The sequence below is a fragment of the Dama dama genome, chromosome 3, assembly GCF_033118175.1.
Source record: "Dama dama isolate Ldn47 chromosome 3, ASM3311817v1, whole genome shotgun sequence".
Taxonomy (NCBI): Eukaryota; Metazoa; Chordata; class Mammalia; order Artiodactyla; family Cervidae; genus Dama; species Dama dama.
This window is the reverse complement of record NC_083683.1, coordinates 2,900,794-2,972,882: the sequence shown is the minus strand read 5'-3', so window position 1 is coordinate 2,972,882 and position 72,089 is coordinate 2,900,794.

Here is a 72,089-nt window from a genome sequence, read left to right as displayed (position 1 = left end):
CACACCTTTTCAGGCTCATCATGTTTTTCAACACCGTTTCATGCTCTTCCTATTTTTAAGACCGTTTCATGCACCTCATAATTTTGAAACCTTTTGAAGCTCTTCATATTTTTCACACATTTTCAGGCTCTTCATGTTTTTCCACACCGTTACAGGCTGGTCATGTTTTTCAGACCGTTTCATGTGCCTCATACATTTGACAACTTTTGAAGCTCTTCATATTTTTCACACCTTTTTAAGCTCTTCATATTTTTCACACTTTTTCAGGCTCTTGATGTTTTTCAACACCGCTTCATGCTCCTCCTATTTTTCAGACCGTTTCATGCTCATCTCATATTTGACACCTTCTGAAGCTCTTCATATTTTTCACACCTTTTGAAGCTCTTCATATTTTTCACACTTTTTCAGGCTCTTCATGTTTTTGAACACCGCTTCATGCTCCTTCTATTTTTCAGAGAGTTTCATGCTCCTCATGTATTTCACACCTTTTGAAGCTCTTCATATTTTTCAATCCTTTTCAGGCTCTTCATGTTTTTGAACTCCGCTTCAAGCTGCTTCTATTTTTCAGACCTTTTCATGATCCTCATATTTTTGACACGTTTTGAAGCTCTTCATATTTTTCACACCTTTTCAGGCTCTTCATATTTTTGAACAGCGTTTCATGCTCCTCCTATTGTTCAGACCGTTTCATGCTCCTCATATTTTTGACACATTTTGAAGCTCTTGATATTCTTCACACCTTTTCAGGCTCTTCATGTTTTTGAACACCGCTTCATGCTCCGCCTGTTTTTCAGACCGTTTCCTGCTCCTCAAATTTTTGACACCTTTTGAAGCTATTCATATTTTTCACACTTTTATAGGCTCTTCATGTTTTTGAACACAGCTTCATGCTAGTCCTATTTTTCATACCGTTTCATGCTCCTCATATTTTTGACACATTTTGAAGCTCTACATATTTTTCACACCTTTTCAGGCTCTTCATGTTTTTCAACACCACTTCATGCTCCTCCTATTTTTCAGACCGTTTCATGCTCCTCATATTTTTGACACATTTTGAAGCTCTTGATATTTTTCACACCTTTTCAGGCTCTTCATGTTTTTGAACACTGCTTCATGCTCCGCCTGTTTTTCAGACCGTTTCCTGCTCCTCAAATATTTGACACCTTTTGAAGCTATTCATATTTTTCACACTTTTATAGGCTCTTCATGTTTTTGAACACAGCTTCATGCTCCTCCTATTTTTCATACCGTTTCATGCTCCTCATATTTTTGACACATTTTGAAGCTCTTCATATTTTTCACACCTTTTCAGGCTCTTCATGTTTTTGAACACCACTTCATGCTCCTCCTATTTTTCAGACCGTTTCATAATCCTCATAATTTTTACACCTTTTGAAGCTCTTCATATTTTTCACATATTTTGAGGGTCTTCATATTTTTGAACACCGCTTCATGCTCCTCGTATTTTTAAGACCGTTTCATGCTCCTCATATTTTTGACACCTTCTGAATCTTTTCATATTTTTCACACCTTTTGAAGCTCTTCATATTTTTCACACCTTTTCAGGCTCTTCATGTTTTTCAACACTGCTTCTTGCCACTCCTATTTTTCAGACCGTTTCTTGCTCCTCTTATTTTTGACAGCTTTTGAAGCTCTTCCTGTTTTTCACACCTTTTCAGGCTCTTCATTTTTCAACACCGCTTCATGCTCCTCTTATTTTTCAGACCGTATCATGCTCCTCATACTTTTGAAAACTTTTGAAGCTCTTCATATATTTCACACCTTTTCAGGCTATTCATGTTTTTGAACACCGTTTCATGCTCCTCCTATTTTTCCGACCGTTTCATGCTCCTCATATTTTTGACACCTTTTGATGCTCTTCATATATTTCACACCTTTTGAGGCTCCTCATGTATTTCAACACCAATTCATGCTCCTCCTATTTTTCAAACAGTTTCATGCTCCTCCTATTTTTGACACCTTTTGAAATTCTTCATTTATTTCACACCTTTTCAGGCTCATCATGATTTTCAACACCGCTTCATGCTCTTCCTATTTTTAAGACCGTTTCATGCACCTCATAATTTTGAAACCTTTTGAAGCTCTTCATATTTTTCACACATTTTCAGGCTCTTCATGTTTTTCCACACCGTTACAGGCTGGTCATATTTTTCAGACCGTTTCAAGTGCCTCATACATTTGACACCTTTTGAAGCTCTTCATATTTTTCACACCTTTTTAAACTCTTCATATTTTTTACACTTTTTCAGGCTCTTGATGTTTTTCAACACTGCTTCATGCTCCTCCTATTTTTCAGACCGTTTCATGCTCATCTCATATTTGACACCTCCTGAAGCTCTTCATATTTTTCACACCTTTTGAAGCTCTTCATATTTTTCACACTTTTTCAGGCTCTTCATGTTTTGAACACCGCTTCATGCTCCTTCTATTTTTCAGAGAGTTTCATGCTCCTCATGTATTTCACACCTTTTGAAGCTCTTCATATTTTTCAATCCTTTTCAGGCTCTTCATGTTTTTGAACTCCGCTTCAAGCTGCTTCTATTTTTCAGACCGTTTCATGATCCTCATATTTTTGACACGTTTTGAAGCTCTTGATATTTTTCACACCTTTTCAGGCTCTTCATGTTTTTCAACACCACTTCATGCTCCTCCTATTTTTCAGACCGTTTCATGCTCCTCATATTTTTGACACATTTTGAAGCTCTTGATATTTTTCACACCTTTTCAGGCTCTTCATGTTTTTGAACAGTGCTTCATGCTCCGCCTGTTTTTCAGACCGTTTCCTGCTCCTCAAATATTTGACACCTTTTGAAGCTATTCATATTTTTCACACTTTTATAGGCTCTTCATGTTTTTGAACACAGCTTCATGCTCCTCCTATTTTTCATACCGTTTCATGCTCCTCATATTTTTGACACATTTTGAAGCTCTTCATATTTTTCACACCTTTTCAGGCTCTTCATGTTTTTGAACACCACTTCATGCTCCTCCTATTTTTCAGACCGTTTCATAATCCTCATAATTTTTACACCTTTTGAAGCTCTTCATATTTTTCACATATTTTGAGGGTCTTCATATTTTTGAACACCGCTTCATGCTCCTCGTATTTTTAAGACCGTTTCATGCTCCTCATATTTTTGACACCTTCTGAATCTTTTCATATTTTTCACACCTTTTGAAGCTCTTCATATTTTTCACACCTTTTCAGGCTCTTCATGTTTTTCAACACTGCTTCTTGCCACTCCTATTTTTCAGACCGTTTCTTGCTCCTCTTATTTTTGACAGCTTTTGAAGCTCTTCCTGTTTTTCACACCTTTTCAGGCTCTTCATTTTTCAACACCGCTTCATGCTCCTCTTATTTTTCAGACCGTATCATGCTCCTCATACTTTTGAAAACTTTTGAAGCTCTTCATATATTTCACACCTTTTCAGGCTATTCATGTTTTTGAACACAGTTTCATGCTCCTCCTATTTTTCCGACCGTTTCATGCTCCTCATATTTTTGACACCTTTTGATGCTCTTCATATATTTCACACCTTTTGAGCCTCCTCATGTATTTCAACACCAATTCATGCTCCTCCTATTTTTCAAAGAGTTTCATGCTCCTCCTATTTTTGACACCTTTTGAAATTCTTCATTTATTTCACACCTTTTCAGGCTCATCATGTTTTTCAACACCGCTTCATGCTCTTCCTATTTTTAAGACCGTTTCATGCACCTCATAATTTTGAAACCTTTTGAAGCTCTTCATATTTTTCACACATTTTCAGGCTCTTCATGTTTTTCCACTCCGTTACAGGCTGGTCATATCTTTCAGACCGTTTCATGTGCCTCATACATTTGAAACCTTTTGAAGCTCTTCATATTTTTTACACTTTTTCAGGCTCTTGATGTTTTTCAACACCGCTTCATGCTCCTCCTATTTTTCAGACCGTTTCATGCTCATCTCATATTTGACACCTTCTGAAGCTCTTCATATTTTTCACACCTTTTGAAGCTCTTCATATTTTTCACACTTTTTCAGGCTCTTCATGTTTTGAACACCGCTTCATGCTCCTTCTATTTTTCAGAGAGTTTCATGCTCCTCATGTATTTCACACCTTTTGAAGCTCTTCATATTTTTCAATCCTTTTCAGGCTCTTCATATTTTTGAACTCCGCTTCAAGCTGCTTCTATTTTTCAGACCTTTTCATGATCCTCATATTTTTGACACGTTTTGAAGCTCTTCATATTTTTCACACCTTTTCAGGCTCTTCATGTTTTTGAACAGCATTTCATGCTCCTCCTATTGTTCAGACCGTTTCATGCTCCTCATATTTTTGACACATTTTGAAGCTCTTCATATTTGTCACACCTTTTCAGGCTCTTCATGTTTTTGAACACCGCTTCATGCTCCGCCTGTTTTTCAGACCGTTTCCTGCTCCTCAAATTTTTGACACCTTTTGAAGCTATTCATATTTTTCACACTTTTATAGGCTCTTCATGTTTTTGAACACAGCTTCATGCTCCTCCTATTTTTCATACCGTTTCATGCTCCTCATATTTTTGACACATTTTGAAGCTCTATATATTTTTCACACCTTTTCAGGCTCTTCATGTTTTTCAACACCACTTCATGCTCCTTCTATTTTTCAGACCGTTTCATGCTCCTCATATTTTTGACACATTTTGAAGCTCTTGATATTTTTCACACCTTTTCAGGCTCTTCATGTTTTTGAACACTGCTTCATGCCCCGCCTGTTTTTCAGACCGTTTCCTGCTCCTCAAATATTTGACACCTTTTGAAGCTCTTCATATTTTTCACACTTTTATAGGCTCTACATGTTTTTGAACACAGCTTCATGCTCCTCCTATTTTTCATACCGTTTCATGCTCCTCATATTTTTGACACATTTTGAAGCTCTTCATATTTTTCACACCTTTTCAGGCTCTTCATGTTTTTGAACACAACTTCATGCTCCTCCTATTTTTCAGACCGTTTTATACTCCTCATAATTTTTACACCTTTTGAAGCTCTTCATATTTTTGACATATTTTGAGGGTCTTCATATTTTTGAACACCGCTTCATGCTCCTCGTATTTTTAAGACCATTTCATGCTCCTCGTATTTTTGACACCTTCTGAATCTTTTCATATTTTTCACACCTTCTCAGGCTCTTCATGTTTTTGAACACCGCTTCATGCTAATCCTATTTTTCAAACCATATCATGCTCCTCATATTTTTCACACCTTTTAAGCTCTTCATATTTTTCACACTTTTTCAGGCTCTTCATGTTTTTCAACACCGCTTCATGCTCCTCCTATTTTTCAGACCGTTTCATGCTCATCAAATTTTTGACACCTTTTGAAGCTCTTCATAATTTTCACACCTTTTTAAGCTCTTCATATTTTTCACACTTTTTCAGGCTCTTCATGTTTTTCAATACCGTTTCATGCTCCTTCTATTTTTCAGACCGTTTCTTGCTCCTCATATTTTTCACACCTTTTGAAGCTCTTCATATTTCTCACACCTTTTCAGGCTCTTCATGTTTTTCTACACCACTTCATGCTTCTCCTATTTTTCAGCCCGTTTCATGCTCCTCATGTATTTCACACCTTTTGAAGCTCTTCATATTTTTCACACCTTTTCAGGCTCTTCATGTTTTTAAACAACATTTCATGCTGCTTCTATTTTTCAGACTGTGGCATGCTCCTCATATTTTTCACACCTTTTGAAGCTCTTCATATTTTTCACACCTTTTCAGGCTCTTCATGTTTTTCTACACCACTTCATGCTTCTCCTATTTTTCAGCCCGTTTCATGCTCCTCATGTATTTCACACCTTTTGACGCTCTTCATATTTTTCACACCTTTTCAGGCTCTTCATGTTTTTCTACACCACTTCATGCTCCTCCTATATTTCAGACCGTTTCATGCTCCTTATATTTTTGACACCTTTTGAAGCTTTTCATATTTTTCACAACTTTTCAGGCTCTTCATGTTTTTGAACACTACTTCATGCTCCTTCTATTTTTTAAGAGAGTTTCATGCTCCTCATGTATTACACACCTTTTGAAGCTCTTCATATTTTTCACACCTTTACAAGCTCTTCACGTTTTTCAACACCACTTCATGCTACTTCTATTTTTCAGCTCGTTTCATGCTCCTCATGAATTTCACACCTTTTGAAGCTCTTCATATTTTTCACACCTTTTCAGCCTCTTCATGTTTTTGATCACCGTTTCATGCTCCTCCTATTTTTCAGACCGTTTCATGCTCCACATATTTTTGACACCTTTTGAAGCTCTTCATATTTTTCACACCTTTTCAGGCTCTTCATGTTTTTCAACACCACTTCATGCTCCTCCTATTTTTCAGACCGTTTCATGCTCCTCATATTTTTACACCTTTTGAATTTCTTCATTTTTTTCACACCTTTTCAGGCTCCTCATATTTTTGAACACAACTTCATGCTCCTCCTATTTTTCAGACCGTTTCATACTCCTCATATTTTTCACACCTTTTGAAGCTCTTCATATTTTTCACGCATTTTCAGGCTCTTCATGTTTTTGAACAGACCTTCATGGTCCTCCTATTTTTCAGACCGTTTCATGCTCCTCATATTTTTGACAGCTTTGGAAGCTCTTCATATTTTTCACACCTTTTCAGACTCCTCATGTTTTTCAACACCGTTGCATGATCTTCCTATTTTTCAGACCGTTTCATGCTCCTCATATACTTGACACATTTTTAAGCTCTTCATATATTTCACATATTTTCAGGCTATTCATGTTTTTCAACACCGCTTCATGCTCCTTGTATTTTTAAGACCGTTTCATGCTCCTCATATTTTTGATACCTTTTTAAGCTCTTCATATTTCTCACACATTTTCTGGCTCTTCATGTTTTTCAACAACTCTTCATGCACCTCCAATTTTTCAGACCGTTTCATGCTCATCTCATTTTTGACACTTTTTGAAGCTCTTCATATTTTTCACACCTTTTCAGGCTCTTCATGTTTTTCAACACCGCTTCATGCTCCTCCTATTTTTCAGAACGTTTCATGCTCATCTCATTTTTGACACCTTTTGAAGCTCTTCATATTTTTCACACCTTTTGAAGCTCTTCATATTTTTCAGACTTTTTCAGTCTCTTCATGTTTTTCAACACCGTTTCATGCTCCTTCTATTTTTCAGACCGTTTCATGCTCGTCATATTTTTCACACCTTTTGAAGCTCTTCATATTTCTCACACCTTTTCAGGTTCTTCATGTTTTTCAACACCATTTCATGCTGCTTCTATTTTTCAGACCGTTTCATGCTCCACATATTTTTCACACCTTTTGAAGCTCTTCATATTTTTCACACCTTTTCAGGCTCTTCATGTTTTTCTACACCACTTCATGCTTCTCCTATTTTTCAGCCCGTTTCATGCTCCTCATGTATTTCACACCTTTTGAAGCTCTTCATATTTTTCACACCTTTTCAGGCTCTTCATGTTTTTCTACACCACTTCATGCTCCTCCTATTTTTCAGACCGTTTCATGCTCCTCATATTTTTGACATCTTTTGAATCTTTTCATATTTTTCACACCTTTTCAGGCTCTTCAAGTTTTTCAACACCACTTCATGCTCCTCCTTTTTTGCAGACCTTTTCTTGCTCCTCATATTTTTGATACCTTTTGATGATCTTCATATTTTTCACACCTTTTCAGGCTCTTCATTTTTTCAACACCACTTCATGCTCCTCCTATTTTTCAGACCGTTTCATGCTCATCTCATTTTTGAAACCTTTTGAAGCTTTTCATATTTTTCACAACGTTTCAGGCTCTTCTAGTTTTTGAACACCGCTTCATGCTCCTCCTATTTTTCAGACCGTTTCATGCTCATCTCATTTTTGACACCTTTTGAAGCTTTTCATATTTTTCACAACATTTCAGGCTCTTCTTGTTTTTGAAGACCGCTTCATGCTCCTCCTATTTTTCAGACCGTTTCATGCTCCTCATATTTCACACCTTTTGAAGCTCTTCATATTTTTCACACCTTTTCAGGCTCTTCATGTTTTTGATCACCATTACATTCTCCTCCTATTATTCAGACCGTTTCATGCTCCTCATATTTTTGACACTTTTTGAAGCTCTTTATATATTTCACACCTTTTCAGGCTCTTCATGATTTTGATCACCGTTACATTCTCCTCCTACTATTCAGACCGTTTCATGCTCCTCATATATTTGACACTTTTTGAAGCTCTTTATATATTTCACACATTTTCAGGCTCTTCATGTTTTTGAACACAGCTTCATGCTCCTCCTATTTTTCAGACCATTTCATGCTCCTCATATTTTTGACAACTTTGGAAGCTCTTCATATTTTTCACACATTTTCAGGCTCTTCATGTTTTTCAACACTGTTGCATGATCCTCCTATTTTTCAGACCGTTTCATGCTCCTCATATACTTGACACATTTTTAAGCTCTTCATATATTTCACACATTTTCAGGCTATTCATGTTTTTCAACACCGCTTCATGCTCCTTGTATTTTTAAGACCGTTTCATGCTCCTCATATTTTTGACACCTTTTTAAGCTCTTCATATTTCTCACACCTTTTCAGGCTCTTCATGTTTTTCAACAACGCTTCATGCACCTCCTATTTGTCAGACCGTTTCATGCTCATCTCATTTATGACACCTTTTGAATCTTTTCATATTTTTCACACCTTCTCAGGCTCTTCATGTTTTTGAACACCGCTTCATGCTAATCCTATTTTTCAAACCATATCATGCTCCTCATATTTTTCACACCTTTTAAGCTCTTCATATTTTTCACACTTTTTCAGGTTCTTCATGTTTTTCAACACCGCTTCATGCTCCTCCTATTTTTCAGAACGTTTCATGCTCATCAAATTTTTGACACCTTTTGAAGCTCTTCATATTTTTCACACCTTTTGAAGCTCTTCATATTTTTCACACCATTTCAGGCTCTTCATGTTTTTCAACACCGTTTCATGTTGCTTCTATTTTTCAGACCGTTTCATGCTACTCATATTTTTCACCCCTTTTCAAGCTCTTCATATTTTTCACACCTTTTCAGGCTCTTCATGTTTTTCTACACCACTTCATGCTTCTCCTATTTTTCAGCCCGTTTCATGCTCCTCATGTATTTCACACCTTTTGAAGCTCTTCATATTTTTCACACCTTTTCAGGCTCTTCATGTTTTTGAACACCGCTTCATGCTCCTCCTATTTTTCAGACCGTTTCATGCTCCTCATATTTTTGACATCTTTTGAAGCTTTTCATATTTTTCACACCTTTTCAGGCTCTTCATGTTTTTCAACACCACTTCATGCTCCTCCTTTTTTGCAGACCGTTTCATGCTCCTCATATTTTTGATACCTTTTGATGATCTTCATATTTTTCACACCTTTTCAGGCTCTTCATTTTTTCAAAACCACTTCAAGCTCCTCCTATTTTTCAGACCGTTTCATGCTCATCTCATTTTTGAAACCTTTTGAAGCTCTTCATATTTTTCACACAGTTTCAGGCTCTTCATGTTTTTCAACACTGTTGCATGATCCTCCTATTTTTCAGACCGTTTCATGCTCCTCATATACTTGACACATTTTTAAGCTCTTCATATATTTCACACATTTTCAGGCTTTCATGTTTTTCAACACTGTTGCATGATCCTCCTATTTTTCAGACCGTTTCATGCTCCTCATATACTTGACACATTTTTAAGCTCTTCATATATTTCACACATTTTCAGGCTATTCATGTTTTTCAACACCGCTTCATGCTCCTTGTATTTTTAAGACCGTTTCATGCTCCTCATATTTTTGACACCTTTTTAAGCTCTTCATATTTCTCACACCTTTTCAGGCTCTTCATGTTTTTCAACAACGCTTCATGCACCTCCTATTTGTCAGACCGTTTCATGCTCATCTCATTTATGACACCTTTTGAAACTTTTCATATTTTTCACACCTTCTCAGGCTCTTCATGTTTTTGAACACCGCTTCATGCTAATCCTATTTTTCAAACCATATCATGCTCCTCATATTTTTCACACCTTTTAAGCTCTTCATATTTTTCACACTTTTTCAGGCTCTTCATGTTTTTCAACACCGCTTCATGCTCCTCCTATTTTTCAGAACGTTTCATGCTCATCAAATTTTTGACACCTTTTGAAGCTCTTCATATTTTTCACACCTTTTGAAGCTCTTCATATTTTTCACACCATTTCAGGCTCTTCATGTTTTTCCACACCGTTTCATGTTGCTTCTATTTTTCAGACCGTTTCATGCTCCTCATATTTTTCACACCATTTGAAGCTCTTCATATTTTTCACACCTTTTCAGGCTCTTCATGTTTTTGAACACCGCTTCATGCTCCTCCTATTTTTCAGACCATTTCATGCTCCTCATATTTTTGACATCTTTTGAAGCTTTTCATATTTTTCACACCTTTTCAGGCTCTTCAAGTTTTTCAACACCACTTCATGCTCCTCCTTTTTTGCAGACCGTTTCATGCTCCTCATATTTTTGATACCTTTTGATGATCTTCATATTTTTCACACCTTTTCAGGCTCTTCATTTTTTCAACACCACTTCAAGCTCCTCCTATTTTTCAGACCGTTTCATGCTCATCTCATTTCTGAAACCTTTTGAAGCTCTTCATATTTTTCACACATTTTCAGGCTCTTCATGTTTTTCAACACTGTTGCATGATCCTCCTATTTTTCAGACCATTTCATGCTCCTCATATACTTGACACATTTTTAAGCTCTTCATATATTTCACACATTTTCAGGCTATTCATGTTTTTCAACACCGCTTCATGCTCCTTGTATTTTTAAGACCATTTCATGCTCCTCATATTTTTGACAGCTTTTTAAGCTCTTCATATTTTTCACATCTTTTTAAGCTCTTCATATTTCTCACACCTTTTCAGGCTCTTCATGTTTTTCAACAACGCTTCTTGCACCTCCTATTTGTCAGACCGTTTCATGCTCATCTCATTTATGACACCTTTTGAATCTTTTCATATTTTTCACACCTTCTCAGGCTCTTCATTTTTTCAACACCACTTCATGCTCCTCCTATTTTTCAGACCGTTTCATGCTCATCTCATTTTTGAAACCTTTTGAAGCTTTTCATATTTTTCACAACGTTTCAGGCTCTTCTAGTTTTTGAACACCGCTTCATGCTCCTCCTATTTTTCAGACCGTTTCATGCTCATCTCATTTTTGACACCTTTTGAAGCTTTTCATATTTTTCACAACTTTTCAGGCTCTTCATGTTTTTGAACACCGCTTCAATCTCCTCCTATTTTTCAGACCGTTTCATGCTCCTCATATTTTACACCTTTTGAAGCTCTTCATATTTTTCACACCTTTTCAGGCTCTTCATGTTTTTCAACACCGTTACATTCTCCTCCTATTATTCAGACCGTTTCATGCTCCTCATATTTTTGACACTTTTTGAAGCTCTTTATATATTTCACACCTTTTCAGGCTCTTCATGTTTTTGATCACCGTTACATTCTCCTCCTATTATTCAGACCGTTTCATGTTCCTCATATTTTTGACACTTTTTGAAGCTCTTTATATATTTCACACATTTTCAGGCTCTTCATGTTTTTGAACACAGCTTCATGCTCCTCCTATTTTTCAGACCGTTTCATGCTCCTCATATTTTTGACAACTTTGGAAGCTCTTCATATTTTTCACACATTTTCAGGCTATTCATGTTTTTCAACACCGCTTCATGCTCCTTGTATTTTTAAGACCGTTTCATGCTCCTCATATTTTTGACACCTTTTTAAGCTCTTCATATTTTTCACACCTTTTTAAGCTCTTCATATTTCTCACACCTTTTCAGGCTCTTCATATTTTTCAACAACGCTTCATGCACCTCCTATTTGTCAGACCGTTTCATGCTCATCTCATTTATGACACCTTTTGAATCTTTTCATATTTTTCACACCTTCTCAGGCTCTTCATGTTTTTGAACACCGCTTCATGCTAATCCTATTTTTCAAACCATATCATGCTCCTCATATTTTTCACACCTTTTAAGCTCTTCATATTTTTCACACATTTTCAGGCTCTTCATGTTTTTCAACACCGCTTCATGCTCCTCCTATTTTTCAGACCGTTTCATGCTCATCAAATTTTTGACACCTTTTGAAGCTCTTCATATTTTTCACACCTTTTCAGGCTCTTCATGTTTTTGAAGACCGCTTCATGCTCCTCCTATTTTTCAGACCGTTTCATGCTCCTCATATTTTTGACACTTTTTGAAGCTCTTTATATATTTCACACCTTTTCAGGCTCTTCATGTTTTTGATCACCGTTACATTCTCCTCCTATTATTCAGACCGTTTCATGTTCCTCATATTTTTGACACTTTTTGAAGCTCTTTATATATTTCACACATTTTCAGGCTCTTCATGTTTTTGAACACAGCTTCATGCTACTCCTATTTTTCAGACCGTTTCATGCTCCTCATATTTTTGACAACTTTGGAAGCTCTTCATATTTTTCACACATTTTCAGGCTCTTCATATTTTTCAACACTGTTGCATGATCCTCCTATTTTTCAGACCGTTTCATGCTCCTCATATACTTGACACATTTTTAAGCTCTTCATATATTTCACACATTTTCAGGCTATTCATGTTTTTCAACACTGCTTTATGCTCCTTGTATTTTTAAGACCGTTTCATGCTCCTCATATTTTTGACACCTTTTTAAGCTCTTCATATTTCTCACACCTTTTCAGGCTCTTCATGTTTTTCAACAACGCTTCATGCACCTCCTATTTTTCAGACCGTTTCATGCTCATCTCATTTTTGACACCTTTTGAAGCTTTTCATATTTTTCACACCTTATCAGGCTCTTCATGTTTTTCCACACCGCATCATGCTTCTCCTATTTTTCAGCAAGTTTCATGCTCCTCATGTATTTGACACCTTTTGAAGCTCTTCATATTTTTCAAAACTTTCCAGGCTCTTCCTGTTTTTGAACAGCGCTTCAAGCTCCTCCTATATTTCAGACCGTTTCATGCTCCTCATATATTTCACACCTTTTGAAGCTCTTTATATTTTTCACATCTTTTCAGGATCTTCAGGTTTTTGAACACCGCTTCATGCTCCTCATATTTTTCAGACCGTTTCATGCTCCTCGTATTTTTGACATCTTTTGAAGCTTTTCATATTTTTCACACCTTCTCAGGCTCTTCAAGTTTTTCAACACCACTTCATGCTCCTCCGTTTTTGCAGACCGTTTGATGCTCCTCATATTTTTGATACCTTTTGATGCTCTTCATATTTTTCACACCTTTTCAGGCTCTTCATTTTTTCAACACCGCTTCATGCTCCTCCTATTTTTCAGACCGTTTCATGCTCATCTCATTTTTAACACCTCTTGAAGCTTTTCATATTTTTCACAACGTTTCAGGCTCTTCAAGTTTTTGAACACCGCTTCATGCTCCTCCTATTTTTCAGACAGTTTCATGCTCATCTCATTTTTGACACCTTTTGAAGCTTTTCATATTTTTCACACCTTTTCAGGCTCTTCATGTTTTTGAACACCGCTTCATGCTAATCCTATTTTTCAAACCATAACATGCTCCTCATATTTTTCACACCTTTTTAAGCTCTTCATATTTTTCACACCTTTTCAGGCTCTTCATGTTTTTGAACACTACTTCATGCTCTTTCTATTTTTCAGAGAGTTTCATGCTCCACATGTATTACACACCTTTTGAAGCTCTTCATATTTTTCACACCTTTACAGGCTCTTCATGTTTTTGCACACCACTTCATGCTTCTGCTATTTTTCAGCTCATTTCATGCTCCTCATGAATTTCACACCTTTTGAAGCTCTTCATATTTTTAACACCTTTTCAGGCTCTTCATGTATTTGATCACCGTTTCATGCTCCTCCTATTTTTCAGACCGTTTCATGCTCCTCATATTTTTGACACTTTTTGAAGCTCTTCATTTTTTTCACACCTTTTCAGGCTCTTCATGTTTTTGAACACCGCCTCATGCTCCTCCTATTTATCAGACCATTTCATGCTCCTCATATTTTTGACCCATTTTGAAGCTCTTCATATTTTTCACACCTTTCCAGGCTCTTCATGTTTTTGGACACCACTTCATGCTCCTCCTGTTTTTCAGACCGTTTCCTGCTCTTCAAATTTTTACACCTTTTGAAGCTCTTCATATTTTTCACAAATTTATAGGCTCTTCATGATTTTGAAAACAGCTTCATTCTCCTAATATTTTTCAGACCGTTTCATGCTCCTCATATTTTTGACACCTTTTTAAGCTCTTCATATTTTTCACACTTTTTCAGGCTCTTCTTGTTTTTCAACACCGTTTCATCATCCTCCTATTTTTCAGACCGTTTGATGCTCCTCATGTATTTGACACATTTTTAAGCTCTTCATATATTTCACACATTTTCAGGCTATTCATGTTTTTCAACACCGCTTCATGCTCCTCCTATTTTTCAGACCGTTTCATGCTAATCATATTTTTGACACCTGTTGAAGCTCTTCATATTTCTCACACCTTTTCAGGCTCTTCATGTTTTTCAACACCGCTTCATGCTCCTCCTATTTTTCAGACAGTTTCATGCTCCTCATATTTTTGACACCTTTTGAAGCTCTTCATATTTTTCACATCTTTTGAAGCTCTTTATATTTTCCACACATTTTCAGGCTCTTCATGTATTTCAACACCCCTTGTTGCTCCTCCTATATTTCAGACCATTTCATGCTCCTCATATTTTTGACACCTTTTGAAGCTCTTCATATTTTTCACACCTTTTCAGGCTCTTCATGTTTTTGAACACTACTTCATGCTTCTTCTATTTTTCAGAGAGTTTCATGCTCCTCATGTATTACACACCTTTTGAAGCTCTTCATATTTTTCACACCTTTACAGGCTCTTCATGTTTTTCAACACCACTTCATGCTCCTCCTATTTTTCAGACCGTTTCATGCTCCTCATATTTTTGACAACTTTGGAAGCTCTTCATATTTTTCACACCTTTTCAGGCTCTTCATGTTGTTCAACACCGTTGCATGCTCCTCCTATTTTTCAGACCGTTTCATGCTCCTCATATACTTGACACATTTTTAAGCTCTTCATATATTTCACACATTTTCAGGCTATTCATGTTTTTCAATACCGCTTCATGCTCCTTGTATTTGTAAGAGCGTTTCATGCTCCTCATACTTTTGACACCTTTTGAAGCTCTTCATATTTCTCACACATTTTCAGGCTCTTCATATTTTTCAATAACGCTTCATGCACCTCATATTTTTCAGACCGTTTCATACTCATCTCATTTTTGACACCTTTTGAAGCTTTTCATATTTTTCACACCTTTTCAGGCTCTTCATGTTTTTGAACACCGCTTCATGCTAATCCTATTTTTCAAACCATATCATGCTCCTCATATTTTTCACACCATTTTAAGCTCTTCATATTTTTCACACCTTTTCAGGCTCTTCATGTTTTTGAACACTACTTCATGCTCCTTCTATTTTTTAAGAGAGTTTCATGCTCCTCATGTATTACACACCTTTTGAAGCTCTTCATATTTTTCACACCTTTACAGGCTCTTCACGTTTCTCCACACCACTTCATGCTCCTCCTATTTTTCAGCTCGTTTCATGCTCCTCATATTTTTGACACCTTTTGAAGCTCTTCATATTTTTCACACCTTTTCAGCCTCTTCATGTTTTTGATCACCGTTTGATGCTCCTCGTATTTTTCAGACCGTTTCATGCTCCTCATATTTTTGACACTTTTTGAAGCTCTTCATATTTTTCACACCTTTTCAGCCTCTTCATGTTTTTGATCACCGTTTCATGCTCCTCCTATTTTTCAGACCGTTTCATGCTTCTCATATTTTTGACACCTTTTGAAGCTCTTCATATTTTTCACACCTTTTCAGGCTCTTCATGTTTTTCAACACCACTTCATGCTCCTCCTATTTTTCAGACCGTTTCATGCTCCTCATATTTTTACACCTTTTGAATTTCTTCATTTTTTTCACACCTTTTCAGGCTCTTCATGTTTTTGAACACAAGTTCATGCTCCTCCTATTTTTCAGACCGTTTCATACTCCTCATATTTTTCACACCTTTTGAAGCTCTTCATATTTTTCACACCTTTTCAGGCTCTTCATGTTTTTGAACACAAGTTCATGCTCCTCCTATTTTTCAGACCGTTTCATGCTCCTCATATTTTTGACAGCTTTGGAAGCTCTTCATATTTTTCACACCTTTTCAGACTCTTCATATTTTTCAACACCGTTGCATGATCCTCCTATTTTTCAGACCGTTTCATGCTCCTCATATACTTGACACATTTTTAAGCTCTTCATATATTTCACACATTTTCAGGCTATTCATGTTTTTCAAAACCGCTTCATGCTCCTTGTATTTTTAAGACCGTTTCATGCTCCTCATATTTTTGACACCTTTTTAAGCTCTTCATATTTCTCACACATTTTCTGGCTCTTCATGTTTTTCAACAACTCTTCATGCACCTCCAATTTTTCAGACCGTTTCATGCTCATCTCATTTTTGACACTTTTTGAAGCTCTTCATATTTTTCACATCTTTTCAGGCTCTTCATGTTTTTCAACACCGCTTCATGCTCCTCCTATTTTTCAGAACGTTTCATGCTCATCTCATTTTTGACACCTTTTGAATCTCTTCATATTTTTCACACCTTTTGAAGCTCTTCATATTTTTCAGACTTTTTCAGTCTCTTCATGTTTTTCAACATCGTTTCATGCTCCCTCTATTTTTCAGACTGTTTCATGCTCCTCATATTTTTCACACCTTTTGAAGCTCTTCATATTTCTCATACCTTTTCAGGCTCTTCATGTTTTTCTACAACAATTCATGCTTCTCCTATTTTTCAGCCCGTTTCATGCTCCTCATGTATTTCACACCTTTTGAAGCTCTTCATATTTTCACACCTTTTCAGGCTCTTCATGTTTTTCAACACCATTTCATGCTGCTTCTATTTTTCAGACCGTTTCATGCTCCTCATATTTTTCACACCTTCTGAAGCTCTTCATATTTTTCACACCTTTTCAGGCTCTTCATGTTTTTGTTCACCGTTACATTCTCCTCCTATTATTCAGACCGTTTCATACTCCTCATATTTTTGACACTTTTTGAAGCTCTTTATATATTTCACACCTTTTCAGGCTCTTCATGTTTTTGATCACCGTTACATTCTCCTCCTATTATTCAGACCGTTTCATGTTCCTCATATTTTTGACACTTTTTGAAGCTCTTTATATATTTCACACCTTTTCAGGCTCTTCATGTTTTTCAACACCACTTCATGCTCCTCCTATTTTTCAGACCGTTTCATGCTCCTCATATTTTTGACAACTTTGGAAGCTCTTCATATTTTTCACACATTTTCAGGCTCTTCATGTTTTTCAACACTGTTGCATGATCCTCCTATTTTTCAGACCGTTTCATGCTCCTCATATACTTGACACATTTTTAAGCTCTTCATATATTTCACACATTTTCAGGCTATTCATGTTTTTCAACACCGCTTCATGCTCCTTGTATTTTTAAGACCGTTTCATGCTCCTCATATTTTTGACACCTTTTTAAGCTCTTCATATTTTTCACACCTTTTTAAGCTCTTCATATTTCTCACACCTTTTCAGGCTCTTCATGTTTTTCAACAACGCTTCATGCACCTCCTATTTGTCAGACCGTTTCATGCTCATCTCATTTATGACACCTTTTGAATCTTTTCATATTTTTCACACCTTCTCAGGCTCTTCATGTTTTTGAACACCGCTTCATGCTAATCCTATTTTTCAAACCATATCATGCTCCTCATATTTTTCACACCTTTTAAGCTCTTCATATTTTTCACACTTTTTCAGGCTCTTCATGTTTTTCAACACCGCTTCATGCTCCTCCTATTTTTCAGACCGTTTCATGCTCATCAAATTTTTGACACCTTTTGAAGCTCTTCATATTTTTCACACCTTTTGATGCTCTTCATATTTTTCACACCATTTCAGGCTCTTCATGTTTTTCAACACCGTTTCATGCTGCTTCTATTTTTCAGACCGTTTCATGCTCCTCATATTTTTCACACCTTTTGAAGCTCTTCATATTTTTCACACCTTTTCAGGCTCTTCATGTTTTTCTACACCACTTCATGCTTCTCCTATTTTTCAGCCCGTTTCATGCTCCTCATTTATTTCACACCTTTTGAAGCTCTTCATATTTTTCACACCTTTTCAGGCTCTTCATGTTTTTCAACACCGTTTCATGCTGCTTCTATTTTTCAGACCGTTTCATGCTCCTCATATTTTTCACACCTTTTGAAGCTCTTCATATTTTTCACACCTTTTCAGGCTCTTCATGTTTTTCTACATCACTTCATGCTTCTCCTATTTTTCAGCCCGTTTCATGCTCCTCATGTATTTTACACCTTTGAAGCTCCTCATATTTTTCACACCTTTTCAGGCTCTTCATGTTTTTGAACACCGCTTCATGCTTCTCCTATTTTTCAGACCGTTTCATGCTCCTCATATATTTGACATCTTTTGAAGCTTTTCATATTTTTCACACCTTTTCATGCTCTTCAAGTTTTTCAACACCACTTCATGCTCCTCCTTTTTTGCAGACCGTTTCATGCTCCTCATATTTTTGATACCTTTTGATGATCTTCATATTTTTCACACCTTTTCAGGCTCTTCATTTTTTCAACACCACTTCAAGCTCCTCCTATTTTTCAGACCGTTTCATGCTCATCTCATTTTTGAAACCTTTTGAAGCTCTTCATATTTTTCACACATTTTCAGGCTCTTCATGTTTTTCAACACTGTTGCATGATCCTCCTATTTTTCAGACCGTTTCATGCTCCTCATATACTTGACACATTTTTAAGCTCTTCATATATTTCACACATTTTCAGGCTATGCAATTTTTTCAACACCGCTTCATGCTCCTTGTATTTTTAAGACCGTTTCATGCTCCTCATATTTTTGACACCTTTTGAAGCTCTTCATATTTTTCACACCTTTTCAGGCTCTTCATGTTTTTGAACACCGCTTCATGCTCCTCCTATTTTTCAGACCGTTTCATGCTCATCTCATTTTTGACACCTTTTAAAGCTTTTCATATTTTTCACACCTTTTCAGGCTCTTCATGGTTTTGAACACCGCTTCATGCTAATCCTATTTTTCCAACCATATCATGCTCCTCATATTTTTCATACCATTTTAAGCTCTTCATATTTTTCACACCTTTTCAGGCTCTTCATGTTTTTGAACACCGCTTCATGCTCCTCCTATTTTTCAGACCGTTTCATGCTCCTCATATTTCACACCTTTTGAAGCTCTTCATATTTTTCACACCATTTCAGGCTCTTCATGTTTTTGAACACCGCTTCATGCTAATCCCATTTTTCAAACCATATCATGCTCCTCATATTTTTCACACCTTTTTAAGCTCTTCATATTTTTCACACCTTTTCAGGCTCTTCATGTTTTTGAACACTACTTCATGCTCTTTCTATTTTTCAGAGAGTTTCATGCTCCTCATGTATTACACACCTTTTGAAGCTCTTCATATTTTTCACACCTTTACAGGCTCTTCATGTTTTTCAACACCACTTCATGCTCCTACTATTTTTCAGACCGTTTCATGCTCCTCATATTTGACAACTTTGGAAGCTCTTCATATTTTTCACACCTTTTCAGGCTCTTCATGTTGTTCAACACCGTTGCATGATCCTCCTATTTTTCAGACCGTTTCATGCTCCTCATATACTTGACACATTTTTAAGCTCTTCATATATTTCACACATTTTCAGGCTATTCATGTTTTTCAACACCGCTTCATGCTCCTTGTATTTTTAAGACCGTTTCAGGCTCCTCATATTTTTGACATCTTTTTAAGCTCTTCATATTTCTCACACATTTTCTGGCTCTTCATGTTTTTCAACAACTCTTCATGCACCTCCAATTTTTCAGACCGTTTCATGCTCATCTCATTTTTGACACTTTTTGAAGCTCTTCATATTTTTCACACCTTTTCAGGCTCTTCATGTTTTTGAACTTCGCTTCATGCTCCTCCTATTTTTCAGACCGTTTCATGCTCCTCATTTTTTTGACATATTTTGAAGGTCTTCATATTTCTCACACCTTTTCAGGCTCTTCATGGTTTTCAACAACGCTTCATGCACCTCCTATTTTTCAGAACGTTTCATGCTCATCTCATTTTTGACACCTTTTGAAGCTTTTCATATTTTTCACACCTTTTCAGACTCTTCATGTTTTTGAACACCGCTTCATGCTAATCCTATTTTTCAAACCATAACATGCTCCTCATATTTTTCACACCTTTTTAAGCTCTTCATATTTTTCACACCTTTTCAGGCTCTTCTTGTTTTTGAACACTACTTCATGCTCCTTCTATTTTTCAGAGAGTTTCATGCTCCACATGTATTACACACCTTTTGAAGCTCTTCATATTTTTCACACCTTTACAGGCTCTTCATGTTTTTCCACACCACTTCATGCTTCTGCTATTTTTCAGCTCATTTCATGCTCCTCATGAATTTCACACCTTTTGAAGCTCTTCATATTTTTAACACCTTTTCAGGCTCTTCATGTATTTGATCACCGTTTCATGCTCCTCCTATTTTTCAGACCGTTTCATGCTCCTCATATTTTTGACACTTTTTGAAGCTCTTCATTTTTTTCACACCTTTTCAGGCTCTTCATGTTTTTGAACACCGCCTCATGCTCCTCCTATTTTTCAGACCATTTCATGCTCCTCATATTTTTGACCCATTTTGAAGCTCTTCATATTTTTCACACCTTTTCAGGCTCTTCATGTTTTTGGACACCACTTCATGCTCCTCCTGTTTTTCAGACCGTTTCCTGCTCTTCAAATTTTTACACCTTTTGAAGCTCTTCATATTTTTCACAAATTTATAGGCTCTTCATGATTTTGAAAACAGCTTCATTCTCCTAATATTTTTCAGACCGTTTCATGCTCCTCATATTTTTGACACCTTTTTAAGCTCTTCATATTTTTCACACCTTTTCAGGCTCTTCTTGTTTTTCAACACCGTTTCATCATCCTCCTATTTTTCAGACCGTTTGATGCTCCTCATGTATTTGACACATTTTTAAGCTCTTCATATATTTCACACATTTTCAGGCTATTCATGTTTTTCAACACCGCTTCATGCTCCTCCTATTTTTCAGACCGTTTCATGCTAATCATATTTTTGACACCTGTTGAAGCTCTTCATATTTCTCACACCTTTTCAGGCTCTTCATGTTTTTCAACACCGCTTCATGCTCCTCCTATTTTTCAGACAGTTTCATGCTCCTCATATTTTTGACACCTTTTGAAGCTCTTCATATTTTAACACCTTTACAGGCTCTTCATGTTTTTGAACACCATTTCATGCTCCTCATATTTTGACAACTATTGAAACTCTTCATATTTTTCAGACAGTTTCATGCTCCTCATATTTTTGACACCTTTTGAAGCTCTTCATATATTTCACAGCTTTTAAGGCTCTTCAGGATTTTGAACATCGTTTCATGCTCCTCCAATTTTTCAGAACGTTCCATGCTCCTCATATTTTTCACACCTTTTGGAGCTCTTCATATTTTTCACACCTTTTCTGGCTCTTCATATTTTTCAACACCACTTCATGCTCCTCCTATGTTTAGAACGTTTAATGCTCCCCATAATTTTGACACCGTTGAAACTCTTCATATTTTTGAAACCTTTTCAGGCTCTTCATGTTTCTCAACACCATTTCATGCTCCTCCTATTTTACAGAGAATTTCATGCTCCTCATGTATTTCACACCTTTTAAGGCTCTTCATATTTTTCACACCTTTTCAGGCTCTTCTTGTTTTTGAACACCATTTCATGCTGCTTCTATTTTTCAGACCGTTTCATGCTCCTCATATTTTTCACACCTTTTCAAGCTCTTCATATTTTTCACACCTTTTCAGGCTCTTCATGTGTTTGAACTCCGCTTCATGCTCCTCTTCTTTTTCAGACCGTTTCATGCTCCTCATATTTTTGACACCTTTTCAAGCTCTTCATATTTTTCACACCTTTTCAGGCTCTTCATGTGTTTGAACACCGCTTCATGCTCCTCCTCTTTTTCAGACAGTTTCATGTTCCACATATTTTTCACACGTTTTGAAGCTCTTCATATTTTTCACACCTTTTCAGGCTCTTCATGTTTTTCAACACCACTTCTTGCTTCTCCTATTTTTCAGACCGATTAATGCTCCTAATATTTTTGACACCTTTTGAAGCTCTTCATATTTTTCACACGTTTTGAAGCTCTTCATATTTTTCACACCTTTTCAGGCTCTTCATGTTTTTCAACACCACTTCTTGCTTCTCCTATTTTTCAGACCGTTTCATGGTCATCTCGGTTTTGATATCTTTTGAAGCTCTTCATATTTTTCACACATTTTGAAGCTCTTCATATTTTTCACACGTTTTCAGGCTCTTCATGTTTTTCACCACCGCTTCATGCTCATCCTATTTTCCAGACCGTTTCATGCTCCTGATATTTTTGACACGTTTTGAAGCTCTTCATATTTTTCACTCATTTTGAAGCTCTTCATATATTTCACACCTTTTCAGGCTCTTCATGATTTTTAACAACACTTCATGCTCCTCCTATTTTTCAGACTATTTCATGCTCATCTCATATTTGACACCTTTAGAAGCTCTTCTTATTTTTCACACCTTTTCATGCTCTTCATGTTTTGCTACACCACTTCATGCTCCTCCATTTTTCAGACCATTTCATGCTCATCTCATTTTTGACACCTTTTGAAGCTCTTCATATTTTTCACACCTTTTCAGGCTCTTCATGTTTTGCAACACCTCTTCATGCTCCTCCTATTTTTCAAACCGTTTCATCCTCCTCATATTTTTGACATCTTTTGAAGCTCTTCCTATTTTTCACACCTTTTCAGGCTCTTCATGTTTTTGAACACCGCTTCATGCTCCTCCTATTTTTCAGACCTTATCCTGCTCCTCATATTTTTCACACCTATTGAAGCTCTTCATATTTTTCACAACTTTGCAGGCTCTTCATGTTTTTGAACAACACTTCATGCTCCTCCTATTTTACAGAGAGTTTTAGGCCCCTCATGTATTTCACACCGTTTGAAGCTCGTCATATTTTTCACACCTTTTCAGTCTCTTCATGTTTTTCAACACCGTTTCATGCTGCTTATATTTTTCAGACCGTTTCATGCTCCTCATATCTTTCACACCTTTTGAAGCTCTTCATATTTTTCACACCTTTTCAGGCTCTTCATGTTTTTGAACACTGCTTCATGCTCCTCCTATTTTTCAGGTCATTTCATGCTCCTCCTATTTTTGACACCTTTTGAAGCTCTTCATATTTTTCACTCCTTTTCAGGCTCCACATGTTTTTGAACAGCGCATCATGCTCCTCCTATTTTCAGACCGTTCCATGCTCCTCATATTTTTGACACCTTTTGAAGCTCTTCATAAATTTCACACCTTTTCAGGCTCTTCATGTTTTTCAACACCACTTCATCCTCCAAATATTTTTCAGACGGCTTCATGCTCATCTCATTTTTGATACCATTTGAAGCTCTTCATATTTTTGACACCTTTTAAGCTCTGCATATTTCTCACACTTTTTCAGGCTCTTCATGTGTTTCATCACCGCTTCATGCTCCTCCTATTTTTCAGACCGTTTCATGCTCCTCAAATTTTTGACACCTTTTAAAGCTCTTCATATATTTCACACCTTTTCAGGCTCGTCATTTTTTTGAACACCACTTCATGCTCCTCCTATTTTTCAGACCGTTTCATGCTCCTCAAATTTTTGACACCTTATGGAGCTCCTCATATTTTTCACACCTTTTCAGGCTCTTCATGTTTTTGAACACCGTTTTATGTTACTCCTATTTTTCCGACCGTTTCATGCTCCTCATATTTTTGACACCTTTTAAAGCTCTTCATATTTTTCATACCTTTTCAGGCTCTTCATGTGTTCAACAACGCTTCATGCTCCTCCTATTTTTCAGAAAGTTTCATGCTCCTCTTATGTTTGACACTTTTTGAAGCTCTTCATATTTTTTACACCTTTTGAAGCTCTTCATATTTTTCACATCTTTTCAGACTCTTCATGTATTTCAACACCAGGTCATGCTCCTCCTATTTTTCAGAACTTTTCCTGCTCCTCATATTTTTGACACCTTTTGAAGCTCCTCATATATTTCACACCTTGTCAGGCTCTTCATGTTTTTCAACTCCACTTCATGTTCCTCCTATTTTTCAGACCGTTTCATGCTCCTCATATTTTTGACACTTTTTGAAGCTCTTCATATTTTTCAAACCTTTTCAGGCTCTTCATGTATTTCAACACCGCTTCATGCTCCTCCTATTTTTCAGACCGTTTCAATCTGCTCATATTTTTGACACCTTTTGAAACTCTTCATATATTTCTCACCTTTTCAGGCTCTTCATGTTTCTCAACACAGCTTCATGGTCCTCCTATTTTTCAGACCGTTTCATGCTCCTCATATTTTTGACACCTTATGAAACTCTTCATATATTTCACACCTTTTCAGTCTCTTCATGTTTTTCAACTCTGCTTCATGCTCCCCCTATTTTTCAGACCGTTTCATGCTCCTCATATTTTTGACACCTTTTGAAACTCTTCATATTTTTCACACCTTTTCAGGCTCTTCATGTTTTGAACAAAACTTCATGCTCCTCCTATTTTTCAGACAGTTTCATTTTCCTCATATTTTTGACACCTTTTTAAGCTCTTCATATATTTCACACCTTTTCAGGCTCTTTATGTTTTTGAACACCGTTTCATGCTCCTCCTATTTGTCTGACCGTTTCATGCTCCTCATATTTTTGACACCTTTTGAAGCTCTTCATTTATTTCACAGCTTTTCAGTCTCTTAATGGTTTTGAACAGCGTTTCATGCTCCTCCTATTTTTCAGACCTTTTCATGCTCCTCATATTTTTCACTCCTTTTGAGGCTCTGCATATTGTTCACACCTTTTCAGAATCTACATGTTTGTCAACACCGTTTCATTCTCCTCCTATATTTGAGACCGTTTCAAGCTCCTCATATTTTTGACACCTTTTGAAGCTCTTCATATATTTCTCACATTTTCAGTCTCTTCATGTTTTTGAACACCGTTTCATGCTCCTCATTTTTTTCAAACCTTTTGAAGCTTTTCATATTTTTCACACATTTTCAGGCTCTTCATATTTTTGAACATGGTTTCATGCTTCTCCTATTTTTCAGACCGTTTCATGCACCTCATATTTTTGACACCTTTTGAAGCTCTTCATATTTTTCACACATTTTCAGTGTCTTCAATTTTTTGAACACCGTTTCATGCTCCTGATATTTTTCAGACCTTTTAAGCTCTTCATATTTTTCACAAATTTTCAGGTTCTTATGTTTTTGAACACCATTTCATGATCCTCCTATTTTTCAGACCATGTCATGCTCCTCATAATTTTGACACCTTTTCGGGCTCTTCATGTTTTTGAACACTGCTTCATACTCCCCCTATTTTTCAGACCGTTCCCTGCTCTTCATATTTCTGACACTTTTTGAAGCTCTTCATATTTTTCACACATTTTCAGGCTCTTCATGTTTTTGAACATGGTTTCATGCTTCTCCTATTTTTCAGACCGTTTCATGCTTCTCATATTTTTGACACCTTTTGAAGCTCTTCATAGTTTTCACACCTTTTGAAGCTCTTCATATTTTTGACACCTTTTCAGGCTCTTCATGTTTTTCAACACTGCTTCTTGCCACTCCTATTTTTCAGACCGTTTCTTGCGCCTCTTATTTCTGACAGCTTTTGAAGCTCTTCCTGTTTTTCACACCTTTTCAGGCTCTTCATTTTTCAACACCGCTTCATGCTCCTCTTATTTTTCAGACCGTATCATGCTCCTCATATTTTGAAAACTTTTGAAGCTCTTCATATATTTCACACCTTTTCAGGCTATTCATGTTTTTGAACACCGTTTCATGCTCCTCCTATTTTTCAGACCGTTTCATGCTCCTCATATTTTTGACACCTTTTGATGCTCTTCATATATTTCACACCTTTTGAGGCTCCTCATGTATTTCAACACCAATTCATGCTCCTCCTATTTTTCAAACAGTTTCATGCTCCTCCTATTTTTGACACCTTTTGAAATTCTTCATTTATTTCACACCTTTTCAGGCTCATCATGTTTTTCAACACCGTTTCATGCTCTTCCTATTTTTAAGACCGTTTCATGCACCTCATAATTTTGAAACCTTTTGAAGCTCTTCATATTTTTCACACATTTTCAGGCTCTTCATGTTTTTCCACACCGTTACAGGCTGGTCATGTTTTTCAGACCGTTTCATGTGCCTCATACATTTGACAACTTTTGAAGCTCTTCATATTTTTCACACCTTTTTAAGCTCTTCATATTTTTCACACTTTTTCAGGCTCTTGATGTTTTTCAACACCGCTTCATGCTCCTCCTATTTTTCAGACCGTTTCATGCTCATCTCATATTTGACACCTTCTGAAGCTCTTCATATTTTTCACACCTTTTGAAGCTCTTCATATTTTTCACACTTTTTCAGGCTCTTCATGTTTTTGAACACCGCTTCATGCTCCTTCTATTTTTCAGAGAGTTTCATGCTCCTCATGTATTTCACACCTTTTGAAGCTCTTCATATTTTTCAATCCTTTTCAGGCTCTTCATGTTTTTGAACTCCGCTTCAAGCTGCTTCTATTTTTCAGACCTTTTCATGATCCTCATATTTTTGACACGTTTTGAAGCTCTTCATATTTTTCACACCTTTTCAGGCTCTTCATATTTTTGAACAGCGTTTCATGCTCCTCCTATTGTTCAGACCGTTTCATGCTCCTCATATTTTTGACACATTTTGAAGCTCTTGATATTCTTCACACCTTTTCAGGCTCTTCATGTTTTTGAACACCGCTTCATGCTCCGCCTGTTTTTCAGACCGTATCCTGCTCCTCAAATTTTTGACACCTTTTGAAGCTATTCATATTTTTCACACTTTTATAGGCTCTTCATGTTTTTGAACACAGCTTCATGCTAGTCCTATTTTTCATACCGTTTCATGCTCCTCATATTTTTGACACATTTTGAAGCTCTACATATTTTTCACACCTTTTCAGGCTCTTCATGTTTTTCAACACCACTTCATGCTCCTCCTATTTTTCAGACCGTTTCATGCTCCTCATATTTTTGACACATTTTGAAGCTCTTGATATTTTTCACACCTTTTCAGGCTCTTCATGTTTTTGAACACTGCTTCATGCTCCGCCTGTTTTTCAGACCGTTTCCTGCTCCTCAAATATTTGACACCTTTTGAAGCTATTCATATTTTTCACACTTTTATAGGCTCTTCATGTTTTTGAACACAGCTTCATGCTCCTCCTATTTTTCATACCGTTTCATGCTCCTCATATTTTTGACACATTTTGAAGCTCTTCATATTTTTCACACCTTTTCAGGCTCTTCATGTTTTTGAACACCACTTCATGCTCCTCCTATTTTTCAGACCGTTTCATAATCCTCATAATTTTTACACCTTTTGAAGCTCTTCATATTTTTCACATATTTTGAGGGTCTTCATATTTTTGAACACCGCTTCATGCTCCTCGTATTTTTAAGACCGTTTCATGCTCCTCATATTTTTGACACCTTCTGAATCTTTTCATATTTTTCACACCTTTTGAAGCTCTTCATATTTTTCACACCTTTTCAGGCTCTTCATGTTTTTCAACACTGCTTCTTGCCACTCCTATTTTTCAGACCGTTTCTTGCTCCTCTTATTTTTGACAGCTTTTGAAGCTCTTCCTGTTTTTCACACCTTTTCAGGCTCTTCATTTTTCAACACCGCTTCATGCTCCTCTTATTTTTCAGACCGTATCATGCTCCTCATACTTTTGAAAACTTTTGAAGCTCTTCATATATTTCACACCTTTTCAGGCTATTCATGTTTTTGAACACCGTTTCATGCTCCTCCTATTTTTCCGACCGTTTCATGCTCCTCATATTTTTGACACCTTTTGATGCTCTTCATATATTTCACACCTTTTGAGGCTCCTCATGTATTTCAACACCAATTCATGCTCCTCCTATTTTTCAAACAGTTTCATGCTCCTCCTATTTTTGACACCTTTTGAAATTCTTCATTTATTTCACACCTTTTCAGGCTCATCATGATTTTCAACACCGCTTCATGCTCTTCCTATTTTTAAGACCGTTTCATGCACCTCATAATTTTGAAACCTTTTGAAGCTCTTCATATTTTTCACACATTTTCAGGCTCTTCATGTTTTTCCACACCGTTACAGGCTGGTCATATTTTTCAGACCGTTTCAAGTGCCTCATACATTTGACACCTTTTGAAGCTCTTCATATTTTTCACACCTTTTTAAACTCTTCATATTTTTTACACTTTTTCAGGCTCTTGATGTTTTTCAACACTGCTTCATGCTCCTCCTATTTTTCAGACCGTTTCATGCTCATCTCATATTTGACACCTCCTGAAGCTCTTCATATTTTTCACACCTTTTGAAGCTCTTCATATTTTTCACACTTTTTCAGGCTCTTCATGTTTTGAACACCGCTTCATGCTCCTTCTATTTTTCAGAGAGTTTCATGCTCCTCATGTATTTCACACCTTTTGAAGCTCTTCATATTTTTCAATCCTTTTCAGGCTCTTCATGTTTTTGAACTCCGCTTCAAGCTGCTTCTATTTTTCAGACCGTTTCATGATCCTCATATTTTTGACACGTTTTGAAGCTCTTGATATTTTTCACACCTTTTCAGGCTCTTCATGTTTTTCAACACCACTTCATGCTCCTCCTATTTTTCAGACCGTTTCATGCTCCTCATATTTTTGACACATTTTGAAGCTCTTGATATTTTTCACACCTTTTCAGGCTCTTCATGTTTTTGAACAGTGCTTCATGCTCCGCCTGTTTTTCAGACCGTTTCCTGCTCCTCAAATATTTGACACCTTTTGAAGCTATTCATATTTTTCACACTTTTATAGGCTCTTCATGTTTTTGAACACAGCTTCATGCTCCTCCTATTTTTCATACCGTTTCATGCTCCTCATATTTTTGACACATTTTGAAGCTCTTCATATTTTTCACACCTTTTCAGGCTCTTCATGTTTTTGAACACCACTTCATGCTCCTCCTATTTTTCAGACCATTTCATACTCCTCATAATTTTTACACCTTTTGAAGCTCTTCATATTTTTCACATATTTTGAGGGTCTTCATATTTTTGAACACCGCTTCATGCTCCTCGTATTTTTAAGACCGTTTCATGCTCCTCATATTTTTGACACCTTCTGAATCTTTTCATATTTTTCACACCTTTTGAAGCTCTTCATATTTTTCACACCTTTTCAGGCTCTTCATGTTTTTCAACACTGCTTCTTGCCACTCCTATTTTTCAGACCGTTTCTTGCTCCTCTTATTTTTGACAGCTTTTGAAGCTCTTCCTGTTTTTCACACCTTTTCAGGCTCTTCATTTTTCAACACCGCTTCATGCTCCTCTTATTTTTCAGACCGTATCATGCTCCTCATACTTTTGAAAACTTTTGAAGCTCTTCATATATTTCACACCTTTTCAGGCTATTCATGTTTTTGAACACCGTTTCATGCTCCTCCTATTTTTCCGACCGTTTCATGCTCCTCATATTTTTGACACCTTTTGATGCTCTTCATATATTTCACACCTTTTGAGGCTCCTCATGTATTTCAACACCAATTCATGCTCCTCCTATTTTTCAAAGAGTTTCATGCTCCTCCTATTTTTGACACCTTTTGAAATTCTTCATTTATTTCACACCTTTTCAGGCTCATCATGTTTTTCAACACCGCTTCATGCTCTTCCTATTTTTAAGACCGTTTCATGCACCTCATAATTTTGAAACCTTTTGAAGCTCTTCATATTTTTCACACATTTTCAGGCTCTTCATGTTTTTCCACTCCGTTACAGGCTGGTCATATTTTTCAGACCGTTTCATGTGCCTCATACATTTGAAACCTTTTGAAGCTCTTCATATTTTTCACACCTTTTTAAGCTCTTCATATTTTTTACACTTTTTCAGGCTCTTGATGTTTTTCAACACCGCTTCATGCTCCTCCTATTTTTCAGACCGTTTCATGCTCATCTCATATTTGACACCTTCTGAAGCTCTTCATATTTTTCACACCTTTTGAAGCTCTTCATATTTTTCACACTTTTTCAGGCTCTTCATGTTTTGAACACTGCTTCATGCTCCTTCTATTTTTCAGAGAGTTTCATGCTCCTCATGTATTTCACACCTTTTGAAGCTCTTCATATTTTTCAATCCTTTTCAGGCTCTTCATGTTTTTGAACTCCGCTTCAAGCTGCTTCTATTTTTCAGACCTTTTCATGATCCTCATATTTTTGACACGTTTTGAAGCTCTTCATATTTTTCACACCTTTTCAGGCTCTTCATGTTTTTGAACAGCATTTCATGCTCCTCCTATTGTTCAGACCGTTTCATGCTCCTCATATTTTTGACACATTTTGAAGCTCTTCATATTTGTCACACCTTTTCAGGCTCTTCATGTGTTTGAACACCGCTTCATGCTCCGCCTGTTTTTCAGACCGTTTCCTGCTCCTCAAATTTTTGACACCTTTTGAAGCTATTCATATTTTTCACACTTTTATAGGCTCTTCATGTTTTTGAACACAGCTTCATGCTCCTCCTATTTTTCATACCGTTTCATGCTCCTCATATTTTTGACACATTTTGAAGCTCTATATATTTTTCACACCTTTTCAGGCTCTTCATGTTTTTCAACACCACTTCATGCTCCTCCTATTTTTCAGACCGTTTCATGCTCCTCATATTTTTGACACATTTTGAAGCTCTTGATATTTTTCACACCTTTTCAGGCTCTTCATGTTTTTGAACACTGCTTCATGCTCCGCCTGTTTTTCAGACCCTTTCCTGCTCCTCAAATATTTGACACCTTTTGAAGCTCTTCATATTTTTCACACTTTTATAGGCTCTTCATGTTTTTGAACACAGCTTCATGCTCCTCCTATTTTTCATACCGTTTCATGCTCCTCATATTTTTGACACATTTTGAAGCTCTTCATATTTTTCACACCTTTTCAGGCTCTTCATGTTTTTGAACACAACTTCATGCTCCTCCTATTTTTCAGACCGTTTTATACTCCTCATAATTTTTACACCTTTTGAAGCTCTTCATATTTTTGACATATTTTGAGGGTCTTCATATTTTTGAACACCGCTTCATGCTCCTCGTATTTTTAAGACCATTTCATGCTCCTCGTATTTTTGACACCTTCTGAATCTTTTCATATTTTTCACACCTTCTCAGGCTCTTCATGTTTTTGAACACCGCTTCATGCTAATCCTATTTTTCAAACCATATCATGCTCCTCATATTTTTCACACCTTTTAAGCTCTTCATATTTTTCACACTTTTTCAGGCTCTTCATGTTTTTCAACACCGCTTCATGCTCCTCCTATTTTTCAGACCGTTTCATGCTCATCAAATTTTTGACACCTTTTGAAGCTCTTCATAATTTTCACACCTTTTTAAGCTCTTCATATTTTTCACACTTTTTCAGGCTCTTCATGTTTTTCAATACCGTTTCATGCTCCTTCTATTTTTCAGACCGTTTCTTGCTCCTCATATTTTTCACACCTTTTGAAGCTCTTCATATTTCTCACACCTTTTCAGGCTCTTCATGTTTTTCTACACCACTTCATGCTTCTCCTATTTTTCAGCCCGTTTCATGCTCCTCATGTATTTCACACCTTTTGAAGCTCTTCATATTTTTCACACCTTTTCAGGCTCTTCATGTTTTTAAACAACATTTCATGCTCCTCCTATTTTTCAGACCGTTTCATGCTCATCTCATATTTGACACCTTCTGAAGCTCTTCATATTTTTCACACCTTTTGAAGCTCTTCATATTTTTCACACTTTTTCAGGCTCTTCATGTTTTTGAACACCGCTTCATGCTCCTTCTATTTTTCAGAGAGTTTCATGCTCCTCATGTATTTCACACCTTTTGAAGCTCTTCATATTTTTCAATCCTTTTCAGGCTCTTCATGTTTTTGAACTCCGCTTCAAGCTGCTTCTATTTTTCAGACCTTTTCATGATCCTCATATTTTTGACACGTTTTGAAGCTCTTCATATTTTTCACACCTTTTCAGGCTCTTCATATTTTTGAACAGCGTTTCATGCTCCTCCTATTGTTCAGACCGTTTCATGCTCCTCATATTTTTGACACATTTTGAAGCTCTTGATATTCTTCACACCTTTTCAGGCTCTTCATGTTTTTGAACACCGCTTCATGCTCCGCCTGTTTTTCAGACCGTTTCCTGCTCCTCAAATTTTTGACACCTTTTGAAGCTATTCATATTTTTCACACTTTTATAGGCTCTTCATGTTTTTGAACACAGCTTCATGCTAGTCCTATTTTTCATACCGTTTCATGCTCCTCATATTTTTGACACATTTTGAAGCTCTACATATTTTTCACACCTTTTCAGGCTCTTCATGTTTTTCAACACCACTTCATGCTCCTCCTATTTTTCAGACCGTTTCATGCTCCTCATATTTTTGACACATTTTGAAGCTCTTGATATTTTTCACACCTTTTCAGGCTCTTCATGTTTTTGAACACTGCTTCATGCTCCGCCTGTTTTTCAGACCGTTTCCTGCTCCTCAAATATTTGACACCTTTTGAAGCTATTCATATTTTTCACACTTTTATAGGCTCTTCATGTTTTTGAACACAGCTTCATGCTCCTCCTATTTTTCATACCGTTTCATGCTCCTCATATTTTTGACACATTTTGAAGCTCTTCATATTTTTCACACCTTTTCAGGCTCTTCATGTTTTTGAACACCACTTCATGCTCCTCCTATTTTTCAGACCGTTTCATAATCCTCATAATTTTTACACCTTTTGAAGCTCTTCATATTTTTCACATATTTTGAGGGTCTTCATATTTTTGAACACCGCTTCATGCTCCTCGTATTTTTAAGACCGTTTCATGCTCCTCATATTTTTGACACCTTCTGAATCTTTTCATATTTTTCACACCTTTTGAAGCTCTTCATATTTTTCACACCTTTTCAGGCTCTTCATGTTTTTCAACACTGCTTCTTGCCACTCCTATTTTTCAGACCGTTTCTTGCTCCTCTTATTTTTGACAGCTTTTGAAGCTCTTCCTGTTTTTCACACCTTTTCAGGCTCTTCATTTTTCAACACCGCTTCATGCTCCTCTTATTTTTCAGACCGTATCATGCTCCTCATACTTTTGAAAACTTTTGAAGCTCTTCATATATTTCACACCTTTTCAGGCTATTCATGTTTTTGAACACCGTTTCATGCTCCTCCTATTTTTCCGACCGTTTCATGCTCCTCATATTTTTGACACCTTTTGATGCTCTTCATATATTTCACACCTTTTGAGGCTCCTCATGTATTTCAACACCAATTCATGCTCCTCCTATTTTTCAAACAGTTTCATGCTCCTCCTATTTTTGACACCTTTTGAAATTCTTCATTTATTTCACACCTTTTCAGGCTCATCATGATTTTCAACACCGCTTCATGCTCTTCCTATTTTTAAGACCGTTTCATGCACCTCATAATTTTGAAACCTTTTGAAGCTCTTCATATTTTTCACACATTTTCAGGCTCTTCATGTTTTTCCACACCGTTACAGGCTGGTCATATTTTTCAGACCGTTTCAAGTGCCTCATACATTTGACACCTTTTGAAGCTCTTCATATTTTTCACACCTTTTTAAACTCTTCATATTTTTTACACTTTTTCAGGCTCTTGATGTTTTTCAACACTGCTTCATGCTCCTCCTATTTTTCAGACCGTTTCATGCTCATCTCATATTTGACACCTCCTGAAGCTCTTCATATTTTTCACACCTTTTGAAGCTCTTCATATTTTTCACACTTTTTCAGGCTCTTCATGTTTTGAACACCGCTTCATGCTCCTTCTATTTTTCAGAGAGTTTCATGCTCCTCATGTATTTCACACCTTTTGAAGCTCTTCATATTTTTCAATCCTTTTCAGGCTCTTCATGTTTTTGAACTCCGCTTCAAGCTGCTTCTATTTTTCAGACCGTTTCATGATCCTCATATTTTTGACACGTTTTGAAGCTCTTGATATTTTTCACACCTTTTCAGGCTCTTCATGTTTTTCAACACCACTTCATGCTCCTCCTATTTTTCAGACCGTTTCATGCTCCTCATATTTTTGACACATTTTGAAGCTCTTGATATTTTTCACACCTTTTCAGGCTCTTCATGTTTTTGAACAGTGCTTCATGCTCCGCCTGTTTTTCAGACCGTTTCCTGCTCCTCAAATATTTGACACCTTTTGAAGCTATTCATATTTTTCACACTTTTATAGGCTCTTCATGTTTTTGAACACAGCTTCATGCTCCTCCTATTTTTCATACCGTTTCATGCTCCTCATATTTTTGACACATTTTGAAGCTCTTCATATTTTTCACACCTTTTCAGGCTCTTCATGTTTTTGAACACCACTTCATGCTCCTCCTATTTTTCAGACCATTTCATACTCCTCATAATTTTTACACCTTTTGAAGCTCTTCATATTTTTCACATATTTTGAGGGTCTTCATATTTTTGAACACCGCTTCATGCTCCTCGTATTTTTAAGACCGTTTCATGCTCCTCATATTTTTGACACCTTCTGAATCTTTTCATATTTTTCACACCTTTTGAAGCTCTTCATATTTTTCACACCTTTTCTGGCTCTTCATGTTTTTCAACACTGCTTCTTGCCACTCCTATTTTTCAGACCGTTTCTTGCTCCTCTTATTTTTGACAGCTTTTGAAGCTCTTCCTGTTTTTCACACCTTTTCAGGCTCTTCATTTTTCAACACCGCTTCATGCTCCTCTTATTTTTCAGACCGTATCATGCTCCTCATACTTTTGAAAACTTTTGAAGCTCTTCATATATTTCACACCTTTTCAGGCTATTCATGTTTTTGAACACCGTTTCATGCTCCTCCTATTTTTCCGACCGTTTCATGCTCCTCATATTTTTGACACCTTTTGATGCTCTTCATATATTTCACACCTTTTGAGGCTCCTCATGTATTTCAACACCAATTCATGCTCCTCCTATTTTTCAAAGAGTTTCATGCTCCTCCTATTTTTGACACCTTTTGAAATTCTTCATTTATTTCACACCTTTTCAGGCTCATCATGTTTTTCAACACCGCTTCATGCTCTTCCTATTTTTAAGACCGTTTCATGCACCTCATAATTTTGAAACCTTTTGAAGCTCTTCATATTTTTCACACATTTTCAGGCTCTTCATGTTTTTCCACTCCGTTACAGGCTGGTCATATTTTTCAGACCGTTTCATGTGCCTCATACATTTGAAACCTTTTGAAGCTCTTCATATTTTTCACACCTTTTTAAGCTCTTCATATTTTTTACACTTTTTCAGGCTCTTGATGTTTTTCAACACCGCTTCATGCTCCTCCTATTTTTCAGACCGTTTCATGCTCATCTCATATTTGACACCTTCTGAAGCTCTTCATATTTTTCACACCTTTTGAAGCTCTTCATATTTTTCACACTTTTTCAGGCTCTTCATGTTTTGAACACCGCTTCATGCTCCTTCTATTTTTCAGAGAGTTTCATGCTCCTCATGTATTTCACACCTTTTGAAGCTCTTCATATTTTTCAATCCTTTTCAGGCTCTTCATGTTTTTGAACTCCGCTTCAAGCTGCTTCTATTTTTCAGACCTTTTCATGATCCTCATATTTTTGACACGTTTTGAAGCTCTTCATATTTTTCACACCTTTTCAGGCTCTTCATGTTTTTGAACAGCATTTCATGCTCCTCCTATTGTTCAGACCGTTTCATGCTCCTCATATTTTTGACACATTTTGAAGCTCTTCATATTTGTCACACCTTTTCAGGCTCTTCATGTGTTTGAACACCGCTTCATGCTCCGCCTGTTTTTCAGACCGTTTCCTGCTCCTCAAATTTTTGACACCTTTTGAAGCTATTCATATTTTTCACACTTTTATAGGCTCTTCATGTTTTTGAACACAGCTTCATGCTCCTCCTATTTTTCATACCGTTTCATGCTCCTCATATTTTTGACACATTTTGAAGCTCTATATATTTTTCACACCTTTTCAGGCTCTTCATGTTTTTCAACACCACTTCATGCTCCTCCTATTTTTCAGACCGTTTCATGCTCCTCATATTTTTGACACATTTTGAAGCTCTTGATATTTTTCACACCTTTTCAGGCTCTTCATGTTTTTGAACACTGCTTCATGCTCCGCCTGTTTTTCAGACCGTTTCCGGCTCCTCAAATATTTGACACCTTTTGAAGCTCTTCATATTTTTCACACTTTTATAGGCTCTTCATGTTTTTGAACACAGCTTCATGCTCCTCCTATTTTTCATACCGTTTCATGCTCCTCATATTTTTGACACATTTTGAAGCTCTTCATATTTTTCACACCTTTTCAGGCTCTTCATGTTTTTGAACACAACTTCATGCTCCTCCTATTTTTCAGACCGTTTTATACTCCTCATAATTTTTACACCTTTTGAAGCTCTTCATATTTTTGACATATTTTGAGGGTCTTCATATTTTTGAACACCGCTTCATGCTCCTCGTATTTTTAAGACCATTTCATGCTCCTCGTATTTTTGACACCTTCTGAATCTTTTCATATTTTTCACACCTTCTCAGGCTCTTCATGTTTTTGAACACCGCTTCATGCTAATCCTATTTTTCAAACCATATCATGCTCCTCATATTTTTCACACCTTTTAAGCTCTTCATATTTTTCACACTTTTTCAGGCTCTTCATGTTTTTCAACACCGCTTCATGCTCCTCCTATTTTTCAGACCGTTTCATGCTCATCAAATTTTTGACACCTTTTGAAGCTCTTCACAATTTTCACACCTTTTTAAGCTCTTCATATTTTTCACACTTTTTCAGGCTCTTCATGTTTTTCAATACCGTTTCATGCTCCTTCTATTTTTCAGACCGTTTCTTGCTCCTCATATTTTTCACACCTTTTGAAGCTCTTCATATTTCTCACACCTTTTCAGGCTCTTCATGTTTTTCTACACCACTTCATGCTTCTCCTATTTTTCAGCCCGTTTCATGCTCCTCATGTATTTCACACCTTTTGACGCTCTTCATATTTTTCACACCTTTTCAGGCTCTTCATGTTTTTCTACACCACTTCATGCTCCTCCTATTTTTCAGACCGTTTCATGCTCCTTATATTTTTGACACCTTTTGAAGCTTTTCATATTTTTCACAACTTTTCAGGCTCTTCATGTTTTTGAACACTACTTCATGCTCCTTCTATTTTTTAAGAGAGTTTCATGCTCCTCATGTATTACACACCTTTTGAAGCTCTTCATATTTTTCACACCTTTACAAGCTCTTCACGTTTTTCCACACCACTTCATGCTACTTCTATTTTTCAGCTCGTTTCATGCTCCTCATGAATTTCACACCTTTTGAAGCTCTTCATATTTTTCACACCTTTTCAGCCTCTTCATGTTTTTGATCACCGTTTCATGCTCCTCCTATTTTTCAGACCGTTTCATGCTCCTCATATTTTTGACACCTTTTGAAGCTCTTCATATTTTTCACACCTTTTCAGGCTCTTCATGTTTTTCAACACCACTTCATGCTCCTCCTATTTTTCAGACCGTTTCATGCTCCTCATATTTTTACACCTTTTGAATTTCTTCATTTTTTTCACACCTTTTCAGGCTCCTCATATTTTTGAACACAACTTCATGCTCCTCCTATTTTTCAGACCGTTTCATACTCCTCATATTTTTCACACCTTTTGAAGCTCTTCATATTTTTCACGCATTTTCAGGCTCTTCATGTTTTTGAACAGACCTTCATGGTCCTCCTATTTTTCAGACCGTTTCATGCTCCTCATATTTTTGACAGCTTTGGAAGCTCTTCATATTTTTCACACCTTTTCAGACTCCTCATGTTTTTCAACACCGTTGCATGATCTTCCTATTTTTCAGACCGTTTCATGCTCCTCATATACTTGACACATTTTTAAGCTCTTCATATATTTCACACATTTTCAGGCTATTCATGTTTTTCAACACCGCTTCATGCTCCTTGTATTTTTAAGACCGTTTCATGCTCCTCATATTTTTGATACCTTTTTAAGCTCTTCATATTTCTCACACATTTTCTGGCTCTTCATGTTTTTCAACAACTCTTCATGCACCTCCAATTTTTCAGACCGTTTCATGCTCATCTCATTTTTGACACTTTTTGAAGCTCTTCATATTTTTCACACCTTTTCAGGCTCTTCATGTTTTTCAACACCGCTTCATGCTCCTCCTATTTTTCAGAACGTTTCATGCTCATCTCATTTTTGACACCTTTTGAAGCTCTTCATATTTTTCACACCTTTTGAAGCTCTTCATATTTTTCAGACTTTTTCAGTCTCTTCATGTTTTTCAACACCGTTTCATGCTCCTTCTATTTTTCAGACCGTTTCATGCTCGTCATATTTTTCACACCTTTTGAAGCTCTTCATATTTCTCACACCTTTTCAGGTTCTTCATGTTTTTCAACACCATTTCATGCTGCTTCTATTTTTCAGACCGTTTCATGCTCCACATATTTTTCACACCTTTTGAAGCTCTTCATATTTTTCACACCTTTTCAGGCTCTTCATGTTTTTCTACACCACTTCATGCTTCTCCTATTTTTCAGCCCGTTTCATGCTCCTCATGTATTTCACACCTTTTGAAGCTCTTCATATTTTTCACACCTTTTCAGGCTCTTCATGTTTTTCTACACCACTTCATGCTCCTCCTATTTTTCAGACCGTTTCATGCTCCTCATATTTTTGACATCTTTTGAATCTTTTCATATTTTTCACACCTTTTCAGGCTCTTCAAGTTTTTCAACACCACTTCATGCTCCTCCTTTTTTGCAGACCTTTTCTTGCTCCTCATATTTTTGATACCTTTTGATGATCTTCATATTTTTCACACCTTTTCAGGCTCTTCATTTTTTCAACACCACTTCATGCTCCTCCTATTTTTCAGACCGTTTCATGCTCATCTCATTTTTGAAACCTTTTGAAGCTTTTCATATTTTTCACAACGTTTCAGGCTCTTCTAGTTTTTGAACACCGCTTCATGCTCCTCCTATTTTTCAGACCGTTTCATGCTCATCTCATTTTTGACACCTTTTGAAGCTTTTCATATTTTTCACAACATTTCAGGCTCTTCTTGTTTTTGAAGACCGCTTCATGCTCCTCCTATTTTTCAGACCGTTTCATGCTCCTCATATTTCACACCTTTTGAAGCTCTTCATATTTTTCACACCTTTTCAGGCTCTTCATGTTTTTGATCACCATTACATTCTCCTCCTATTATTCAGACCGTTTCATGCTCCTCATATTTTTGACACTTTTTGAAGCTCTTTATATATTTCACACCTTTTCAGGCTCTTCATGATTTTGATCACCGTTACATTCTCCTCCTACTATTCAGACCGTTTCATGCTCCTCATATTTTTGACACTTTTTGAAGCTCTTTATATATTTCACACATTTTCAGGCTCTTCATGTTTTTGAACACAGCTTCATGCTCCTCCTATTTTTCAGACCATTTCATGCTCCTCATATTTTTGACAACTTTGGAAGCTCTTCATATTTTTCACACATTTTCAGGCTCTTCATGTTTTTCAACACTGTTGCATGATCCTCCTATTTTTCAGACCGTTTCATGCTCCTCATATACTTGACACATTTTTAAGCTCTTCATATATTTCACACATTTTCAGGCTATTCATGTTTTTCAACACCGCTTCATGCTCCTTGTATTTTTAAGACCGTTTCATGCTCCTCATATTTTTGACACCTTTTTAAGCTCTTCATATTTCTCACACCTTTTCAGGCTCTTCATGTTTTTCAACAACGCTTCATGCACCTCCTATTTGTCAGACCGTTTCATGCTCATCCCATTTATGACACCTTTTGAATCTTTTCATATTTTTCACACCTTCTCAGGCTCTTCATGTTTTTGAACACCGCTTCATGCTAATCCTATTTTTCAAACCATATCATGCTCCTCATATTTTTCACACCTTTTAAGCTCTTCATATTTTTCACACTTTTTCAGGTTCTTCATGTTTTTCAACACCGCTTCATGCTCCTCCTAATTTTCAGAACGTTTCATGCTCATCAAATTTTTGACACCTTTTGAAGCTCTTCATATTTTTCACACCTTTGAAGCTCTTCATATTTTTCACACCATTTCAGGCTCTTCATGTTTTTCAACACCGTTTCATGTTGCTTCTATTTTTCAGACCGTTTCATGCTACTCATATTTTTCACACCTTTTGAAGCTCTTCATATTTTTCACACCTTTTCCGGCTCTTCATGTTTTTCTACACCACTTCATGCTTCTCCTATTTTTCAGCCCGTTTCATGCTCCTCATGTATTTCACACCTTTTGAAGCTCTTCATATTTTTCACACCTTTTCAGGCTCTTCATGTTTTTGAACACCGCTTCATGCTCCTCCTATTTTTCAGACCGTTTCATGCTCCTCATATTTTTGACATCTTTTGAAGCTTTTCATATTTTTCACACCTTTTCAGGCTCTTCATGTTTTTCAACACCACTTCATGCTCCTCCTTTTTTGCAGACCGTTTCATGCTCCTCATATTTTTGATACCTTTTGATGATCTTCATATTTTTCACACCTTTTCAGGCTCTTCATTTTTTCAAAACCACTTCAAGCTCCTCCTATTTTTCAGACCGTTTCATGCTCATCTCATTTTTGAAACCTTTTGAAGCTCTTCATATTTTTCACACAGTTTCAGGCTCTTCATGTTTTTCAACACTGTTGCATGATCCTCCTATTTTTCAGACCGTTTCATGCTCCTCATATACTTGACACATTTTTAAGCTCTTCATATATTTCACACATTTTCAGGCTTTCATGTTTTTCAACACTGTTGCATGATCCTCCTATTTTTCAGACCGTTTCATGCTCCTCATATACTTGACACATTTTTAAGCTCTTCATATATTTCACACATTTTCAGGCTATTCATGTTTTTCAACACCGCTTCATGCTCCTTGTATTTTTAAGACCGTTTCATGCTCCTCATATTTTTGACACCTTTTTAAGCTCTTCATATTTCTCACACATTTTCAGGCTCTTCATGTTTTTCAACAACGCTTCATGCACCTCCTATTTGTCAGACCGTTTCATGCTCATCTCATTTATGACACCTTTTGAAACTTTTCATATTTTTCACACCTTCTCAGGCTCTTCATGTTTTTGAACACCGCTTCATGCTAATCCTATTTTTCAAACCATATCATGCTCCTCATATTTTTCACACCTTTTAAGCTCTTCATATTTTTCACACTTTTTCAGGCTCTTCATGTTTTTCAACACCGCTTCATGCTCCTCCTATTTTTCAGAACGTTTCATGCTCATCAAATTTTTGACACCTTTTGAAGCTCTTCATATTTTTCACACCTTTTGAAGCTCTTCATATTTTTCACACCATTTCAGGCTCTTCATGTTTTTCCACACCGTTTCATGTTGCTTCTATTTTTCAGACCGTTTCATGCTCCTCATATTTTTCACACCTTTTGAAGCTCTTCATATTTTTCACACCTTTTCAGGCTCTTCATGTTTTTCTACACCACTTCATGCTTCTCCTATTTTTCAGCCCGTTTCATGCTCCTCATTTATTTCACACCTTTTGAAGCTGTTCATATTTTTCATACCTTTTCAGGCTCTTCATGTTTTTCAACACCGTTTCATGCTGCTTCTATTTTTCAGACCGTTTCATGCTCCCCATATTTTTCACACCTTTTGAAGCTCTTCATATTTTTCACACCTTTTAAGGCTCTTCATGTTTTTCTACACCACTTCATGCTTCTCCTATTTTTCAGCCCGTTTCATGCTCCTCATGTATTTCACACCTTTTGAAGCTCTTCATATTTTTCACACCTTTTCAGGCTCTTCATGTTTTTGAACACCGCTTCATGCTCCTCCTATTTTTCAGACCATTTCATGCTCCTCATATTTTTGACATCTTTTGAAGCTTTTCATATTTTTCACACCTTTTCAGGCTCTTCAAGTTTTTCAACACCACTTCATGCTCCTCCTTTTTTGCAGACCGTTTCATGCTCCTCATATTTTTGATACCTTTTGATGATCTTCATATTTTTCACACCTTTTCAGGCTCTTCATTTTTTCAACACCACTTCAAGCTCCTCCTATTTTTCAGACCGTTTCATGCTCATCTCATTTTTGAAACCTTTTGAAGCTCTTCATATTTTTCACACATTTTCAGGCTCTTCATGTTTTTCAACACTGTTGCATGATCCTCCTATTTTTCAGACCATTTCATGCTCCTCATATACTTGACACATTTTTAAGCTCTTCATATATTTCACACATTTTCAGGCTATTCATGTTTTTCAACACCGCTTCATGCTCCTTGTATTTTTAAGACCGTTTCATGCTCCTCATATTTTTGACAGCTTTTTAAGCTCTTCATATTTTTCACATCTTTTTAAGCTCTTCATATTTCTCACACCTTTTCAGGCTCTTCATGTTTTTCAACAACGCTTCTTGCACCTCCTAATTGTCAGACCGTTTCATGCTCATCTCATTTATGACACCTTTTGAATCTTTTCATATTTTTCACACCTTCTCAGGCTCTTCATTTTTTCAACACCACTTCATGCTCCTCCTATTTTTCAGACCGTTTCATGCTCATCTCATTTTTGAAACCTTTTGAAGCTTTTCATATTTTTCAAACGTTTCAGGCTCTTCTAGTTTTTGAACACCGCTTCATGCTCCTCCTATTTTTCAGACCGTTTCATGCTCATCTCATTTTTGACACCTTTTGAAGCTTTTCATATTTTTCACAACTTTTCAGGCTCTTCATGTTTTTGAACACCGCTTCAATCTCCTCCTATTTTTCAGACCGTTTCATGCTCCTCATATTTTACACCTTTTGAAGCTCTTCATATTTTTCACACCTTTTCAGGCTCTTCATGTTTTTCAACACCGTTACATTCTCCTCCTATTATTCAGACCGTTTCATGCTCCTCATATTTTTGACACTTTTTGAAGCTCTTTATATATTTCACACCTTTTCAGGCTCTTCATGTTTTTGATCACCGTTACATTCTCCTCCTATTATTCAGACCGTTTCATGTTCCTCATATTTTTGACACTTTTTGAAGCTCTTTATATATTTCACACATTTTCAGGCTCTTCATGTTTTTGAACACAGCTTCATGCTCCTCCTATTTTTCAGACCGTTTCATGCTCCTCATATTTTTGACAACTTTGGAAGCTCTTCATATTTTTCACACATTTTCAGGCTATTCATGTTTTTCAACACCGCTTCATGCTCCTTGTATTTTTAAGACCGTTTCATGCTCCTCATATTTTTGACACCTTTTTAAGCTCTTCATATTTTTCACACCTTTTTAAGCTCTTCATATTTCTCACACCTTTTCAGGCTCTTCATATTTTTCAACAACGCTTCATGCACCTCCTATTTGTCAGACCGTTTCATGCTCATCTCATTTATGACACCTTTTGAATCTTTTCATATTTTTCACACCTTCTCAGGCTCTTCATGTTTTTGAACACCGCTTCATGCTAATCCTATTTTTCAAACCATATCATGCTCCTCATATTTTTCACACCTTTTAAGCTCTTCATATTTTTCACACATTTTCAGGCTCTTCATGTTTTTCAACACCGCTTCATGCTCCTCCTATTTTTCAGACCGTTTCATGCTCATCAAATTTTTGACACCTTTTGAAGCTCTTCATATTTTTCACACCTTTTCAGGCTCTTCATGTTTTTAAAGACCGCTTCATGCTCCTCCTATTTTTCAGACCGTTTCATGCTCCTCATATTTTTGACACTTTTTGAAGCTCTTTATATATTTCACACCTTTTCAGGCTCTTCATGTTTTTGATCACCGTTACATTCTCCTCCTATTATTCAGACCGTTTCATGTTCCTCATATTTTTGACACTTTTTGAAGCTCTTTATATATTTCACACATTTTCAGGCTCTTCATGTTTTTGAACACAGCTTCATGCTACTCCTATTTTTCAGACCGTTTCATGCTCCTCATATTTTTGACAACTTTGGAAGCTCTTCATATTTTTCACACATTTTCAGGCTCTTCATATTTTTCAACACTGTTGCATGATCCTCCTATTTTTCAGACCGTTTCATGCTCCTCATATACTTGACACATTTTTAAGCTCTTCATATATTTCACACATTTTCAGGCTATTCATGTTTTTCAACACTGCTTTATGCTCCTTGTATTTTTAAGACCGTTTCATGCTCCTCATATTTTTGACACCTTTTTAAGCTCTTCATATTTCTCACACCTTTTCAGGCTCTTCATGTTTTTCAACAACGCTTCATGCACCTCCTATTTTTCAGACCGTTTCATGCTCATCTCATTTTTGACACCTTTTGAAGCTTTTCATATTTTTCACACCTTATCAGGCTCTTCATGTTTTTCCACACCGCATCATGCTTCTCCTATTTTTCAGCAAGTTTCATGCTCCTCATGTATTTGACACCTTTTGAAGCTCTTCATCTTTTTCAAAACTTTTCAGGCTCTTCCTGTTTTTGAACAGCGCTTCAAGCTCCTCCTATATTTCAGACCGTTTCATGCTCCTCATATATTTCACACCTTTTGAAGCTCTTTATATTTTTCACATCTTTTCAGGATCTTCAGGTTTTTGAACACCGCTTCATGCTCCTCATATTTTTCAGACCGTTTCATGCTCCTCGTATTTTTGACATCTTTTGAAGCTTTTCATATTTTTCACACCTTCTCAGGCTCTTCAAGTTTTTCAACACCACTTCATGCTCCTCCGTTTTTGCAGACCGTTTGATGCTCCTCATATTTTTGATACCTTTTGATGCTCTTCATATTTTTCACACATTTTCAGGCTCTTCATTTTTTCAACACCGCTTCATGCTCCTCCTATTTTTCAGACCGTTTCATGCTCCTCATATTTTTGACACCTTTTGAAGCTTTTCATATTTTTCACACCTTTTCAGGCTCTTCATGGTTTTGAACACCGCTTCATGCTAATCCTATTTTTCCAACCATATCATGCTCTTCATATTTTTCATACCATTTTAAGCTCTTCATATTTTTCACACCTTTTCAGGCTCTTCATGTTTTTGAACACCGCTTCATGCTCCTCCTATTTTTCAGACAGTTTCATGCTCATCTCATTTTTGACACCTTTTGAAGCTTTTCATATTTTTCACACCTTTTCAGGCTCTTCATGTTTTTGAACACCGCTTCATGCTAATCCTATTTTTCAAACCATAACATGCTCCTCATATTTTTCACACCTTTTTAAGCTCTTCATATTTTTCACACCTTTTCAGGCTCTTCATGTTTTTGAACACTACTTCATGCTCCTTCTATTTTTCAGAGAGTTTCATGCTCCACATGTATTACACACCTTTTGAAGCTCTTCATATTTTTCACACCTTTACAGGCTCTTCATGTTTTTCCACACCACTTCATGCTTCTGCTATTTTTCAGCTCATTTCATGCTCCTCATGAATTTCACACCTTTTGAAGCTCTTCATATTTTTAACACCTTTTCAGGCTCTTCATGTATTTGATCACCGTTTCATGCTCCTCCTATTTTTCAGACCGTTTCATGCTCCTCATATTTTTGACACTTTTTGAAGCTCTTCATTTTTTTCACACCTTTTCAGGCTCTTCATGTTTTTGAACACCGCCTCATGCTCCTCCTATTTTTCAGACCATTTCATGCTCCTCATATTTTTGACCCATTTTGAAGCTCTTCATATTTTTCACACCTTTTCAGGCTCTTCATGTTTTTGGACACCACTTCATGCTCCTCCTGTTTTTCAGACCGTTTCCTGCTCTTCAAATTTTTACACCTTTTGAAGCTCTTCATATTTTTCACAAATTTATAGGCTCTTCATGATTTTGAAAACAGCTTCATTCTCCTAATATTTTTCAGACCGTTTCATGCTCCTCATATTTTTGACACCTTTTTAAGCTCTTCATATTTTTCACACCTTTTCAGGCTCTTCTTGTTTTTCAACACCGTTTCATCATCCTCCTATTTTTCAGACCGTTTGATGCTCCTCATGTATTTGACACATTTTTAAGCTCTTCATATATTTCACACATTTTCAGGCTATTCATGTTTTTCAACACCGCTTCATGCTCCTCCTATTTTTCAGACCGTTTCATGCTAATCATATTTTTGACACCTGTTGAAGCTCTTCATATTTCTCACACCTTTTCAGGCTCTTCATGTTTTTCAACACCGCTTCATGCTCCTCCTATTTTTCAGACAGTTTCATGCTCCTCATATTTTTGACACCTTTTGAAGCTCTTCATATTTTTCACATCTTTTGAAGCTCTTTATATTTTTCACACATTTTCAGGCTCTTCATGTATTTCAACACCCCTTGTTGCTCCTCCTATATTTCAGACCATTTCATGCTCCTCATATTTTTGACACCTTTTGAAGCTCTTCATATTTTTCACACCTTTTCAGGCTCTTCATGTTTTTGAACACTACTTCATGCTTCTTCTATTTTTCAGAGAGTTTCATGCTCCTCATGTATTACACACCTTTTGAAGCTCTTCATATTTTTCACACCTTTACAGGCTCTTCATGTTTTTCAACACCACTTCATGCTCCTCCTATTTTTCAGACCGTTTCATGCTCCTCATATTTTTGACAACTTTGGAAGCTCTTCATATTTTTCACACCTTTTCAGGCTCTTCATGTTGTTCAACACCGTTGCATGCTCCTCCTATTTTTCAGACCGTTTCATGCTCCTCATATACTTGACACATTTTTAAGCTCTTCATATATTTCACACATTTTCAGGCTATTCATGTTTTTCAATACCGCTTCATGCTCCTTGTATTTGTAAGAGCGTTTCATGCTCCTCATACTTTTGACACCTTTTGAAGCTCTTCATATTTCTCACACATTTTCAGGCTCTTCATGTTTTTCAATAACGCTTCATGCACCTCCTATTTTTCAGACCGTTTCATACTCATCTCATTTTTGACACCTTTTGAAGCTTTTCATATTTTTCACACCTTTTCAGGCTCTTCATGTTTTTGAACACCGCTTCATGCTAATCCTATTTTTCAAACCATATCATGCTCCTCATATTTTTCACACCATTTTAAGCTCTTCATATTTTTCACACCTTTTCAGGCTCTTCATGTTTTTGAACACTACTTCATGCTCCTTCTATTTTTTAAGAGAGTTTCATGCTCCTCATGTATTACACACCTTTTGAAGCTCTTCATATTTTTCACACCTTTACAGGCTCTTCACGTTTCTCCACACCACTTCATGCTCCTCCTATTTTTCAGCTCGTTTCATGCTCCTCATATTTTTGACACCTTTTGAAGCTCTTCATATTTTTCACACCTTTTCAGCCTCTTCATGTTTTTGATCACCGTTTGATGCTCCTCCTATTTTTCAGACCGTTTCATGCTCCTCATATTTTTGACACTTTTTGAAGCTCTTCATATTTTTCACACCTTTTCAGCCTCTTCATGTTTTTGATCACCGTTTCATGCTCCTCCTATTTTTCAGACCGTTTCATGCTTCTCATATTTTTGACACCTTTTGAAGCTCTTCATATTTTTCACACCTTTTCAGGCTCTTCATGTTTTTCAACACCACTTCATGCTCCTCCTATTTTTCAGACCGTTTCATGCTCCTCATAATTTTACACCTTTTGAATTTCTTCATTTTTTTCACACCTTTTCAGGCTCTTCATGTTTTTGAACACAAGTTCATGCTCCTCCTATTTTTCAGACCGTTTCATACTCCTCATATTTTTCACACCTTTTGAAGCTCTTCATATTTTTCACACCTTTTCAGGCTCTTCATGTTTTTGAACACAAGTTCATGCTCCTCCTATTTTTCAGACCGTTTCATGCTCCTCATATTTTTGACAGCTTTGGAAGCTCTTCATATTTTTCACACCTTTTCAGACTCTTCATATTTTTCAACACCGTTGCATGATCCTCCTATTTTTCAGACCGTTTCATGCTCCTCATATACTTGACACATTTTTAAGCTCTTCATATATTTCACACATTTTCAGGCTATTCATGATTTTCAACACCGCTTCATGCTCCTTGTATTTTTAAGACCGTTTCATGCTCCTCATATTTTTGACACCTTTTTAAGCTCTTCATATTTCTCACACATTTTCTGGCTCTTCATGTTTTTCAACAACTCTTCATGCACCTCCAATATTTCAGACCGTTTCATGCTCATCTCATTTTTGACACTTTTTGAAGCTCTTCATATTTTTCACATCTTTTCAGGCTCTTCATGTTTTTCAACACCGCTTCATGCTCCTCCTATTTTTCAGACCGTTTCATGCTCCTCATATTTTTGACACTTTTTGAAGCTCTTCATATTTTTCACACCTTTTCAGCCTCTTCATGTTTCTGATCACCGTTTCATGCTCCTCCTATTTTTCAGACCGTTTCATGCTCCTCATATTTTTGACACCTTTTGAAGCTCTTCATATTTTTCACACCTTTTCAGGCTCTTCATGTTTTTCAACACCACTTCATGCTCCTCCTATTTTTCAGACCGTTTCATGCTCCTCATATTTTTACACCTTTTGAATTTCTTCATTTTTTTCACACCTTTTCAGGCTCTTCATGTTTTTGAACACAAGTTCATGCTCCTCCTATTTTTCAGACCGTTTCATACTCCTCATATTTTTCACACCTTTTGAAGCTCTTCATATTTTTCACACCTTTTCAGGCTCTTCATGTTTTTGAACACAAGTTCATGCTCCTCCTATTTTTCAGACCGTTTCATGCTCCTCATATTTTTGACAGCTTTGGAAGCTCTTCATATTTTTCACACCTTTTCAGACTCTTCATATTTTTCAACACCGTTGCATGATCCTCCTATTTTTCAGACCGTTTCATGCTCCTCATATACTTGACACATTTTTAAGCTCTTCATATATTTCACACATTTTCAGGCTATTCATGATTTTCAACACCGCTTCATGCTCCTTGTATTTTTAAGACCGTTTCATGCTCCTCATATTTTTGACACCTTTTTAAGCTCTTCATATTTCTCACACATTTTCTGGCTCTTCATGTTTTTCAACAACTCTTCATGCACCTCCAATTTTTCAGACCGTTTCATGCTCATCTCATTTTTGACACTTTTTGAAGCTCTTCATATTTTTCACATCTTTTCAGGCTCTTCATGTTTTTCAACACCGCTTCATGCTCCTCCTATTTTTCAGAACGTTTCATGCTCATCTCATTTTTGACACCTTTTGAAGCTCTTCATATTTTTCACACCTTTTGAAGCTCTTCATATTTTTCAGACTTTTTCAGTCTCTTCATGTTTTTCAACATCGTTTCATGCTCCCTCTATTTTTCAGACTGTTTCATGCTCCTCATATTTTTCACACCTTTTGAAGCTCTTCATATTTCTCATACCTTTTCAGGCTCTTCATGTTTTTCTACAACAATTCATGCTTCTCCTATTTTTCAGCCCGTTTCATGCTCCTCATGTATTTCACACCTTTTGAAGCTCTTCATATTTTCACACCTTTTCAGGCTCTTCATGTTTTTCAACACCATTTCATGCTGCTTCTATTTTTCAGACCGTTTCATGCTCCTCATATTTTTCACACCTTCTGAAGCTCTTCATATTTTTCACACCTTTTCAGGCTCTTCATGTTTTTGTTCACCGTTACATTCTCCTCCTATTATTCAGACCGTTTCATACTCCTCATATTTTTGACACTTTTTGAAGCTCTTTATATATTTCACACCTTTTCAGGCTCTTCATGTTTTTGATCACCGTTACATTCTCCTCCTATTATTCAGACCGTTTCATGTTCCTCATATTTTTGACACTTTTTGAAGCTCTTTATATATTTCACACCTTTTCAGGCTCTTCATGTTTTTCAACACCACTTCATGCTCCTCCTATTTTTCAGACCGTTTCATGCTCCTCATATTTTTGACAACTTTGGAAGCTCTTCATATTTTTCACACATTTTCAGGCTCTTCATGTTTTTCAACACTGTTGCATGATCCTCCTATTTTTCAGACCGTTTCATGCTCCTCATATACTTGACACATTTTTAAGCTCTTCATATATTTCACACATTTTCAGGCTATTCATGTTTTTCAACACAGCTTCATGCTCCTTGTATTTTTAAGACCGTTTCATGCTCCTCATATTTTTGACACCTTTTTAAGCTCTTCATATTTTTCACACCTTTTTAAGCTCTTCATATTTCTCACACCTTTTCAGGCTCTTCATGTTTTTCAACAACGCTTCATGCACCTCCTATTTGTCAGACCGTTTCATGCTCATCTCATTTATGACACCTTTTGAATCTTTTCATATTTTTCACACCTTCTCAGGCTCTTCATGTTTTTGAACACCGCTTCATGCTAATCCTATTTTTCAAACCATATCATGCTCCTCATATTTTTCACACCTTTTAAGCTCTTCATATTTTTCACACTTTTTCAGGCTCTTCATGTTTTTCAACACCGCTTCATGCTCCTCCTATTTTTCAGACCGTTTCATGCTCATCAAATTTTTGACACCTTTTGAAGCTCTTCATATTTTTCACACCTTTTGATGCTCTTCATATTTTTCACACCATTTCAGGCTCTTCATGTTTTTCAACACCGTTTCATGCTGCTTCTATTTTTCAGACCGTTTCATGCTCCTCATATTTTTCACACCTTTTGAAGCTCTTCATATTTTTCACACCTTTTCAGGCTCTTCATGTTTTTCTACACCACTTCATGCTTCTCCTAATTTTCAGCCCGTTTCATGCTCCTCATTTATTTCACACCTTTTGAAGCTCTTCATATTTTTCACACCTTTTCAGGCTCTTCATGTTTTTCAACACCGTTTCATGCTGCTTCTATTTTTCAGACCGTTTCATGCTCCTCATATTTTTCACACCTTTTGAAGCTCTTCATATTTTTCACACCTTTTCAGGCTCTTCATGTTTTTCTACATCACTTCATGCTTCTCCTATTTTTCAGCCCGTTTCATGCTCCTCATGTATTTTACACCTTTGAAGCTCCTCATATTTTTCACACCTTTTCAGGCTCTTCATGTTTTTGAACACCGCTTCATGCTTCTCCTATTTTTCAGACCGTTTCATGCTCCTCATATATTTGACATCTTTTGAAGCTTTTCATATTTTTCACACCTTTTCATGCTCTTCAAGTTTTTCAACACCACTTCATGCTCCTCCTTTTTTGCAGACCGTTTCATGCTCCTCATATTTTTGATACCTTTTGATGATCTTCATATTTTTCACACCTTTTCAGGCTCTTCATTTTTTCAACACCACTTCAAGCTCCTCCTATTTTTCAGACCGTTTCATGCTCATCTCATTTTTGAAACCTTTTGAAGCTCTTCATATTTTTCACACATTTTCAGGCTCTTCATGTTTTTCAACACTGTTGCATGATCCTCCTATTTTTCAGACCGTTTCATGCTCCTCATATACTTGACACATTTTTAAGCTCTTCATATATTTCACACATTTTCAGGCTATGCAATTTTTTCAACACCGCTTCATGCTCCTTGTATTTTTAAGACCGTTTCATGCTCCTCATATTTTTGACACCTTTTGAAGCTCTTCATATTTTTCACACCTTTTCAGGCTCTTCATGTTTTTGAACACCGCTTCATGCTCCTCCTATTTTTCAGACCGTTTCATGCTCATCTCATTTTTGACACCTTTTAAAGCTTTTCATATTTTTCACACCTTTTCAGGCTCTTCATGGTTTTGAACACCGCTTCATGCTAATCCTATTTTTCCAACCATATCATGCTCCTCATATTTTTCATACCATTTTAAGCTCTTCATATTTTTCACACCTTTTCAGGCTCTTCATGTTTTTGAACACCGCTTCATGCTCCTCCTATTTTTCAGACCGTTTCATGCTCCTCATATTTCACACCTTTTGAAGCTCTTCATATTTTTCACACCATTTCAGGCTCTTCATGTTTTTGAACACCGCTTCATGCTAATCCCATTTTTCAAACCATATCATGCTCCTCATATTTTTCACACCTTTTTAAGCTCTTCGTATTTTTCACACCTTTTCAGGCTCTTCATGTTTTTGAACACTACTTCATGCTCCTTCTATTTTTCAGAGAGTTTCATGCTCCTCATGTATTACACACCTTTTGAAGCTCTTCATATTTTTCACACCTTTACAGGCTCTTCATGTTTTTCAACACCACTTCATGCTCCTACAATTTTTCAGACCGTTTCATGCTCCTCATATTTGACAACTTTGGAAGCTCTTCATATTTTTCACACCTTTTCAGGCTCTTCATGTTGTTCAACACCGTTGCATGATCCTCCTATTTTTCAGACCGTTTCATGCTCCTCATATACTTGACACCTTTTTAAGCTCTTCATATATTTCACACATTTTCAGGCTATTCATGTTTTTCAACACCGCTTCATGCTCCTTGTATTTTTAAGACCGTTTCAGGCTCCTCATATTTTTGACATCTTTTTAAGCTCTTCATATTTCTCACACATTTTCTGGCTCTTCATGTTTTTCAACAACTCTTCATGCACCTCCAATTTTTCAGACCGTTTCATGCTCATCTCATTTTTGACACTTTTTGAAGCTCTTCATATTTTTCACACCTTTTCAGGCTCTTCATGTTTTTGAACTTCGCTTCATGCTCCTCCTATTTTTCAGACCGTTTCATGCTCCTCATTTTTTTGACATATTTTGAAGGTCTTCATATTTCTCACACCTTTTCAGGCTCTTCATGGTTTTCAACAACGCTTCATGCACCTCCTATTTTTCAGAACGTTTCATGCTCATCTCATTTTTGACACCTTTTGAAGCTTTTCATATTTTTCACACCTTTTCAGACTCTTCATGTTTTTGAACACCGCTTCATGCTAATCCTATTTTTCAAACCATAACATGCTCCTCATATTTTTCACACCTTTTTAAGCTCTTCATATTTTTCACACCTTTTCAGGCTCTTCATGTTTTTGAACACTACTTCATGCTCCTTCTATTTTTCAGAGAGTTTCATGCTCCACATGTATTACACACCTTTTGAAGCTCTTCATATTTTTCACACCTTTACAGGCTCTTCATGTTTTTCCACACCACTTCATGCTTCTGCTATTTTTCAGCTCATTTCATGCTCCTCATGAATTTCACACCTTTTGAAGCTCTTCATATTTTTAACACCTTTTCAGGCTCTTCATGTATTTGATCACCGTTTCATGCTCCTCCTATTTTTCAGACCGTTTCATGCTCCTCATATTTTTGACACTTTTTGAAGCTCTTCATTTTTTTCACACCTTTTCAGGCTCTTCATGTTTTTGAACACCGCCTCATGCTCCTCCTATTTTTCAGACCATTTCATGCTCCTCATATTTTTGACCCATTTTGAAGCTCTTCATATTTTTCACACCTTTTCAGGCTCTTCATGTTTTTGGACACCACTTCATGCTCCTCCTGTTTTTCAGACCGTTTCCTGCTCTTCAAATTTTTACACCTTTTGAAGCTCTTCATATTTTTCACAAATTTATAGGCTCTTCATGATTTTGAAAACAGCTTCATTCTCCTAATATTTTTCAGACCGTTTCATGCTCCTCATATTTTTGACACCTTTTTAAGCTCTTCATATTTTTCACACCTTTTCAGGCTCTTCTTGTTTTTCAACACCGTTTCATCATCCTCCTATTTTTCAGACCGTTTGATGCTCCTCATGTATTTGACACATTTTTAAGCTCTTCATATATTTCACACATTTTCAGGCTATTCATGTTTTTCAACACCGCTTCATGCTCCTCCTATTTTTCAGACCGTTTCATGCTAATCATATTTTTGACACCTGTTGAAGCTCTTCATATTTCTCACACCTTTTCAGGCTCTTCATGTTTTTCAACACCGCTTCATGCTCCTCCTATTTTTCAGACAGTTTCATGCTCCTCATATTTTTGACACCTTTTGAAGCTCTTCATATTTTTCACATCTTTTGAAGCTCTTTATATTTTTCACACATTTTCAGGCTCTTCATGTATTTCAACACCCCTTGTTGTTCCTCCTATATTTCAGCCCATTTCATGCTCCTCATATTTTTGACACCTTTTGAAGCTCTTCATATTTTTCACACCTTTTCAGGCTCTTCATGTTTTTGAACACTACTTCATGCTTCTTCTATTTTTCAGAGAGTTTCATGCTCCTCATGTATTACACACCTTTTGAAGCTTTTCATATTTTTCACACCTTTACAGGCTCTTCATGTTTTTCAACACCACTTCATGCTCCTCCTATTTTTCAGACCTTATCATGCTCCTCATATTTTTGACAACTTTGGAAGCTCTTCATATTTTTCACACCTTTTCAGGCTCTTCATGTTGTTCAACACCGTTGCATGCTCCTCCTATTTTTCAGACCGTTTCATGCTCCTCATATACTTGACACATTCTTAAGCTCTTCATATATTTCACACATTTTCAGGCTATTCATGTTTTTCAATACCGCTTCATGCTCCTTGTATTTGTAAGAGCGTTTCATGCTCCTCATACTTTTGACACCTTTTGAAGCTCTTCATATTTCTCACACATTTTCAGGCTCTTCATGTTTTTCAATAACGCTTCATGCACCTCCTATTTTTCAGACCGTTTCATACTCATCTCATTTTTGACACCTTTTGAAGCTTTTCATATTTTTCACACCTTTTCAGGCTCTTCATGTTTTTGAACACCGCTTCATGCTAATCCTATTCTTCAAACCATATCATGCTCCTCATATTTTTCACACCATTTTAAGCTCTTCATATTTTTCACACCTTTTCAGGCTCTTCATGTTTTTGAACACTACTTCATGCTCCTTCTATTTTTTAAGAGAGTTTCATGCTCCTCATGTATTTCACACCTTTTGAAGCTCTTCATATTTTTCACACCTTTACAGGCTCTTCACGTTTCTCCACACCACTTCATGCTACTCCTATTTTTCAGCTCGTTTCATGCTCCTCATATTTTTGACACCTTTTGAAGCTCTTCATATTTTTCACACCTTTTCAGCCTCTTCATGTTTTTGATCACCGTTTCATGCTCCTCCTATTTTTCAGACCGTTTCATGCTCCTCATATTTTTGACACTTTTTGAAGCTCTTCATATTTTTCACACCTTTTCAGCCTCTTCATGTTTTTGATCACCGTTTCATGCCCCTCCTATTTTTCAGACCGTTTCATGCTCCTCATATTTTTGACACCTTTTGAAGCTCTTCATATTTTTCACACCTTTTCAGGCTCTTCATGTTTTTCAACACCACTTCATGCTCCTCCTATTTTTCAGACCGTTTCATGCTCCTCATATTTTTACACCTTTTGAATTTCTTCATTTTTTTCACACCTTTTCAGGCTCTTCATGTTTTTGAACACAAGTTCATGATCCTCCTATTTTTCAGACCGTTTCATACTCCTCATATTTTTCACACCTTTTGAAGCTCTTCATATTTTTCACACCTTTTCAGGCTCTTCATGTTTTTGAACACAAGTTCATGCTCCTCCTATTTTTCAGACCGTTTCATGCTCCTCATATTTTTGACAGCTTTGGAAGCTCTTCATATTTTTCACACCTTTTCAGACTCTTCATATTTTTCAACACCGTTGCATGATCCTCCTATTTTTCAGACCGTTTCATGCTCCTCATATACTTGACACATTTTTAAGCTCTTCATATATTTCACACATTTTCAGGCTATTCATGTTTTTCAACACCGCTTCATGCTCCTTGTATTTTTAAGACCGTTTCATGCTCCTCATATTTTTGACACCTTTTTAAGCTCTTCATATTTCTCACACATTTTCTGGCTCTTCATGTTTTTCAACAACTCTTCATGCACCTCCAATTTTTCAGACCGTTTCAGGCTCATCTCATTTTTGACACTTTTTGAAGCTCTTCATATTTTTCACATCTTTTCAGGCTCTTCATGTTTTTCAACATCGCTTCATGCTCCTCCTATTTTTCAGAACGTTTCATGCTCATCTCATTTTTGACACCTTTTGAAGCTCTTCATATTTTTCACACCTTTTGAAGCTCTTCATATTTTTCAGACTTTTTCAGTCTCTTCATGTTTTTCAACATCGTTTCATGCTCCCTCTATTTTTCAGACTGTTTCATGCTCCTCATATTTTTCACACCTTTTGAAGCTCTTCATATTTCTCATACCTTTTCAGGCTCTTCATGTTTTTCTACAACAATTCATGCTTCTCCTATTTTTCAGCCCGTTTCATGCTCCTCATGTATTTCACACCTTTTGAAGCTCTTCATATTTTTCACACCTTTTCAGGCTCTTCATGTTTTTCAACACCATTTCATGCTGCTTCTATTTTTCAGACCGTTTCATGCTCCTCATATTTTTCACACCTTCTGAAGCTCTTCATATTTTTCACACCTTTTCAGGCTCTTCATGTTTTTGTCACCGTTAAATTCTCCTCCTATTATTCAGACCATTTCATGCTCCTCATATTTTTGACACTTTTTGAAGCTCTTTATATATTTCACACCTTTTCAGGCTCTTCATGTTTTTGATCACCGTTACATTCTCCTCCTATTATTCAGACCGTTTCATGTTCCTCATATTTTTGACACTTTTTGAAGCTCTTTATATATTTCACACATTTTCAGGCTCTTCATGTTTTTGAACACAGCTTCATGCTCCTCCTATTTTTCAGACCGTTTCATGCTCCTCATATTTTTGACAACTTTGGAAGCTCTTCATATTTTTCACACATTTTCAGGCTCTTCATGTTTTTCAACACTGTTGCATGATCCTCCTATTTTTCAGACCGTTTCATGCTCCTCATATACTTGACACATTTTTAAGCTCTTCATATATTTCACACATTTTCAGGCTATTCATGTTTTTCAACACCGCTTCATGCTCCTTGTATTTTTAAGACCGTTTCATGCTCCTCATATTTTTGACACCTTTTTAAGCTCTTCATATTTTTCACACCTTTTTAAGCTCTTCATATTTCTCACACCTTTTCAGGCTCTTCATGTTTTTCAACAACGCTTCATGCACCTCCTATTTGTCAGACCGTTTCATGCTCATCTCATTTATGACACCTTTTGAATCTTTTCATATTTTTCACACCTTCTCAGGCTCTTCATGTTTTTGAACACCGCTTCATGCTAATCCTATTTTTCAAACCATATCATGCTCCTCATATTTTTCACACCTTTTAAGCTCTTCATATTTTTCACACTTTTTCAGGCTCTTCATGTTTTTCAACACCGCTTCATGCTCCTCCTATTTTTCAGACCGTTTCATGCTCATCAAATTTTTGACACCTTTTGAAGCTCTTCATATTTTTCACACCTTTTGATGCTCTTCATATTTTTCACACTTTTTCAGGCTCTTCATGTTTTTCAACACCGTTTCATGCTGCTTCTATTTTTCAGACCGTTTCATGCTCCTCATATTTTTCACACCTTTTGAAGCTCTTCATATTTTTCACACCTTTTCAGGCTCTTCATGTTTTTCTACACCACTTCATGCTTCTCCTATTTTTCAGCCCGTTTCATGCTCCTCATTTATTTCACAACTTTTGAAGCTCTTCATATTTTTCACACCTTTTCAGGCTCTTCATGTTTTTGAACACCGCTTCATGCTCCTCCTATTTTTCAGACCGTTTCATGCTCCTCATATATTTGACATCTTTTGAAGCTTTTCATATTTTTCACACCTTTTCATGCTCTTCAAGTTTTTCAACACCACTTCATGCTCCTCCTTTTTTGCAGACCGTTTCATGCTCCTCATATTTTTGATACCTTTTGATGATCTTCATATTTTTCACACCTTTTCAGGCTCTTCATTTTTTCAACACCACTTCAAGCTCCTCCTATTTTTCAGACCGTTTCATGCTCATCTCATTTTTGAAACCTTTTGAAGCTCTTCATATTTTTCACACATTTTCAGGCTCTTCATGTTTTTCAACACTGTTGCATGATCCTCCTATTTTTCCGACCGTTTCATGCTCCTCATATACTTGACACATTTTTAAGCTCTTCATATATTTCACACATTTTCAGGCTATTCAAGTTTTTCAACACCGCTTCATGCTCCTTGTATTTTTAAGACCGTTTCATGCTCCTCATATTTTTGACACCTTTTTAAGCTCTTCATATTTTTCACACCTTTTTAAGCTCTTCATATTTCTCACACCTTTTCAGGTTCTTCATGTTTTTCAACACACGCTTCATGCACCTCCTATTTGTCAGACCGTTTCATGCTCATCTCATTTATGACACCTTTTGAATCTTTTCATATTTTTCACACCTTCTCAGGCTCTTCATGTTTTTGAACACCGCTTCATGCTAATCCTATTTTTCAAACCATATCATGCTCCTCATATTTTTCACACCTTTTAAGCTCTTCATATTTTTCACACTTTTTCAGGCTCTTCATGTTTTTCAACACCGCTTCATGCACCTCCTATTTGTCAGACCGTTTCATGTTCATCTCATTTATGACACCTTTTGAATCTTTTCATATTTTTCACACCATTTCAGGCTCTTCATGTTTTTCAACACCGTTTCATGCTGCTTCTATTTTTCAGACCGTTTCATGCTCCTCATATTTTTCACACCTTTTGAAGCTCTTCATATTTTTCACACCTTTTCAGGCTCTTCATGTTTATCTACACCACTTCATGCTTCTCCTATTTTTCAGCCCGTTTCATGCTCCTCATATATTTGATATCTTTTGATAATCTTCATATTTTTCACACCTTTTCAGGCTCTTCATGTTTTTCAAAACCACTTCATGCTCCTCCTATTATTCAGACCGTTTCATGCTCCTCATATATTTGATATCTTTTGATAATCTTCATATTTTTCACACCTTTTCAGGCTCTTCATTTTTTCAACACCACTTCATGCTCCTCCTATTTTTCAGACCGTTTCATGCTCATCTCATTTTTGAAACCTTTTGAAGCTTTTCATATTTTTCACAACGTTTCAGGCTCTTCAAGTTTTTGAACACCGCTTCATGCTCCTCCTATTTTTCAGACCGTTTCATGCTCATCTCATTTTTGACACCTTTTGAAGCTTTTCATATTTTTCACAACTTTTCAGGCTCTTCATGTTTTTGAACACCGCTTCATGCTCCTCCTATTTTTCAGACCGTTTCATGCTCCTCATATTTTACACCTTTTGAAGCTCTTCATATTTTTCACACCTTTTCAGGCTCTTCATGTTTTTGATCACCGTTACATTCTCCTCCTATTATTCAGACCGTTTCATGCTCCTCATATTTTTGACACTTTTTGAAGCTCTTTATATATTTCACACCTTTTCAGGCTCTTCATGTTTTTGATCACCGTTACATTCTCCTCCTATTATTCAGACCGTTTCATGTTCCTCATATTTTTGACACTTTTTGAAGCTCATTATATATTTCACACATTTTCAGGCTCTTCATGTTTTTGAACACAGCTTCATGCTCCTCCTATTTTTCAGACCGTTTCATGCTCCTCATATTTTTGACAACTTTTTAAGCTCTTCCTATTTTTCACACCTTTTTAAGCTCTTCATATTTCTCACACCTTTTCAGGTTCTTCATGTTTTTCAACAACGCTTCATGCACCTCCTATTTGTCAGACCGTTTCATGCTCATCTCATTTATGACACCTTTTGAATCTTTTCATATTTTTCACACCTTCTCAGGCTATTCATGTTTTTCAACACCGCTTCATGCTCCTCCTATTTTTCAGACCGTTTCATGCTCATCAAATTTTTGACACCTTTTGAAGCTCTTCATATTTTTCACATCTTTTGAAGCTCTTCATATTTTTCACACCATTTCAGGCTCTTCATGTTTTTCAACACCGTTTCATGCTGCTTCTATTTTTCAGACCGTTTCATGCTCCTCATATTTTTCACACCTTTTGAAGCTATTCATATTTTTCACACCTTTTCAGGCTCTTCATATTTTTCTACACCACTTCATGCTTCTCTTATTTTTCAGCCCGTTTCATGTTCCTCATTTATTTCACACCTTTTGAAGCTCTTCATATTTTTCACACCTTTTCAGGCTCTTCATGTTTTTCAACACCGTTTCATGCTGCTTCTAATTTTCAGACCGCTTCATGCTCCTCATATTTTTCACACCTTTTGAAGCTCTTCATATTTTTCACACCTTTTCAGGCTCTTCATGTTTTTCTACACCACTTCATGCTTCTCCTATTTTTCAGCCCGTTTCATGCTCCTCATGTAATTTACACCTTTTGAAGCTCTTCATATTTTTCACACCTTTTCAGGCTCTTCATGTTTTTGAACACCGCTTCATGCTCCTCCTATTTTTCAGACCGTTTCATGCTCCTCATATTTTTGATACCTTTTGATGATCTTCATATTTTTCACACCTTTTCAGGCTCTTCATTTTTTCAACACCACTTCATGCTCCTCCTATTTTTCAGACCATTTCATGCTCATCTCATTTTTGAAACCTTTTGAAGCTTTTCATATTTTTCACAACGTTTCAGGCTCTTCAAGTTTTTGAACACCGCTTCATGCTCCTCCTATTTTTCAGACCGTTTCATGCTCCTCATATTTTACTCCTTTTGAAGCTCTTCATATTTTTCACACCTTTTCAGGCTCTTCATGTTTTTGATCACCGTTACATTCTCCTCTTATTATTCAGACCGTTTCATGCTCCTCATATTTTTGACACTTTTTGAAGCTCTTTATATATTTCACACCTTTTCAGGCTCTTCATATTTTTGATCACCGTTACATTCTCCTCCTATTATTCAGACCGTTTCATGTTCCTCATATTTTTGACACTTTTTGAAGCTCTTTATATATTTCACACATTTTCAGGCTCTTCATGTTTTTGAACACAGCTTCATGATCCTCCTATTTTTCAGACCGTTTCATGCTCCTCATATTTTTGACAACTTTGGAAGCTCTTCATATTTTTCACACATTTTCAGGCTCTTCATGTTTTTCAACACTGTTGCATGATCCTCCTATTTTTCAGACCGTTTCATGCTCCTCATATACTTGACACATTTTTAAGCTCTTCATATATTTCACACATTTTCAGGCTATTCATGTTTTTCAACACCGCTTCATGCTCCTTGTATTTTTAAGACCGTTTCATGCTCCTCATATTTTTGACACCTTTTTAAGCTCTTCATATTTTTCACACCTTTTTAAGCTCTTCATATTTATCACACCTTTTCAGGCTCTTCATATTTTTCAACAACGCTTCATGCACCTCCTATTTGTCAGACCGTTTCATGCTCATCTCATTTATGACACCTTTTGAATCTTTTCATATTTTTCACACCTTCTCAGGCTCTTCATGTTTTTGAACACCGCTTCATGCTAATCCTATTTTTCAAACCATATCATGCTCCTCATATTTTTCACACCTTTTAAGCTCTTCATATTTTCACACTTTTTCAGGCTCTTCATGTTTTTCAACACCGCTTCATGCTCCTCCTATTTTTCAGACCGTTTCATGCTCATCAAATTTTTGACACCTTTTGAAGCTCTTCATATTTTTCACACCTTTTGAAGCTCTTCATATTTTTCACACCATTTCAGGCTCTTCATGTTTTTCAACACCGTTTCATGCTGCTTCAATTTTTCAGACCGTTTCATGCTCCTCATATTTTTCACACCTTTTGAAGCTCTTCATATTTTTCACACCTTTTCAGGCTCTTCATGTTTTTCTACACCACTTCATGCTTCTCCTATTTTTCAGCCCGTTTCATGCTCCTCATTTATTTCACACCTTTTGAAGCTCTTCATATTTTTCACACCTTTTCAGGCTCTTCATGTTTCTCAACACCGTTTCATGCTGCTTCTATTTGTCAGACCGTTAAATGCTCCTCATATTTTTCACACCTTTTGAAGCTCTTCATATTTTTCACACCTTTTCAGGCTCTTCATGTTTTTCTACACCACTTCATGCTTCTCCTATTTTTCAGCCCGTTTCATGCTCCTCATGTATTTCACACCTTTTGAAGCTCTTCATATTTTTCACACCTTTTCAGGCTCTTCATGTTTTTGAACACCGCTTCATGCTCCTCCTATATTTCAGACCGTTTCATGCTCCTCATATTTTTGACATCTTTTGAAGCTTTTCATATTTTTCACACCTTTTCAGGCTCTTCAAGTTTTTCAACACCACTTCATGCTCCTCCTTTTTTGCAGACCGTTTCATGCTCCTCATATTTTTGATATCTTTTGATGATCTTCATATTTTTCACTCCATATCAGGCTCTTCATTTTTTCAACACCACTTCATGCTCCTCCTATTTTTCAGACCGTTTCATGCTCATCTCATTTTTGAAACCTTTTGAAGCTTTTCATATTTTTCACAACGTTTCAGGCTCTTCAAGTTTTTGAAAACCGCCCCATGCTCCTCCTATTTTTCAGACCGTTTCATGCTCATCTCATTTTTGACACCTTTGAAGCTTTTCATATTTTTCACAACTTTTCAGGCTCTTCATGTTTTTGAACACCGTTTCATGCTCCTCCTATTTTTCAGACCGTTTCATGCTCCTCATATTTTACACCTTTTGAAGCTCTTCATATTTTTCACACCTTTTCAGGCTCTTCATGTTTTTGATCACCGTTACATTCTCCTCCTATTATTCAGACCGTTTCATGTTCCTCATATTTTTGACACTTTTTGAAGCTCTTTATATATTTCACACATTTTCAGGCTCTTCATGTTTTTGAACACAGCTTCATGCTCCTCCTATTTTTCAGAATGTTTCATGCTCCTCATATTTTTGACAACTTTGGAAGCTCTTCATATTTTTCACACATTTTCAGGCTCTTCATGTTTTTCAACACTGTTGCATGATCCTCCTATTTTTCAGACCGTTTCATGCTCCTCATATACTTGACACATTTTTAAGCTCTTCATATATTTCACACATTTTCAGTCTATTCATGTTTTTCAACACTGCTTCATGCTCCTTGTATTTTTAAGACCGTTTCATGCTCCTCATATTTTTGACACCTTTTTAAGCTCTTCATATTTTTCACACCTTTTCAGGCTCTTCATGTTTTTCCACACCACATCATGCTTCTCCTATTTTTCAGAAAGTTTCATGCTCCTCATGTATTTCACACCTTTTGAAGCTCTTCATATTTTTCAAAACTTTTCAGGCTCTTCCTTTTTTTGAACAGCGCTCATGCTACTCCTATATTTCAGACCGTTTCATGCTCCTCATATATTTCACACCTTTTTAAGCTCTTCATATTTTTCTCACCTTTTCAGGCTCTTCATGTTTTTGAACACTACTTCATGCTCCTTCTATTTTTCAGAGAGTTTCATGCTCCTCATATATTACACACCTTTTGAAGCTCTTCATATTTTTCACACCTTTACAGGCTCTTCATGTTTTTCAATACCACTTCATGCTCCTCCTATTTTTCAGACCGTTTCATGCTCCTCATATATTTGACAACTTTGGAAGCTCTTCATATTTTTCACACCTTTTCAGGCTCTTCATGTTGTTCAACACCATTGCATGATCCTCCTATTTTTCAGACCGTTTCATGCTCCTCATATACTTGACACATTTTTAAGCTCTTCATATATTTCACACATTTTCAGGCTATTCATGTTTTTCAACACCGCTTCATGCTCCTTGTATTTTTAAGACCGTTTCATGCTCCTCATATTTTTGACACCTTTTTAAGCTCTTCATATTTCTCACACATTTTCTGGCTCTTCATGTTTTTCAACAACTCTTCATGCACCTCCAATTTTTCAGACCGTTTCATGCTCATCTCATTTTTGACACCTTTTGAAGTTTTTCATATTTTTCACACCTTTTCAGGCTCTTCATGTTTTTGAACACCGCTTCATGCTAATCCTATTTTTCAAACCATATCATGCTCCTCATATTTTTCACACCATTTTAAGCTCTTCATATTTTTCACACCTTTTCAGGCTCTTCATGTTTTTGAACACTACTTCATGCTCCTTCTATTTTTTAAGAGAGTTTCATGCTCCTCATGTATTACACACCTTTTGAAGCTCTTCATATTTTTCACACCTTTACAGGCTCTTCACTTTTTTTCACAGCACTTCATGCTACTCCTATTTTTCAGCTCGTTTCATGCTCCTCATGAATTTCACACCTTTTGAAGCTCTTCATGTTTTTCACACCTTTTCAGATCTTCATGTTTTTGATCACCGTTTCATGCTCCTCCTATTTTTCAGACCGTTTCATGCTCCTCATATTTTTGACACCTTTTGAAGCTCTTCATATTTTTCACACCTTTTCAGGCTCTTCATGTTTTTCAACACCACTTCATGCTCCTCCTATTTTTCAGACCGTTTCATGCTCCTCATATTTTTACACTTTTTGAATTTCTTCATTTTTTTCACACCTTTTCAGGCTCTTCATGTTTTTGAACACCGCCTCATTCTCCGCCTATTTTTCAGACCGTTTCATGCTCCTCATATTTTTGACACATTTTGAAGCTCTTCATATTTTTCACACCTTTTCAGGCTCTTCATGTTTTTCAACACCACTTCATGCTCCTCCTATTTTTCAGACCGTTTCATGCTCCTCATATTTTTACACCTTTTGAATTTCTTCATATTTTTCACACCTTTTCAGACTCTTCATGTTTTTCAACACCGTTGCATGATCCTCCTATTTTTCAGACCGTTTCATGCTCCTCATATACTTGACACATTTTTAAGCTCTTCATATATTTCACACATTTTCAGGCTATTCATGTTTTTCAACACCGCTTCATGCTCCTTGTATTTTTTAAGACCGTTTCATGCTCCTCATATTTTTGACAACTTTTTAAGCTCTTCATATTTCTCACACGTTTTCTGGCTCTTCATGTTTTTCAACACCGCTTCATGCTCCTCCTATTTTTCAGAACGTTTCATGCTCATCTCATTTTTGACACCTTTTGAAGCTCTTCATATTTTTCACACCTTTTGAAGCTCTTCATATTTTTCAGACTTTTTCAGTCTCTTCATGTTTCTCAACACCGCTTCATGCTCCTCCTATTTTTCAGAGAGTTTCATGTTCCTCATATATTTCACACCTTTTGAAGCTCTTCATATTTTTCAAACCTTTTCAGGCTCTTCATGTTTTTGATCAACGTTTCATGCTCCTCCTATTTTTCAGACCGTTTCATGCTCCTCATATTTATGACACCTTTTGAAACTCTTCCTATTTTTCACACCTTTTCATGCTCTTCATGTTTCTGAAAACCGCTTCATGATCCTCCTATTTCAGACCGTTTCATTCTCCTCATATATTTCACACCTTTTGAAGCTCTTCATATTTTTCACACCTTTTCAGGCTCTTCATGTTTTTGAACACTGCTTCATGCTCCTCGTATTTTTCAGATCGTTTCATGCTCCTCATATTTTTGACACTTTTTGAGCTCTTCATATTTTTCACACCTTTTCAGGATCTTCATGTTTTTGAACACCGCTTCATGATCCTCCTGATTTTCAGACCGTTTCATGCTCTTCACATATTTGAAACATTTTGAAGCTCTTCATATTTTTCACACCTTTTCAGGCTCTTCAGTTTTTCACCACCACTTCATTCTCCTCCTATTTTTCAGACCGTTTCATGCTCATCTCATTTTTGTCAAGTTTGAAGCTCTTCATATTTTTCACATCTTTTGAAGCTCTTCATATTTTTCACACGTTTTCAGGCTCTTCATGTTTTTCAAAACCGTTTCATGCTGCTTCTATTTTTCAGACCGTTTCATGCTCCTCATATTTTTCACACCTTTTGAAGCTCTTCATATTTTTCACACCCTTTTAAGATCTTCATGTTTTTGAACACAGCTTCATGCTCCTCCTATTTTTCAGACCGTTTCATGCTCCTCATATTTTTGACACTTTTTGAAGCTCTTCATATTTTTCACACCTTTTCAGGCTCTTCATATTTTTGAACACAGCTTCATGCTCCTCCTATTTTTCAGACCGTTTCATGCTCCTCATATTTTTGACACCTTTTGAATCTCTTCATATTTTTCACACCTTTTCAGGCTCTTCATATTTTTGAACACAGCTTCATGCTCCTCCTATTTTTCAGACCGTTTCATGCTCCTCATATTTTTGACACTTTTTGAAGCTTTTCATATTTTTCACATCTTTTCAGGCTCTTCATGTTTTTCAACACCATTTCATGATCCTCCTATTTTTCAGACCGTTTCATGCTCATCTCATTTTTGACACCTTTTGAAGCTTTTCATATTTTTCACACATTTTCAGGCTCTTCATATTTTTCCACACCACTTCATGCTTCTCCTATTTTTCAGCCCGTTTCATGCTCCTCATGTATTTCACAGCTTTTGAAGCTCTTCATATTTTTCACACCTTTTCAGGCTCTTCATGTTTTTCCACAGCACTTCATGCTTCTCTTATTTTTCAGCCCGTTTCATGCTCCTCATGTATTTCACACCTTTTGAAGCTCTTCATATTTTTCACCCCTTTTCAGGCTCTTCATGTTTTTGGTCACCGTTTCATGCTCCTCCTATTTTTCAGACCGTTTCATGCTCCTCATATTTTTGACACCTTTTGAAGCTCTTCGTATTTTTCACACCTTTTCAGGCTCTTCATGTTTTTGAACACCGCTTCATGATCCTCCTGATTTTCAGACCGTTTCATGCTCTTCATATTTTTGAAACATTTTGAAGCTCTTCATATTTTTCACACCTTTTCAGGCTCTTCATGTTTTTCACCACCACTTCTGGCTCCTCCTATTTTTCAGACCATTTCATGCTCATCTCAATTTGTCACCTTTGAAGCTCTTTATATTTTTCACACCTTTTGAAGCTCTTCATATTTTTCTGACGTTTTCAGGCTCTTCATTTGTTTCAACACCGTTTCATGCTGCTTCTATTTTTCAGACCGTTTCATGCTCCTCATATTTTTCACACCTTTTGAAGCTCTTCACATTTTTCACACCTTTTCAGGCTCTTCATGTTTTTTACACAGCTTCATGCTCCACCTATTTATCAGACCGTTTCATGCTCCTCATATTTTTGACACCTTTTGCAGCTCTTTATATTTTTCACACTATTTCAGGCTCTTCATGATTTTCAACACCGTTTCATGTTATTCCTATTTTTCAGACCGTTTAATGCTCATCTCATTTTTGACACCTTTTGAAGCTTTTCATATTTTTCACAACTTTTCAGGCTCTTCATGTTTTTGAACACCGCTTCATGCTCCTCCTATTTTTCAGAGAGTTTCATGCTCCTCATGTATTTCACAGCTTTTGAAGCTCTTCATATTTTACACACCTTTTCAGGCTCTTCATGTGTTTGATCACCGTTTCATGCTCCTTCTATTTTTCAGATCGTTTAATGCTCCTCATGAATTTCACACCTTTTGAAGCTCTTCATGTTTTTCACACCTTTTCAGATCTTCATGTTTTTGATCACCGTTTCATGCTCCTCCTATTTTTCAGACCGTTTCATGCTCCTCATATTTTTGACACTTTTTGAGCTCTTCATATTTTTCAAACCTTTTCAGGCTCTTCATGTTTTTCGACACAGCTTCATGCTCCTCCTATTTTTCAGACCGTTTCATGCTCCTCATATTTATGACACCTTTTGAAGCTCTTCATATTTTTCACACCTTTTCATGCTCTTCATTTTTCTGAAAACTGCTTCATGATCCTCCTATTTTTCAGACCATTTCATTCTCCTCATATATTTCACACCTTTTGAAGCTCTTCATATTTTTCACACCTTTTCAGGCTCTTCATGTTTTTGAACACTGCTTCATGCTCCTCGTATTTTTCAGATCGTTTCAAGCTCCTCATATTTTTGACACTTTTTGAGCTCTTCATATTTTTCACACGTTTTCAGGATCTTCATGTTTTTGAACACCCCTGCATGATCCTCCTATTTTTCAGCCCGTTTCATGCTCCTCATGTATTTCACACCTTTTGAAGCTCTTCATATTTTTCACACCTTTTCAGGCTCTTCATGTTTTTGATCACCGCTTCATGATCCTCCTAATTTTCAGACCGTTTCATGCTCTTCATATTTTTGAAACATTTTGAAGCTCTTCATATTTTTCACACCTTTTCAGGCTCTTCATGTTTTTCACCACCACTTCATGCTCCTCCTATTTTTCAGACCGTTTCATGCTCATCTCATTTTTGTCACCTTTGAAGCTCTTTATATTTTTCACACCTTTTGAAGCTCTTCATATTTTTCACACGTTTTCAGGCTCTTCATGTGTTTCAACACAGTTTCATGCTGCTTCTATTTTTCAGACCGTTTCATGCTCCTCATATTTTTGACACCTTTTGCAGCTCTTTATATTTTTCACACTATTTCAGGCTCTTCATGATTTTCAACACCGTTTCATGTTATTCCTATTTTTCAGACCGTTTAATGCTCATCCCATTTTTGACACCTTTTGAAGCTTTTCATATTTTTCACAACTTTTCAGGCTCTTCATGTTTTTCAACACCGCTTCATGCTCCTCCTATTTTTCAGAGAGTTTCATGCTCCTCATGTATTTCACACCTTTTGAAGCTCTTCATATTTTCCACACCTTTTCAGGCTCTTCATGTGTTTGATCACCGTTTCATGCTCCGTCTAATTTTCAGACCGTTTATGCTCCTCATATTTTTGACACATTTTGAAGCTCCTCATATTTCCACACCTTTTCAGGCTCTTCATGTTTTTGATCACCGTTTCATGCTCCTCCTATTTTTCAGACCTTTTCATCCTCCTCATATTTTTGACACCTTTTGAAGCTCTTCATATTTTTCACACCTTTTCAGGCTCTTCATGTTTTTGAACACCGCTTCATGATCCTCCTGTTTTTCAGACCGTTTCATGCTCTTCATATTTGTGAAACATTTTGAAACTCTTCATATTTTTCACACCTTTTCAGGCTCTTCATATTTTTCACCACCACTTCACGCTCCTCCTATATTTCAGACCGTATCATGCTCATCTCATTTTTGTCACCTTTGAAGCTCTTTTTTTTTCACACCTTTTGAAGCTCTTCATATTTTTCACACCTTTTCAGGCTCTTCATATTTTTCACCACCACTTCATGCTCCTACTATTTTTCAGACCGTTTCATGCTCATCTCAATTTTGACACCTTTTGAAGCTTTTCATATTTTTCACAACTTTTCAGGCTCTTCATGTTTTTTAACATCGCTTCATGCTCCTCCTATTTTTCAGAGAGTTTCTTGCTCCTCATGTATTTCACACCTTTTGAAGCTCTTCATATTTTTCACACCTTTTCATGCTCTTCATGTTTCTGAAAACCGCTTCATGATCCTCCTATTTTTCAGACCGTTTCATTCTCCTCATATATTTCACACCTTTTGAAGCTCTTCATATTTTCCACACCTTTTCAGGCTCTTCATGTGTTTGATCCCCGTTTCATGCTCCTTCTATTTTTCAGACCGTTTCATGGTCTTCATATTTTTGACACCTTTTGAAGCTCTTCATATTTTTCACATCATTGAAGCTCTTCATATTTTTCACGCCTTTTCAGCCTCTTCATGATTTTCAACACCGCTTCATGCTCCTCGTATTTTTCGAACCGTTTTATGCTCATCTCATTTTTGACACCTTTTGAAGCTCTTCATATTTTTCACACCTTTTGAAGCTCTTCATATTTTTCATATGTTTGAAGCTCTTCATATTTTCACACGTTTTCAGACTCTTCATGTTTTTCAACACCGCTTCATGCCCCTGCTATTTTTCAGACAGTTCATGCTCCTCATATTTTTGACAGGTTTTGAGGCTTTTCATATTTTTCACACCTTTTCAGGCTCTTCATGTTTTTGAACACCGTTTCATAATCCGCCTATTTTTAAGACCGTTTCATGCTCCTCATATTTTTGACACCTTTAGAACCTCTTCATATTTTACACAGCTTTCAAGGCTCTTCATGTTTTTCAACACCGCTTCATGCTCCTCCTCTTTTTCAGAACGTTTCATGCTCCTCATATATTTGACACCTTTTGAAGCTCTTGATATTTCTCACACCTTTTCAGGTTCTTCATGTTTTGCAACACCGCTTCATGCTCCTCCTATTTTTCAGACCGTTTCATGCTCATCTCATTTTTGACACCTTTTGAAGCTCTTCATATTTTTCACATCTTTTGAAGCTCTTTATATTTTTCACACATTTTCAGGCTTTTCATGTTTTTGAACACCGCTTCATGTTCCTCCTATTTTTCAGACCGTTTCATGCTCCTCATATTTTTGACACCTTTTGAAGCTCTTCATATATTTCACAACTTTTCAGGCTCTTCATATTTTTGAACACCGCTTCATGCTCCTCCTATTTTTCGAATTGTTTCATGCTCCTCTTATTTTTGACACCTTTTGAAGCTCTTCATATTTTTCACACCTTTTCAGGCTCTTCATGTTTTTCAACACCGCTTCATGCTCGTCGTATTTTGCCGACCGTTTCATGCTCCTCATGTTTTTGACACCTTTTGAAGCTCTTCAGATATTTCACACCTTTCCAGGCTCTTCATTTTTTCAACACCACTTCATGCTCCTCCTATTTTTCTGATCGTTTCATGCTCATCTCATTTTAACACCTTTTGAAGCTCTTCATATTTTTGACAAATTTTGAAGGTCTTCATATTTTTCACACGTTTTCAGGCTCTTCATGATTATCAACACCGCTTCATGCTCCTCCTATTTTTCAGACCTTTTCATGCTCCTCATATTTTTGACACCTTTTGAAGCTCTTCATATTTTTCACACCTTTTGAAGCTCTTCATATTTTTCACATTTATGAATCTCTTCATATTTTCCACACGTTTTCAGACAATTCATGTTTTTCAACATCGCTTCATGCTCCTCCTATTTTTCAGACCGTTTCATTCTCCTCATATTTTTTACACCTTTTGAAGCTCTTCATATATTTCACACTTTTTCAGACTTTTCCTTTTATTCAACACGGCTTCATGCTCCTCCTATTTTTCAGACCGTTTCATGCTCATCTCATTTTGACACCTTTTGAAGCTCTTCATGTTTTTCTCATCTTTTGAAGCTCTTCATATTTTTCACAACTTTTCAGGCTCTTTATGATATTCAACAGCGCTTCATGCTCCTCCTATTTTTCAGACCGTTTCATGCTCCTCATAATTTTGACACCTTTTGATGCTTTCATATTTTTAACACCTTTTCAGGCTCTTCATCTTTTTCAACACCACTTCATGCTCCTCCTTTTTTGCAGACCGTTTCATGCTACTCATACTTTTAACACCTTTTGAAGCTCTTCATATTTCTCACACCTTTTCAGGCTCTTCATGTTTTTCAACAACGCTTCATGCTCCTCCGATTTTTCAGACCGTTTCATGCTCCTCATATTTTTGACACCTTTTGAAGCTCTTCATATTTTTCACCCCTTTTCAGGCTCTTCATGTTTTTGAACACCGCTTCATGCTTCTCCTATTGTTCAGACCGTTTCATGCTCCTCATATTTTTGACACCTTTTGAAGCTCTTCATATTTTTCACCCCTTTTCAGGCTCTTCATGTTTTTGATCACCGTTTCATGCTCCTCTTATTTTTCAGACCGTTTCATGCTCCTCATATTTTTGACACCTTTTGAAGCTCTTCATATTTTACACAGCTTTCAAGGCTCTTCATGTTTTTCAACACCGCTTCATGCTCCTCCTCTTTTTCAGAACGTTTCATGCTCCTCATATATTTGACACCTTTTGAAGCTCTTGATATTT